General features: G+C 46.3%; 3 protein-coding genes across 5 annotated transcripts; 1 reads left to right on the top strand and 2 right to left on the bottom strand.

Moving 5' to 3' along the window:
* Positions 1-7,415: 7,415 nt before the first annotated feature.
* On the bottom strand, positions 7,416-16,354 carry MANBAL (mannosidase beta like). 2 transcript variants are annotated; one of them, XM_074920448.1, is made up of 5 exons: positions 16,293-16,332; positions 14,370-14,418; positions 12,996-13,074; positions 12,447-12,641; positions 7,416-9,890 (listed from the first exon to the last, which is right to left on the bottom strand). In XM_074920448.1, exons 4-5 carry the CDS (start codon positions 12,594-12,596, stop codon positions 9,783-9,785), a joined length of 258 nt encoding a protein of 85 aa, XP_074776549.1. In that variant the 5' UTR covers positions 12,597-12,641; positions 12,996-13,074; positions 14,370-14,418; positions 16,293-16,332; the 3' UTR covers positions 7,416-9,782. The 2 variants fall into 2 exon arrangements, with proteins under 2 accessions (XP_074776549.1, XP_074776548.1); XM_074920447.1 differs by lacking the exon at positions 12,996-13,074 and having other exon boundaries at positions 16,293-16,354.
* Positions 16,355-23,306: 6,952 nt separating this feature from the next.
* GHRH (growth hormone releasing hormone) lies at positions 23,307-31,602 on the top strand. Its single transcript, XM_074920337.1, has 7 exons — positions 23,307-23,466; positions 26,704-26,803; positions 27,679-27,975; positions 28,729-28,833; positions 29,440-29,577; positions 29,922-30,018; positions 30,835-31,602. Exons 2-6 carry the CDS (start codon positions 26,724-26,726, stop codon positions 29,983-29,985), a joined length of 684 nt encoding a protein of 227 aa, XP_074776438.1. The 5' UTR covers positions 23,307-23,466; positions 26,704-26,723; the 3' UTR covers positions 29,986-30,018; positions 30,835-31,602.
* A 2,480-nt stretch (positions 31,603-34,082) lies between these two features.
* On the bottom strand, positions 34,083-54,066 carry RPN2 (ribophorin II). Of its 2 annotated transcripts, XM_074920359.1 has the most exons (18): positions 54,006-54,066; positions 53,697-53,896; positions 51,835-51,930; positions 50,853-51,028; positions 50,009-50,084; positions 49,489-49,623; positions 47,262-47,438; positions 46,806-46,924; positions 46,300-46,405; positions 43,813-43,904; positions 42,825-42,939; positions 41,941-42,135; positions 41,343-41,429; positions 40,678-40,773; positions 39,451-39,526; positions 38,413-38,542; positions 36,488-36,573; positions 34,083-34,450 (listed from the first exon to the last, which is right to left on the bottom strand). In XM_074920359.1, the coding sequence occupies exons 1-17, from the start codon at positions 54,016-54,018 to the stop codon at positions 36,522-36,524; spliced, it is 1,941 nt and encodes a 646-aa protein (XP_074776460.1). In that variant the 5' UTR covers positions 54,019-54,066; the 3' UTR covers positions 34,083-34,450; positions 36,488-36,521. The 2 variants fall into 2 exon arrangements, with proteins under 2 accessions (XP_074776460.1, XP_074776461.1); XM_074920360.1 differs by lacking the exon at positions 36,488-36,573.
* Between the last annotated feature and the right edge of the window lie 3,867 nt (positions 54,067-57,933).

The raw sequence follows: 57,933 nt of genomic DNA, 5'->3' as shown, positions 1-57,933 counted from the left end.
AGGTCGCCCCTGCAGCCGGTGCCAGGCTCCGAAAGGAGGCAGAGTGGAGCTGTGGGTGTTCCTGGGGTGCCCGGTGCCTGGCTGCCAGCAACACCCCATGCAGGGCTGGGTGAGGTGTGGGTCCCCCTGAGTCCCACTCAGGCGGCTGGGCACACGGGGACGGTTCCAGCCGTCCCTCCCCTGGCCCCTCAGGACTGGGCGAAGGTGGGAAATGCCCAGCTCTCCCCCGGTGCAGAGCGGTGCCGGGGCGCACACGCGGGCTCAGGGCTCGGCCAGACGCCCCAACTCCTGCACCCGTCAGGGCTGCCAGACCAGCTCAGCGGCACTGGCAGCCCTCCCACCTCCTCCATCAGAAATCCTCCACGGTGTTCGCTGTCACTTCATCCTTCAGAAAGAAATAGGATGAAGCAGTCTGCTCCTTAAACCCCCATTTATCTGGTTTATGAGGCACGCTCAGCTGCTGGCCGGCTCCAGTGACCCGTGGGCTGTATTTCCACAGCCAGCATCACCTCCGCCATCCCCTGCCCACCCCTCCGACCAGCCCTTGCAGCCACTCAGCAGGGATTTCTGAAAACCCCATTATTCAGAGCAAGACCTGACACTTCAGAAACAATTTGAGAAGTTAAGTTTCACAGAACTATGTGGCGGAGTTTTTCTTTCTGTTTCCCACCCCCCCCTGCCTTGTTCTTTTGAGTTATTAAAAAAATATTTCCCATGACACTGGCGAAGGCCAGCGAATCCATGAGTCACCAGGAACAAGGAGTCACGCACACACGGATCCATCACCCCTGGCCAGCACATTGCTGAGGGGCCCTTCCCTGGGAGGAGCCGCCCGCTGATAAGGTCCCTACAGCCGGGCAGGGCCTGACGCTTTCTCTCCTGCCTCCCGGCTGCCTCCCAGAGCTGGGAGAGGGTGGCTGCGCTCCACGCACACCCGTGGGGCGGCTGGAGATAGAGAGTGGCTGGGTTGGGGGTAGCAGCCCCACTTGCTCCTTGCTGGAGCATCAAACCACAGCCCGGTTTGTGCTGAGGCTTTTGGGGGTGTTCATAGCCCCCCCTCCGCTATCTGGCTGGCATGGGGATGTGTAGGGAGGGACTCCTCGACATAACGTCCCACGTGGACGTTAACCGCACGGCGTGGGGCAGCGCCAGGTACCGCTCTGCTCACACATACCTTAATGATTTGGACATACTGTAGGGCGAAGAGGGGTGCAGGTGGGTGTCTGGGTCCCCCATGCCTTCACCCCGCTGGGCCTGCACAGGGACACGGGGACAGTCCCCTCTCCCTCCTGATCCCGGGCACACCCGCTCCCGCAGTCCCGGGGCCGGCGTGAGGAGCCGCCGCCGGAGGGGAGAGCAGGGGAGAGCATCGCGGGGGAGCGGGGACCCGGCCCCAGCCCCGGCTGAGCTGGTTAGGATGACTCAGCCTCTACTGGATCCAGACCCAAAACTAAGATGCAATTATGACTTATAAATATTTGAATTTTGTTTTCCTCTTTTGCAATCAGCTCCTTTTCTACAGGCTGTTCCACAATCGTCGTTTTCATTTCTGGCGGTGCCGGCCTGTTGCTGGAAGGCAAACAGCAAAGGCACTGTGCCTTTTAACACGCCGGACCAAGTCCACGACATAATCTCTGCTTCGAAGAAGATGCCAACATGCAAATTTAAAATGGCAAATAGATACTCTCTAAACCCAGCCTCTTATCTTCTGGGCTTGGATTCAGGAATGTGCCCTCACAGGACTCTGACATTAAACATGCAGCACTGGCGATAATGCGATTTAAGCCCATGTAAGTTTAAGCAGCCCAGCACACCTCTGTGCATCCCCGGCTCAGCCGTGAGGTCCTCAGCCCAACAGACACCCCCAGCCGCCCGCTCTCCTTCCCCTTCTGCCCCACTCCCAGTATCTATCTTTAAACAGTCTAATCTACAATTTTTTCTTTTTTTACCCAACTAGGGATTTCAGTCTCTTCCCCGATTTTTTTTTTTTTTGAGATGATTCTTTCTCTTCACTTTTAAATAGCACTGATAACACCCCCCACCCCCACTCCCCCCAGGAGAGGAAGAGAAACCGAAAACCAGGTACTTTCAAATTAAAAAAATAGTTGCACAGAATATTTCTGGTGGCTCAGTTATTACAGCATGTCTTGAAATGATATTCTAACAAGAAATCAAGATGTGCTCAGGTATTTCTGTGCTTTCTTGCTGACCTTTATACAAGTTTCATCAGGAAGAAGAAGAATGAGAGTTACTACAGGCAGAGCGCTGTCACGCTCATGAGTAAGTATGTGGCTCCTTCCCCCTCTGGTGCACAGACCAGACTGCTCCATGGAGCTCCTGAACTCTTCCGCACAGTGTGAGGGTGCTTTTTTGGGTCCAGTAATTGATCTGAGTCCTGACCTCTCCAACATAGCTGTGGATTTACAACAAAACATCTATTCATCTCCAGCCAGATTTATTTTTAAGCATCCCCTTGGCAAGCATGAATAAGTTTTGTCTAATGGATTCTGTCCTGAGGCTAGCTGCATTTTGTTCACTGCAAATTCCAAATATATTTGCAAGAATTATTACTATTAATAATATAATGGTTGTGTTTGAGATGCTGGACAGACACAGAAGCAGCCACGGCTCTTGCCCTGATATTTTATAACCGTTGAGCTTTACAGCCCTGCAAATAGTGAGTGTGTGATGGCAAACAATTGGCACCACCAGCTCCGTTAGGGAAACTGCAGTTATGAGCTCAGGAGCTGATTTACTAAGGGGGATTGACCAGAATAACTCCTGCAGTACGAGCCATTTGGCAATATTTCATGGTAGAAATGCTAATTCTGGCCATTCTCTCCTGCACTGAGAATCAAGGCTGCAGGAGCCGAGCAGCAAGCACCAGCATCCTGCAGGCTGTAGGATAAAAAGGGGTGGCTGAGAAATCACCAGGAGGGCTCAGGACAGCTCAGGACCCATCGTGTCCCTCAGCGTGGTGACAATCTGTCATGCAAAAGGGACCCTTAACCTCAACACCGAGGCAGCCCCAGCCAGGAAGTGTCACTGTAAAATTCCCTGGGAGAAGGGACCACAGGGAAACCACTGACTCGGTGACGTGCAAATGTTTGATAAGGAGGCACCAAGTTCAACAGCTGGGAGGGTGGAATTATCTGCGTGCTCAACAGAGACACAACATTTCCCATCAGGTTTCTGACTGATAAAATACAACATTTTGATACAATCTGAATTAGGTACCTTGGAATAGCTCATTTGTGCAAAAATGACACTTTATGCTTTCTGCTTCTTGCCATAGCTCAGCAGAAAAGCCACATGCAAAATGTTAGCATTTCCCAGTGGTGGAAGTTCAGCTTTTTGGCCAGTCTTAGTATCAACAGAAAAGAGTGGTTTAGAAAAGCCCACAGAAACTTGTCCAGATGAGATTTATTGCCCTCACTCCGGCTTGCATTGCTAACAGAGCATCAGCGGGATGGCTGGCTAGTGCAAAGCTCTGGTAGCCACATCCAGGTGACCCTGCCCTGGGAGCTGTGGTGTTCCCTGGGCGGTGAAGGAGCCCCGGGCAGCCTCCCTGCCTGCACCCGGCTGCTCACCCGCCTGCGAGCGGCTGCAGCCTGTGCCAAGCGGAGCCGGAGCAGACACAAGGGTGTTTTCCCTTAATCATCCAGTCTTGGTCCTTTGAGCAAGGGATGGTCTAAGAGGCCAAAGTCTGAATCTGAAAAATTTAAACCATATGATGTCTGTATCCGTGCTCAGTTTGAAGTGAGCTAAAAAGGGGGGAGCAGAAATGGTTGCAGCTTTTCCCCTTCTCTCCAAAACTGCTTCCCCCCACGATTCCCTTCACCGCAGAGGCCTGACACTTGGGGACACCCGCTCCAGCCGCCCAAAGGAGCCGCCGTAGCTGCTCCATGGGGATCACAGCCATGAAGACACTCTCCTGCACAGACCCCACCAGCCGCGGCCCAGCCGTTGGACTGCAGCGTGGGCCCACCCAGCACACACTGAGGGGCTAGAGCTGCCCTCGGGGAGCCGGAGGGACACGAGCCCACAAGCCCCATGCCAGCAGCATGGCTCCAGCACAGCTCCTGCCTGTGCTGCCAGAGTGGGGGCACAAATAGCAGCTGGAAGCATCTGGAGCTGCTTCCCTGAGCGGAGGGAGCAGCTTTGCCCTGCGAGAGCTCGTCAGTGCCTGTTGGACTCAGACTGGCTCTTGGCAAAGGGAATTTGCAAGCTTGGGATGGGTTTTGCAGAAGCAGTGGCCAAGGGGAAGGCAGTAGGAAATAGCTTTGGACCCAGGGATACCTGGGTTGTAGCCTCAGCTTTGGAAAAATACAAGATGTCTCAGGCCAGTGCTGATACCTTCCGTGGCCCCACTCCATGAACTGGGGCTGGCTGAACTTGACACTTACAGGGGTGGCACGTGAGAGGCCTTCTGGCAAGAAAGAAGGAGACAGTCCAGAGGGCAGGTTTCACACATAAGGACTGCTGCATTTGGCATGTGGATAGGACTGCAAGACACTAGGGACACGGCTCCTTGCCTAGAACTGAAGTGAGAGCCCTTCAACCCCCTCCACCCACAGCGCCCCCCCTTGGGGAGCTGAGCTCAAGTGTGACAAGAGCCATCAGCCAGGCAACAGATGTTTTTAAAAAGCAAAGCAGATGTCACCCAAAGCAGGTTTACCTTGTAGCTACCAGCCAAAATGGCTGGGCTCGAGCCATGGAGGAACCTGTTGGCCTCTCTGCTCCAACCACCTGCTCTGTGTCGCTGCGGTCCTCGGCAGGACTGCGGTTTCCTGGTGCGTGCTGGCTCACGCCTCCAGCAAGCAGGGTGCAAGGAGCATCAAAGCCTCACCGGGGCCTCCAGGCACTAAATGCAACCAGGAAAGCTGGGAGGAGGAAAGTGAGCACTGCGAGAGGCTGGGGATTGCACAAGAAAAATCTGCGTGTGAGCAGGATCTGGGCAGGTGGTGTGAAGCACTCATAGCATCGTAGTGCTCGCTTATCACGAGAGCTCAGGAGTGTAATATCTGATCGTTTTAACTCCTCATGGCTCAGGGGTAGGCTGATGTGCACAGCACAGCTTCCCAAGGTATACCTGGGGCTCCCGAGGTGGAGAGCTGTCCTTTCCCAGCAGTTACATCTGCTGGTTTTAAAAAATGTCAGGGAAGAGAAACACACTGTTGGGACCAATTACAAGGGGTCAGCTCTCTCCATCCGGGGTGCTTCACCATGTGTTCTTTCTTTGTATCAGTCCTTGTGACAGCAGGTGATACCCACTGTCTGCCACTGACAGGTAAAATTTGGCTTCAAAGGCAGAAGAATGGCAATGAACATGAGTCTACAGGGTGGGAGCAACAAGAGGGGGCATGAGGGTGAATTATGGTGGCAGAAAAGCCACAAATTGGGAAGAATCAACATGAAATGGGAAAATCGGCCAAATTTCAAGAGAGAGGCAGGAAGCTGAGTTCATCACCCTGCAATTGCCATCCCCAAGCAAGAAACATTTAGACCATCTACTGCATGCTGGCCTGGCTACCAAAAGCCAGAAACCCCCACAACCAACCACTCAAAAGCCACAAACTGTCAGAGGAGAAGAACAGGATCTTGGACCTGCAGTAACTGACAATTTAAAAAGAAATGCAAACACTGATTACAGCCCATGTCTTGCTAGAGAGAAAGGGAATCCTCCCCAACCAAATCATCCCTTCTGGTTGGATGAGGAAGAGGAGGCGGGCCAGATTCCTTCCCAGTGCCAAAGCTGGCAACCAACCTAATCACCAAACAAGCACTGTACTCTGTACTCCAGCACTCTCCATTCATCATCCCATTTTCTTGCTGCAGTCAGTCTCCTATGCCTCATGAGATTAATAAACAAACAACTAAATCAATACAGTCACCTCGATCGCTGCAGGCCACAGGCTGTGAACAACGTAACTTCTGCCTGAAAGAAGTATCAGCACATGAGTCTCCCAAGAGAGAAGTCCAGCACCCTAAAAATCAGCTGTCCAAAAATTAACACACACAGGGGAACAGTTCAGCAGTACCCTGGGAAACAGATACTGAGCAGGCCCTCCCCTCCTACACCCTCCTGGTTTTCTCCTTGAGCATCATCAGATCCAGCCCTGACCCTCCCTGAAATCCAGCCATTGAAGGAATATTTTCACGTTCCTCATGGCAGGCTGGGAAATAATCTTAGCGTATTGACTCAACAAGAGGGCTGCTCTGCAAACATCAGTCCTCTTCAAAGATGGCCTCGGGCTCTTCAGTTCCTGTCAGTAGGGAACCTCACCAGAATCTCTCTGAAGCAGAGAAAAGCGTGTGTATGAGAATGAAAGTAAATTAGGTCTGAACAAGATTAACAGGGATTTAATTGAACTATGTGAACTGGAACTCCAGTCACGAGCTACTTATTAGTCCGTCTCAAGGGATTGTGCTGCTCGTGCTGGAGGAGCACAAGGATGCTTTGTGAGTGTGGGACAGCTCCAGGGGACGGTGACAGCCACAGCTGGGGAGGTGAGCGTGGCCAGAGAGCTGCTTGAGCACGATCAAAACCAAGCAAGGAATTCTCAACTCCCAGCCATGTGTCTTCAGAGCTGAGGCTCAGCCTGTTGACAGGAACTCTGTAATACCCATCAGCAGAGGAAACCCAGCTCTCAGCCCAGCTCCTGGGCTTTGGGTGGCAGAGCAAGGTGCTGTTCACCGAGGTGCTGCCTGCTGGCTGGGATCTGGAGACAGACCTTTGAAAACCTCTTCTTCAACAGAAGTGACTTAATGAGGTCTTCAGCTCTCTTTGGGATGTTAATTACAAAACAGTCTGGAGAAAAGTGCTTGGGAATTAAAGGAGTCACCACACTAGTCCTTCTCTGTGAGGGAACCAAAAGATGCTTGCCAAAGCTTGGCTACCAGGCCAGTCTCACTGCAGTCAAGAAGAGCCACCAGACAGCTCTGTGCTCCAGTCACACACCAGCTACAATCACAAACCAAGGGGCTACTGAAAATCCCCATTACCAGTCCACCAAATGCCCATTTAATCCCCTGCTTGTATTATTAACAAATTATGCCTTTACTGTTGTTACCTTCATGGGGGTTCTTGGAGCCAAAATCTCTCATGAGAGGCAAATTAATTTAGTCATCACATCACTTCCTCCTTCCTTCCAGGAAGGTGAAGCTGTACTGGGAAATAGTTTGCTACTTCCAAGCCAAACACAGGTACAGATGCACACATGCCCAACGGTATTAACTAACCGATTTCTCACAGATTAAAGGATCTGAAAGGCTTTCCCTTAATGGATCATTTTTTATGAATAGGTTATTTATGTCCCTGTGTTCCCAAAGTCAGAGAGTTCCAGCAGCTTTCACAGTGAACGCATGGAAAGAGGCAGCACAACTTTAAAAAAAGATTTCTTTTTAAACAAAGAGATTTTGTTTGTATTTATTACACATTTCAAGAGAAAATAAAATACATGGGATACAGATAATCTCTAAAAACATACTATAAGTTCAGATAACAAGACCATTGAAATAGGTAACAAGCTGTTAGGAACAGACTGGGAAATTTATCTTAATCCCTCTTCCCCCCAGCAAAACCAAACCCCAATATCCATGATTTCTACTTAGCAATGAGTAAGCCAGCCTGCAAATAGCTAGACACAGATGTTGATGTGTTGATGCAGTAGCCTGCTATTTCAGCTAAAAGCCACAGTGCTCATCTCTAACTGGTTCTTAGCTGTTCAAGAGCTTCTATGTTTCAGGTAGTGTGTGCTACACTTTCAATAGCTGCAATTCCGTTAAAGCATACCCCCCCTCACTTTAGGTAACCTGCAGAAAGCCAGAGTTGTTAGATAAAACAACCACCATCCTCATTTATTAAAATGGAAGAAGTGATCTGCAGTGCCCATCCAGGGCAGTGGCAATGCTTTTCTTTCCCTTGCAGATCACAGGCAGGAACACGGGTCCATAATGGAAACTTGTAGCACAATATTGTTACTTGTGTGGGAAATTTTTTTAATGTTTCTTTGTACTGAGAACTCAAAGCAACTTCAGAATGCTTGTCTCTCCTATGCTTTGTTCTGTCCTCCTAGAATCGCCTTTATGTAGACTCAAAAAAAAAAAAAAAAGAAAATGTTGAATTTAAAGCTGAACTCCAAGCTGGATTTTAAGCAGTGCAACTTGTGTCAGCATTCTGGTTAAGAGAAGCAGAGAGCCTGGAGCGGGGAAGCAGTGAGAGGTTACAATCACACTGGTACTGGGATCCATAAACGCAAGCAGAGAACATGGCTGTTCTTAACCCTGGTGGTTCCTGCCAATGTGCTGTTCAACTCCTGTTAGAGAACACGCGGCGCAGCACTGCTACCCTACCTGGGCTCCCAAGGCATTCGTGAATTGAGGATGGGAGTCTATGTATGCAAAAGGGATGGCAGACTTGCAGGCCTGCCAGAGAACCCTGTCCTTCAAAGCTGCTCTGAACCCTGGGTGCGCCTAAAAGAGCAGGTTCTCCTCCCATTGACTCATTTGTGATCAAACAAACCAAGATGTGAGCTGGCATCAGGAAGCTTGAGCTGCCCTACAGAGACTCTGTGGCTACGTCACCACCTATCTCTTTCCAGGCCTGTCTAGCCATATTTAAATCTAATACTAGATTGTCCCTGGGCCTGGAGACCCAGAGCCTGAAGGAACACTGTGTATGTCTCTTGCCATGTAGTCATGCTACACAGCCAGCTTGCCGCCCCTTGGATCTTAAAATACCCCATCTCCCCAGGCTGAGCTCCTATTTCACTTCAGGAAGAATGCAGCAAGAGGAGATGCAGCAGACTGTAGCAGGTAAGGCTGGGAGGGAGTTTGCAAACGCACCAAACCCGAGCTGTGTTGAAATGGAGCACAGTTAGGGCTCAGCCAGCTGACAGGAGGGTTTATCAACAGCACAAGGAGGCAGCACTGTTTGAACCATGCTCAGTGCAGCACTTCAACACTCCCGCCTCAGAGAAGCTTCTCTCCAACATGTAGTACCTGGTTTTCCCAAGTTTCCAAGAACACCCCACTAGCACAGGCATTAAATTCTGCACCTTCCACAATCCAACTGTTCCCTGTTTCTTGTAGTCACTGCAGTCCCCACACAGTCTCAACTCCCTGAAATGTACCTGCTTTCAAGGGTGGGAATAGAAAGGAAAAGTGCATGGGTGGGGAGTAAGAAAGAGGTAGTGACGCTGGGGAAATGAAAGCTTTCATCTACAGCAGTCTGGAATCTGATGCATTATTACCTAAAGAATTAAAGAATATGACAAAGACGTTATTATTAAGCCATAAAACGCAGCTATGTATTTCAGACTAGATGACAACAGAGATGAATACAAAGCTGTGTAGTGCAGTACCCTTGATCCATTTGATCCCTCTGCCTTCAAAAAATACAACACAAACCAGTATCCAAAGTAGCAAACCCATGCTCCACCTTCCACAGGGACTTTACTGCAAATCCAAGCCAGCATGGGGGAGCTAGGACAACAGGCCTCTCTACCCATCAGAAATGACAGAAGTTACTTTAACTGTGACTGACACATTAAATATGCCAAATGAAGTCCTGGACATGTGAAGTCCTCTTTGCTTGTAAGAAATCTATGGAAGAACCCCACCCCTTCCACTCTTTTAAGTTTCTTCTCCCTTGTCCCCAAAAGGTAAAGCATGGCAATGCCAGAAAACCATTTAATATAGTTAATTGCCTTTGATGTCATCTCCGAGGAAGCATGATTATAGGTGATTATTTTGTCTTTTGAGGCTCATCGGTCATGCCTTTATCGTTTCTTTTTGGTTTCCTTCTTGGGTTTCTTGCTTATTTGTGGAGCAGTTGCCTTTGGCTTCTTCACTGTCTCCAAATTCTTAGGCTCAAAACTGTCCGAGTCCTACAAGAATCAATTAAGAAACAGTCAGTAACTTTTTTTCTACAATTTGCTTCCCACTTGCTCACTTTGGGAATCTGAGTATAAGCCAAAGGAAGCAAGTGCTGGGTATCTCTGTGGGAACACATCTATATCAAACTGAGTCCACATTTAATGAGACTCAAGCAGCACCATCTCTGCTTTTTCCGCATGTGCTTTTTGATGAGTGTGAGTTTATGCATGGAAACAGCTTGTTACCAGAGAAGCCGTTAAAAGCTTAAGTGTCTAAAACTGGCTTTGGAGAAGAAAAACAAAACCAAGTTTAAAGGCAAGAAGAAAATCAACACTAAAGAAAAACTGTTTAAATTAGGAAAAGGAGAAAATACCATATCATCGCCAGTGTGCATGGAAATATTCAGCAGGTATTTCCGCCAAATGTTAATCATTATCATGTGCAAGACAAAAAAATATTCCCCAAAACAGTAGTAAGAATGTAAAGTTCAGAGCCTCTAAACCAAGCCCAAAATCCATGGATGGAATTGCAGGCAAAGCTTTCTTCACCTGGACTAACCAGGAATGCTTAGATATGCTGCTAGTTTCCTTCAGGCGAGATGACAGATAATATTTCAGCCATGAGAAATAAAGTCTAGTTATCTTGTAAAAACACAAGGGAACAGCGCCAGTCTCATCTGAGAAAGCGCACACATGCAGATTGCCTCCTTTCATTAAATGCATTTGAGTATAAATATTGCTTTAGCATCTTGGTTTCTATCAGTCAGAGCGTGCCAACTGGAAAAGGACACACAAAAAATGGCTGAGCAAGACGTGCTAGTTTCAAGCTTCCAAGAGAGCGCTCCAGATAATGGAGGGGGAGGCAAGCATCTGACAGTATCCTTTTAATCAAGGAGCTTGGTTCAAACGTCTCTCAAGTTACTGGGCTATTACAGTTCACATCTGTGTGGCTTTCCAAGGAAGGAGACTTGGCTGGCTTTCCAAAGGCTGTGATCGGCACATGGGGAGCTGGCAGGCTCTGGAGAAATGGAGCAACATATTACTCAGGGATGCAGTGTGCTGCTGCTGTAAAGTGAGCACTGCTGCCTTCTAATGTTCAAACCAAGGTAGACTTCAAAGCCTGAAGCCTCCAAGACAGAGAAGCTCCTCAATAGCCTACCCAGACTCAAGCATCATTCCCGAGATCTGGGGGGGTAGCCTCTGGTGTTTACGGTCTTGTAAATTAGTTATGTGGACAGTAAATCAAGAGGACAGTATACATATGGAGAAAATAAAAAGTAGAGCATGCAAGCATCAAAGCATGCTTGCAACTTAAAACAGTAACAGGTCCCTGAGCTTTATCATTTTAACTGGGGGCCTGGTCTTCAGTTTCCCACTTTGAACTAAAACTCTCACTCTTTTCAGCTTTCAAGAATCAGGCTAGTCAGTATTTATCAGGAGAAACCATGAACTCTGACAGACAGGTGCTGGTGGCTGCAGAGTAACGGTGCAAGACCTGCAATGTCACCACATCGTGACCAGCAGCCACGTGGTTCATCTCCCTGCTGCAGCTCCTGTAGCAGGACTAGCAGGAGGAAGCACGCACCCATGTCGGGGCAGCGTCACCGATCCAGGACATCAAAGCCACTTCACATCACACCCGCAGTTAAACGTGGAAGAGTTGGGTCATGAACTGCATCCTTCACACTGTACCTCACCCTCAAGCATTCCCTTCCCCACATACACTGAAAATTTCCGTGCTTCTTCTGCACAAGAGGGAGCAAACATGGCAATAAAGATAGCCTGAACACAAAACTTCCCATGCTGAGTTGTTACTGAAAATATACCATATGCATTTAGACAAAATCTGTATCAAAACACCAAACTTACAGCCCTACATCTGTCCCCAGCACCACAGGCACTACCAAGCACACAGAGCCCTTTTATCAGAAAAGCCAGGCAGATGCAGGTCATCCCACTGTGGCCCAGTCTAGAGGAATCGGAGTCCTGTAGCTCACCTCAACCTTCCACTTTAACCTTTTCCCCTACTAACTGCATCAAAGGACCCTCCACTTGCTGGCACAGAATTGGGTGTCTGTATTGAAAACTTCCTCATGTTAAAATATATTACAAATTTCACCTGTATCTTGTTTCCAGAAATCGCACACAAACTTGAGCCCAAAGTCATTTCCTGAAAGGCAGGTCCTGCAAAGGGGAGCCCTGCCTGGCTATTAATAAAGCAAATCAGCAGCAGGATGACAGTATGGTGTTGGGACTAAAGCTTCCTCGTGGGCAGTCAGGAACAGCATGTACATTCAGCACACCTTGCCAGTGCTCCAGGTCACTTTTGTCACTGATATTCACAGAGACCCTGACTCAGGTATTTGTTCCTGACTTTCTGATCTGGGGGTAAATCACTAGACAAAAGCTGGAGGTGGGAAAGCTAGAGGGAAGGAAAGAGGACAAACAATGAAACTGTCATCAATCCCAGGGCCAGACCACTGTGTCTCCATTAGCTACTCAAGGTTCTCTCCCATCCTGTTTCTCTGACTCTGCCCACCTATATCAATATTAAAGAGTACTGCTTACTGTCTTATGGGACTTTGAAACTGGCAGGATTATGGCTAGCACACAGATAAGCTGGAAAATGGCTCCAAAGAAGAGTCCGTAGCGTAGCACATTCTCCATGAATGTGGGCTCAGGGATTTCAGGTGGAGAGAAATCCAGCTCAGCAGCCATCCTGAGTGCACCCTTCTCCTCTAATGCTGTCAAGAAGACTGGTTACTACAAAAGGGGGAAAAAAAGGCAATTATTTGCATCATGCTTTCCAGAATTCACTTTCCATTATCAAAAACTGAAAGACTACCTCATGCAGGTTTTTTTAAGACACCCTTGATCTACAGATCCAATAACAAAGAAGGAAAAGAAAGTGCATTTTATTTGAATGCTTGTCTTTTACCATCTGCCTAAGAAAATAGTCCTCAAATGCTAGTATTAGTGCATTTTCAGGTGAGAGCAAGACAAACCAAATGTGAACAATATTCATTAAACAATAAGGGAAAAGCTTAATAAGCCAGGTATACTTTTCCCCCCAAGTTGATCATGCATGCAAGGTGACTGTTACTCACTTTTACCTACATTGTATATGTGGTCACAGCTTTGTTCTTTTAGATGGTGTACAAAACCAATTATTACTTAAACCACAGAGAAGGTAGATCTGTTGAAGGCAGAGGAAAGAGTTATGTGTTTCAAGTTAAGCATGGCTTTAGTGGCTGGTTACACCATGCAACGGTCACAGAGGTATTTTATGGCAGAGTTAAAACATTGATCTCCTGGGTCCCAAGCTAGGTTCTCAGCCACAAGACCATCCTTTCTTCCTTCCTTTGTCTTTTGCTAATGGAGTTGTCAATTCATTCTATGAATGACTAATAGCTTTCTACAATAACAGAACTCTCCTGCCACAATTGCTGGAGTATGCCACAAAGTCCCAAAAGGGAAATTCAATTAGTCTGAGATGCCATCAGAACTCAGTTGTGATTACCGCCTTACTCAGTTTTCCTCATCAGTATGATCTTAGTGTGTACTTACTGAATCAGCACTACTGACTGATATTTACAACTCTCTATATTACTGAAGCCTGGGTGTGAGATTGTGCTGCATGCATGTTTCAGTTGAATGGTAGTAATCTGCCTCCTAGAAATTATCTCCAAAGCAGGCTCTGTATTTCTCAGGCTAGGAGGAGATTTCTACAATCTGCAGATGTGACCCAGTTTAGAAAGATGGTAAACTTAAAGAGTATAATTTGAGTAAATTTAGTTGATAAATTTGAGAATCAATCAACATTGCATAAGAGGCAAATGTCATTTGGGGACATACTAAAAGGAGTGGTATATAAATTACAAGAAAAAAATTTTTTAATTCAGTTGAAGTATGGGATATTATTTTGAATTTTAAAAGACAAGAAAAATTCCTGACTGCACAGCCTGCCAGCCACTGGAATACAGAGACTGTGGAATCCCTGTTACTGGTGATTCAAAAGAGCAGATCAGATAAGCATTCCCCTGGGATGGGGTGTGAGTACACATAATCCTGCCTTTGAATCAGAAGATAAGAATAGGTGACCTCTTGCAGTCCCTTCCAGGTTTGTATTTCAGTGAAAGAAATTTTTTCAAATTTTGATTAAAATTCAGTAAGCAAGGGCTGCATGGGGCCTGTGCATGAAGCCAGAATACACGCTGGGCCACCCATGCTCAGCAAGTCACAATGCAGACCCAAAGGCTACACTGGTGTCAACAAAGCATGCATGAAAGTGGCTCATCCCTAATGGATTTTAACTTTTAAAATGCCCTTTCCTCCAGCCCACTAAGGCAGCAAGTCCTAAGCAAGAAACATAATCATAGGAAATTTCACCCCTGGATTGCATTTTATTTCCACTTCATTTTTTGGGATATCTTTTTCTTGCCCACCCCTTTCCTCAAACAGAGCAGGAAGGGATATTGCTTCATTCCTCACCTGGAGTTTTCTCAGGACAAACTCCTGCTGATAATCCTGATTCATATACCTGAAACACAACACAAAAAAATGAACCAGAAAAGGAAACTGATACAACGAAAACAAAAAATCTCCATCCTCACTTTCCTCCCTTCCCCTTTTCTGTTTCACCTCCTTTGACGGTATCAGTAATTTTCTAACAAACCCAGGTGACATGACCAGCATCAAGAGCTCTCATGCAAGCTGGTAGCAGCTGCCACTACCATTTTAAGCACTACCCCATGAAATATGCTCAAGAAGACCGGACATCATGCTCCAACTAGTCACAGTAAAGCATCCTCGCTTGCACAGTAGCCACCGCAGGCAACCCACATTTGGACCATTAGTTTTCCTGTCAGTGGAGCTGAACTAATATCAGCAAAATTATTCCGTTTTAAAAAACTCCAGTGGTTAACACAATGCCCAAACCCGCACACACAGGGAGGCTAAACCTTAGCCAAATGAGCAGGCCAAAGCCGAGCATTGGGGAACCAGGGCTCAGTGTCAGGCAGGCCACCTTCCGCACCACACAAAACTTGCAGTTTTCTCACGGAGAGCACTACCTCCTGACACTTTGCCTTGCAGCTAGTCCAACAGGTCCCTGGATAATGGAGTCTTCCTCCTTGTTCCCGAGAAGCTAACAGTTTCACCACCGCTTCCTTGGCTAACATCTCTTCTTCACCATGGATTATCAACCACCTTTTTCCTCGGATCACCTAAACTATGAACATCGCTACACTGAAACTGTTCTTAAATTGCATTTAAAGATTGGTACTCCTACTTCAGACCCTGAGAGGTAGCTCCTGCCCCCCACCCCACCAGCTTACTCATCTGGTTTAACAGCAGCTACTACCTCTCTCCACAAGCCTGGCCATCTCATTGGAACATAACTGCAGAAACAGGTCACAAACAGTTGCTCTGGAATAAAGTAACTGATTTTGACTATCTGTTCAAAAATATTCAGTCTTGTCTCTATTAACATTTTACAGCAAGCTAATGACCCCCCCACAAAAGGACGTGGCCCAGTAGCAAAGCCAGAGCTCTACCACAGAACCAGGGAAGGGCTACTCAGGGCTGCAGGGTCATGCTTTTGGTCAGTGACACCACTGCAAGATGATGTGGCTGCCCCCCTGGGCACAGCATCAGGCCCTACGATAAATAACCATGTGTTTTCAGGACCAGGGCCATAAACTAGCCATCTCAATAGAGCTAGGACAGGCTCAAACCTTTCTTTCTGCTGTCCTGTATTTCCCAACCGGCATCTTCAAGGCCTAGCACTATATAATTAGCATAGGACAAAGCCACAGGAGCAGTTCAAATAATATATATTAGCTTCCTCTTAGGGTGGAAATAGAGAGCAACAGTATCAGTGGACAACATGAAACTTCCATCAAAGGATGAGGCAAAAAAACCTCATGCTGGATTTCTGAAATGAGTTAGTAGGTGTTGGGACGGAGACTGGCCAACTCATATTGGCTCCAGGGGGATTTGGGCACGCTTAGCACCGCTGGAAACGTGACCGCTAGCGGGGCCGAGCAGCCTGCAGGCTCACGGGCCCGGTGCCAGGCTACCGGCTTTGCCAGCCGTGCCCGGGGCTGTAAGGAGAAGCAGCTGTGCAGCCCCAGAGCAGGGGACACCCAGCGTCCCTCCTCCCCTCTCGAGAGCAGAGCTCCCCGCAGGGAGCGGTGGCCAGCCCTGGCCGCAGCAGGGGGCGCGGGCCGCGGCGGGGCCGGCGAGGCTCCCCTGCACCCCAAGCAATGCCGCTCGCTTCCCGGGGGGGGGCGGAGCGGTGCTGAAGCCACCACTCCATCCCTCCCAACATACACCTTTCCAGCAGAGCCCCGCGCCGCTCCAGACCCCCCGAGAGCCCCCCGGCCCCCCCTCCCGGCGGCCCATCCCGCTCACCGCCCCTCACGGCCAGGCCTCGCCGCCCCGGAAGTGATTCCTGCGCGGCAGGAAGTGCGCCCCGCCCCGCCCCTAGCAACCGCCCGGGGCGCCGCGTTGCTAAGGGCGGCCTGCGGGAGGCCCGCTGGCCGGTGTAGCCGGGCGGCCGGGCTCCGCCACCGCCTTCGTCCCGAAAGGCTCCTGAGGCCGCTCGGCGTCACGCTGCCGCGGGCTCCGCCCCAGCTGCGGGCGCCTGTGGGTGCTGACGCCCAGGTAGTTCCCCGCGGCCAGGCCCGGGTCGGCCCCTCTGGCAGCGACGTGCCCTGGGCCTTTACACCTCAGGGTTAATGTACTCGCCCCCTCAGTGCGAGCATTTTAATCCACGCCATCAATAGTGTGGCCTTTCAGTCCTGGCGGATTTCTCTTTATCCATGAGGCTTTAATTTGTTCCCTTGAATTGCTGTGGTAGCAACAATTAAGATGCAAGCTTCTGACTTTGCTCTTGATGTTCTTTTTTTAATGTCCCGATTTGCTATCCAACTCTGAAATGGAGATGTCTTGATAAAATGACCTACAAAGGGAAAAATGGCTTATGCTCTGTTTTGCTCATTTGTGGTATTTAAAGAATCTGATTTGTTTTGCCCTTTTCCTAACCCTAAAATATCAATAGTGCTAGGTTAGTTTTGCTGCAGAGCTTTATTATCAGAGAGCCTAAATACTTTGGGGAAAACCTAATCGGTTACTTATCTATTGAGGGAGTAAGGTATGGCATTTGTAATAAAAGGATTTTATAGGCCGTTGCCAAGCATTTGAATTAAATGGGTATTAACGAAAACAATTTCAAAGGTTTTGAGCAATTGGATTAAAAACCTTTCATCTCTTAGTGCAGAAGACTTTACAGACAACTGGAGAATGTGCATGGCTGCGAGTTTCAGAGGCCAGAGATACTTGTACAAAGAAATTCTTATAGCATAAATGTCCTAAGAAAAAAATTACTTTTTTTATACTTTTTTTTTTTTTAATTTATATTTTAATAATTACCAGAGCTTTCACTGTCCCTGGTGAGTGGCTGTTCTGGCTAAGGGATAAACCCAGAGCTCAGGATCTGCGCTTTCCGCTCCCGAACACTGACTATTTAGGACACAAAAACACTGAGGAGGGAGAAATAATTCTTGTGAATGTCAGGAGAAATCCTATCAGTATGGATTAAACGGCCAGATTAAATTCTTCCCAATACTACCAGTACACTGAATTTGGTGGTGCTGCTGTCCACACACACACCTTCTCATGGGCTCTGATTCTCATAGTTTGAAGTTTGCAGGCGAACTTAGACTCTAACCAATACTGCATGTTTGTTTCCCTTTTCCTCCTCTCCCCCAGCAGAAGTGGCACTACTTAGTCTAAGGAAAAATAGACAGGTGAAATTTGCAGTTTTTATACAGCTCCTTCCCACTCCCTCCACCACTGTCCGGGCCCGGAGATCATCAGACCCTCGCAGAGCAGTGCCAGGCTCTGCACGGAGACACTCCGCCTTTGAACCACAAGCAGGTGGTGCCATCAGCCCGCTGTGGCTGCGTGCCTTTCACCAGCACCACACTGACCCATTCGTTTCAGCTGATTGTGAAATGATACAAAAGGGAAGATTTTTTCCAAAGCCTACAAGTTGTCAGTGTGTTTCACAGCTACAACTGATTCAACAAGCAGAAATGTCAATTTTGTCAGCACCCAAATCTAAGTAGACAGAGCTCAGGCATAAAGTCTTTCTCCAAATCCAAATCATCCTGAGCTTATTAAGCCCTTTCTACATTTCTCCTTTGATTTGCATTGCAGTATTTCCTGCATGTCTCTGCAGTGAGACCTGTTTATTACCATTCATGGTACATGTACCACATCCTTGTGCACCGAGGTCTTCTCATCCTCAGGTTGCATATTATTATTCAGTAGGAAAAAATTAGTAACAACTGCTTTCATTTTCCAGCCCTTACTGGAAAAGTGGCCCTCCTCACTCCCTCTCCATAAACTACATTTCACCTTCACGATACCAGTGACACATCTTCCTCAAATTCTGTTTTCTGTCAGAAGCTTTCAAAGGACTTTCCCAAGGAGAGCAGTAACAGCAAGATTTGGATTCTGATGGGAAACCAAGTCACAGAAAATATGTAGACTAATTCACAGCCTGCTCTGAGGGGAAGGGGTGTCACTAGAGCCCTCTGCACAGAGATTCACAGACCCCTTCCTATGCTGCCTCTCCATCCTGGAGTATGAAGGTCTCAGAGCTTCCAAACATCAGGAGTAGGGTCCCCAAGTGGGGTACCAGCAGCCGAAGAACCTTTGTGAGCCTGGTCACTGTGAGTTGGTGACAGGTTTAGGACTGAAGCCCTGTTCAGTGATTGTAGCTGCAATGTGCTGTGTAACTTTCTAGTCAAGGCTCCTTTCCTAACTGAGAGTACTAAGACCAAAGACAAAGTCCTTAATTACCAACATTCACTGCCAGCATCCAAGCTCTGGCTGTCGGGGTTGGAAGAGGAAGGAGATAGTATTTAGATAGCCAGAAATTCAGGAACCAGTACTTCTCAAACCTACAGCTGAGTGCAACATGCTGACATCTGGCTGAAACTCTTGGCGGTTCACTTGGGTGATGCTGAAACACTCCAGCAACTCTGCTAAGAAATAAACAGAGCCAGGCAGGTACGGGCTCTATAAATGGATCTTACCCACCGAGCTCATCAGGCCTCCTGACAGATACACATCTCGCAGGCTGGTGTCATTTGCTCTATTGTAGTCTCGGTGATACATTAATGTTTGAAGATTAAGTAGGCTTTTCAAGCAGGCTTTTAGTGCTATGAGACAGTCATTTCTGATAGCAATTCTTGCACATTTTGAATTACTGATTTATTTTGTCTAGTTTTAATCTGATCCCTTGCTTCAGACTCATTCTCATAGTGCAAACTGTGCTCTCATCCAGAGGGACTCCTTCCTTGAGATTATTTTGATAAATGTTTGTATTCAGCTTCCTACCAATCTGAATTCCTCAAGGGAAAATTCTGCTTAGGTAATCTATTGATGTTCAAAGGATTGAGTCTGGAGGATCTGAAGATCCAAATCTCAGCACTTTATCCTTTCAAGGTGGAGAAGCCAAGTCTTGTATGATTTTCTAATGGCAAGTCTCACCACACCTGCTGGGTTTAAGTTTTGGGTCCTTTGCTGCTTCTTTAGAAGAAACTGGCAACACAGGCCAAATCTTGTCTTTCTCGTCTCATTTTGGTTGCTTGCCATCCACAGAAATGATTGCATTTTTGCACAAAATTTAGAAATGAAAGTTACTGTATATGTACCAGTAATGGACAATGTAATTAAATGATTGATGATCAACTTATAGTGTGCCTTAGTTCTACCACTTGGGATAAAACATTTGAACCAAAACGTGTTCCATCTTACCTCTAAGATAGCAAATATAGGCAAAAAATATAACCTTTAATCCTGGGCAGTTCTGTTTAATTTACCATGAGGGAATTTGCGATAAGTTACCACTATCTCTGAAGTAAAAGAAAACCAGGGAGAACAGCTGTATGGGGCTCTCTCAGAAGTGGTGGAGATTGGAGAAACTGGGGACCAACAGCCACTGTCTGTGCCATTTTGGAGAAGTGCAGAAAAGCTTTTTTTGTCATTTGATGAGTTACTTACTCATCAGTACTGTCATTAGTTTCAACCTCACAAGGTGAGCAGGACCATTTCACATACTCCTCAGCTTATCTGAAGCTGTATGTTGTGCACCTGGAATAGACAGAGGCAATTTTTTAAAGCATGGCATGGAGACCGGAGGAGGTCCAGCTAAGAGGAAATCAATATCTGGGAAATTGCTGCAGGATCCTAATGCTGTGTCCTTTGTCAGCAAAGGATTGGCACTGAAATAAAACTAGCTGGCATGTGCTTCACCCAAGAACCCTGGGGAGGTTAGGTCTGCATGGATGTGACTCCAAAATCCAGCAGATCCAGCTGCAGAAGGTACCTGTGGCAGCTCATACCTGGCTGTAGACTCCATCGGACTTGCACTGGTGTAGGCTTTGGTTTAGGGAATAAATAGACAGTTACCCACTGCGTGGTGCTAACTTGAACTAATGATCTGTGGGAGGTAATTGAAGTGTTACATTCCTCATGTTTTGGGAGCCAGCTGCAGTAGGGAGGAGAGGTGGGTAGAAACCGGGAAGGTTCTAGGGACAAAGCAGGAGATATTCTAAAGAGAAAAAGCTGTTTGTTTTGCAAAACAAGTTTGTCATCTGTTGTGCCAAATTATTATTGATACTACCCCTAAAACAAAGTTCCCATGAGGAATACTGTCACACAACTAGTATGTTTAGACTTTGAATGCCACTGATACGCACAGAGCAGCTCTCGGGCTGTCAGGAGTGCAGAACTGCAGCCAGAGCCACCCTCCTGCATTGCAGGGGCTATCAGCTCTACCTGCCTGACTACCCTACCAAAAAAAATAACCATGAGAACAAAGACCACAGTTGCCAGCTCAAATGCAACATGGATGGATGCAAAAGTGACTCCAAACAACACTGGACCCTATCACAGTCTGTAGCATCTTTATCCAGAGACGTTAGCAGCCAGAGGACCCATCGTCGGACTCAAGCTGAGGCTGACCTGCCAGCAGTAGTGGGGATCACAGCCATGGGTGCTGCAGGGGAGGTGGCCGCATTAGCCGGATGGAGAGCTCAAGGAGTCTGGCAAAGGAGCTCCACAAATGACCCTTCAGCATCCTGGGAAGATACGAAGGTTTTGACTAAAGCTGGGACTGGAAATCCCAAGGACAGAAAAGCTGCTCATAAATAGACACTATTTCAGAACTCCTAAACTGGATACACCCGACAGAGCCTGGAGGGGTTTTAGAAATTTCTGCTGCCTCCTGCAATTAAGCTGAAGTCATAAAGAGAGCTTGTTGTGTGTGAGTCTTGCTGGGTCCAGCTGTGCATGACAGGAAGTCAACCCAGGCAGCGCAAGGAAACCCCTAGGACGCTGGAGCTTTATATAGCCTACTTTGAAAGCAGAACGCTTGAGATATGGATGCGAATCACAGCCCTCCTTATCCAAGCTGGGCAGCAGGCAGCTATAAACAAGTCAATTACAGACTGATTCTCCTTGATCTGAGATATTGCCCAGTATCTTACAGCAGCTCTGTGTAAGGCAGTAGGCCAGGCAGATAGTGAATTAGTTCAAAAGGATAACACCTTGAAATAGTGTTGGCTCTCAACTGGTTTAACAACACGGTCTGATTCATCTGTTCAGTCAGTGTAGCAACAAGACAGTGGAAGAAAAATAAGTCATGCTGAAAAATTGGTACAACCGGCCTCACACCTGAGAGAACATGAACAGATTGTTTCAAAAAAGCAAACAAAAATCCCTTTGCAGTTTACAGAGATAGCACACAGCTCTGTGCACTCCTACAGGGATTTTGGAAAACCTGCTCTGTGTTACCCAGACATCCCCTTCTCCAGTGTTCACGAGTAGATGAGACAAATGATAACACCTGCCTGATTTGCATAGCAGATCCTCTCCCCATGAACAGGCTGGTGCCATTTGTCTTTACAACTGGAGGAAGGTAGTAGTTCTTGCTTCTCCTCACATTGTTGTTCTGTTTCTGGATTCCATTAGAAGGGCCTTTGTCAGCTGCTTAGTTTAGGGTCAGCTCAAGCTCCTGCTTTGTTCAATTCTTTCTCATGATTTCTCTGCAAAGTTGCCTGGTCCTGATTTGATACCAAAGGGTACATGAGCACTCAAAGCAGGGAGAACCCCAAGGCGTTGGTACACATCTGTCTAGGTATAGAGCGACTGTTATTTAACATTAGAGTCATTTGGTGTGCTGAGCTTACTCAAGCCTTTCCAACTGTTGGGTTACTGCTTACTGAGAGCCCACAGTTTGGAAGGAGGATATTGCTTCACTAAGTAGTGAGCCATAATCACAGTGCTGATCTCTCACCTCAGTAAGAAGCAAAGGGGCAATGGCAGAGTTAGACCAGCACTGAATGCTTTTGACCCCCTGCACACACAGGCACCCATGTGCATGCCAGATGCACTGTCCTTCCCTACAAGCCTTCTCTGCCACAGAGAGCAGTGATGAGTGCTGTGGTGCAAGGTGAAGGTATTCAGCAGCAGACAGATATGAGTCATCTCAACTGCTGAAACTTCTTACCAGCATCGAGTCACACAAGCCCTGAGACAGGAAGGTCTGGGTCCCCATCAATTCTGGGCATTATAAAGCCAATACGAAAAATCTGGCAGGTGGAGCTCATGCTGGCACCTCATTTTTAACTCCTCTGAACTGTCTTGGTCTTCTTGGCACCAAGGCTATGTGTTCTTTTTAATAGAGTTTTCATAAACCTTGTTCCAGGAATGAAAACAGCTGCCAGCGCACGCAGCACCCCAGGGAAGACCCTTGCCTTTTTCCAGAGCGCATGAACGGAGCAGGGCTCTCCAGCTGCTTTGTGTGCTTGATGTGAAGCTGTGATGTTTGCGAGGGACTGAAGCATGAACTGCCCCGCTAACGCTAGCAGGTGTGAGTAACAAAGCAGAAGGAGGAAAAGGCTGATAATCAAAGTAAAAGAAAATAGCAAAAAGATAAACCCTCCTGAGCAGGCAGTGTGGGAAAGTATTAATGGTTAACTCACGCTCATTGTGGAGTAAAAAGAAAAAATGGAATTGCAAAGGGAAAGAGAAGTTTACCTTGCAAAGCAAATTTGTCATTCACTCTGCCAGACTATCGTTGTTGTTATTTGCCCTCCACTCTCTGAACAATAAAGGATGCAAATGACCCTCGACTACAGGCATAACCTTCTCCCCGCAACCTCCCTGCCTGCGTCCTTGCACACACACAAAAAAGAGGATGCTAAACACAGCCTTTGAAATTCAGGAGGATAATTGATTCTCTGACGCGTAGAAGCCCACAGGACTCCTGAGGGAGCACAGGTATAAAAAGAGGAGATGCACCTCTCTGGCAGCCAGAGGACAGCCAGGGGGAGATCCGAGAGTGTCCTCCCTGCCCAGCAGCGTCCCGCGTCCTGCCCAGGCACCGCGGCGGGGACGGACCCAGCAGGGCTCACAGAAGCAGCTCTAGAGAAGAAGTTGTATTTGCAACAGGGGAAGGGAACACCTGGGCAGGAGCTGATCTAGGAAGCACTTGTTTTCTAAGGGAACGGTAAGTGTGAGTCTCTCTATGTGCATTTAACAAGATAATATCTATTCAGAAATTGGAGACAATTAAATTACACTGAAATGCAATCAAAGCAGGTATCAGTAATTAGCTTTGCCAGGTACAATATCCTTTGCACCATACAAGATATGTTTTGTACCAAGTTACAGAATGAAACAATTGAACTATAGGATAAATGCAAATCAATAGAATTATAATATAGATGAGCCTTGTAAAAAAACATGTTGGATGTTTACTGGCTGTAGCACAGTCTTCCTCTTTTGCTATACTGATGTGAGTTCTTTTTACCTGGAAAATGAATGCTGTTTTACCCACTCATCAATAAAACTGTGTTTAAGCCAAACCAAAGTGTGAGGAGAAACGCAATGGGTCATTAGAGATAATGCAAAGCTGGCTACAACAAGGCAGAGTAAGGCACTTAAAAGGATTTCTGCTTTTCTAATGTAGTGTTTCATAGTATAAAAGTCTGAACTTTATAAAACAGCAGGCATGGAAAAAGCTCCGTTTCATCTACATAGTGGTATTTTTAAGACTGATTAGGTTAAGGTTTCAGAAACAGTAAGAGACAGTTACCCCATCTCTCCAACATCACTGTCACAATGCTGCTGTTAGTGTTGCACAGGATGGAATGAAGCTATTATGCTTTATCTGCTGAAATGGTGCTGAAAGCTCTTCATCTTAAGGGGAATTTATTTATTAATCATTTTTTCACATGCTGACAGAATGGAAAGTAAGGTGTCTCTCACCTCAGGAGAATTTTGAAGGTGACAAGGTTTTGCAGAGCTGTCAAGCTGCCTGTATGCAGGGTGACACTTCAATTCCCCAGCTTCTCTGAAATAGCAGACGCTTCTGGGAAGGGGTGTAAGACTTTCATTTCAGACTGCTTCCAAAGAGAAAAAGGGAGACAGAAATACCTAAAAAAGTAGGATGAGAAGCAGACTGTACTTAAGGGAGAGAAGATAAAGCAAGACGGAGGAAGAAAGGCAAAGCCAGAAACAAACAAAGAGTATTGCAAAGAAACTAATAGAGAATGAAAAAAAAAAAATCTCAGAGGGACAAAAAGTGATTCTGGAGAAGAAGCTAGCATTCAAAGAAGAGAAACCGGATACAAAAAGAAAGTGGTAATCAGGGCTGTATCCTAGGAAGAAAAAAGGGAAGCAGACAACATTGGGCTAGGTTTTCATTTACATTGATACTTAACTTCTCAGCTCACATAGCAGCTTTGCTGGCACTGATTAAATCTCCTGATTGGCACTTTCTATAGATGCTGGTGCCAGTCTTCTGGTACCCCCTCACAGATGCTTTAGATCATTTCCTCTATGTAGCAAGATCTGATTTGGGATTTGTCGTGGAGGTATTTAGGGGAGAAGCACAAAAGAGGCATACTTTTTTCATTCAACTGAAAAAAAACAAAAAGCATGCAATAAATTTGCTCTAAAACCAGAAGCCCTGTAAGTCTCTCAAAGTTACTTTTTTGCTTCTTCTGAGAATTCTTTGGCTCTCTGAGGGACCAGAGTGATTTGTAAGAGACCAGGTATCGGAGGTAGGGGATGCCACCCGTGAGTTCACAAGCAGCTCTGCTGGAGCCAGGAGCAGTGGTGCTGCTCCCGGGGAAGCAGTTGAGGAAACTGATGGTCTCCTGGCTGGGAGCACAAGCAGCTGGAAACAGGGACTGGGCTGAGAATGGGTTTGTGATAAGAAACGCCACTTTTTAGTGCACCATCTTTCCCCATGTCTGTCCATGCAGTTCTGACACTGCCACTAATTCTGTTATTAACTTCCACGGTATCAAGACTGGACCCACTTGCAAGACCTCCAGTCCTTAGCTAGCCTCCCCCCCCTCACTATGGTGACCTTTAGTCAGGAGAGTGGGCAGCTACGTCTGAACAATAAAACAGGTCACTGCTGATATTCTCCATCAGAAGGGCCCCCTCCTACCACCACTGTCAGTAAAACCCACTGTTTGAAAAGTTCACTTGGGCAATTAGAAGCCCAACCAAACCCTTTCCATTTGTGCAAGAGAGTATTGTTATACATTTGGAAGGGTTTTTTTTCCTCTTATGGAGATCAAACATCATTCTGCTCTTTTCTTGTGTAAAATAAGACAGGGAACAGGGAAACTTGATATTTTAAAGATTTCTATCCACATTCTTAAAGAATCTTTTTTGAACAAAAGATCAATAGCTTTCAATCAAAACTCAGGAAGAACGTTCACTGAAATACCTTCCTACTGTCCCTCGCTTCCAATGACAAAAGCGTGGCATTCAGCTCCCGAGGAGGGCAGCCTCAGAGGACTGTCCTGAGTCATTCGCAGCACTCAGCCAGCCCCAGGACACGAAGCACTGCAGCCGTCTGTCTGAGGGCAGACACACATGGCTCAAGTCCATCTCCCCTTCCACCAAAGCCGGTGCTCAGAGCAGTGTAGGCGCCTCGCTGAGCGGCAGGGGGGCTGCTCTCCACACAGGAGCAGTTCAGCTCTCCCAAAGAGACATATTTTGGTCCATCCCCCCTCTCCCAAGCACAATGGCTGAAGGAACAGTCTGTGTTTTGTTTGGCTAACCAAGCTCAGCACCGTTGCCTTTGATAAATGGGTTTGCCAGGATTACCTCTGGGCCAGTATTACCCCTCTGCCCAGGTATTTTATTTGGATTTCCCAGTCTCTGGACAGCCAGCAAGTCAGCTGTTAAGCACAGACCTGTGCTGTGAGCAGACACACGTCCCTGTGAGAGCAGAGAGCGGGAGAGATCCCAGGGGCTGGTTGCTGATGGGCTGGTTGCTGATGGTCCTGTGCAGGTGGTGAGGTTGCTTTTGGCAGCCCCTGCTAACTGCTGCCCTACAGCATCCAGGTGCTTTTCCAGCCCGTGCAGTGGTCCCAGGGGCTCACCTCAGCCCGAGAGCTCTCCTCCAACCACAGCAGTGGGACAGGGCAATAAGGGGTCCCACAGCATGAAGAGTTGCTGATCAGCCCTGCTTTCCAACCCAAGGGAGACACCAGCTCCCTGTGGGGTCACACACAGCCTCTGCCTCCAGGAATTGCACTCCCTGGGGAAGACTTTGCCACATCAATACACCCCTGCATTGGGAAACACCATAACCACACAGAGGCATGTTTCAAGTGTTGACACATGAGCAGAGGAACCAAAACCACAAAGGTGGCACTTGGCCTCCCCTCCTGGCCTGGAGCATCTCACTGCTGCTGACTCAGACTGCTCTGCCTTTCAGGTGCCTCCAAAGGCTGGAAGATGCTGGATAAGGCCACCCTGCTCTTGTTCCTGCATTTAGTGGCATGCTCCATCTCCTCTCCTCTCTATCCAGCTCTCAGGTAACCTACTGAGTATTTTATCCACACTGTCACTCCCTGCCTCATCTCTGACCTTGTGCAAAATAAGCACGTGCCAAATTAAGGCTGCCAGTGCTTCTGAAAGCCAGATGTATGTGCCTTGGTAAGCCTGTTTCTTTGCCCTGGCTTAATTTTCTGGGTACACTGCTAGCCTAGGGGTGGTTTCCAAAGAAGGCAGGCACCTGAGGGAATATTTCAGCCCAAACAGTTAGTTTTAGAATTGAACACTGGGTTCTATAAAGGGAAATCTGGCAATTGCCAGAGCAGGCCACACCTGCAACTCCATCACTGGTTAGAATTTGTGCCCTGCAGGCCACCTGCATTGCAGTCAGAACTGCAGAAATTCTAGTACATGAACTCAACAGCTGTTGAGTTCAAAATTAAGCTATTGAGTTCATGTACTAAATCCTAGTACACGGACTCAACAGCTTAATATTTCAGGTATTTCCTTGTTGACTGTTAGAATTTGTAATATTATTTCCTACCACTACAAATCGATGGAAGCACAAAATTGAGCACTGGGTTCTATAATGTGGATTTGCAGTGTCCTGTACAACATGCTTTAGCCTTGTGCTGAAGCCATGGGCCAAACGACACCTCAATTGCTGGAATTTTGCTCAAGGATGCTGAGATCTCAGCAGAGGAGCATGTGTGTTTTGAGGCAGCTTTATCAACCATCTTTTTATTGCTGAAATAGCATCTAGCTGGGGAGAGTTACAGGCAACACTTGAGTTACTGATGAGATGGGGATGGCAAAAGGAGAAAGAAAAAGCAGAACAGGGAGTAGTGGTCAAGAAGATGGATCTCTGACTGGCAACCGAGCACATCCTGCAGTATGCCTTGGCTCTGTCTTGCAGGTACAGTCCAGGACTGGTTGCTGGCAAGGCCATGAACTTCCAGCTACAGCACAGCAGCCCATTGCAGAGCCAGAACCCCTCAGCAGAGGAACAGGAGGAGGAGGAGGAGGGTTTGTTAACAGACTCAGCCGAGAAAAGGTTTGTACCTCATCTCTCAGCCCCGCTGCAGCAAGAGTACACTGGGTACGATCTTCCCCCAGCCCAGGAGCAGACCAGCAGGTCATTCAGTCCCACCAGCACCACAAAGTCCAGGCTCCAGGGAGAGAACCCAGCTGAGCCCTGCAACCGGAGCAGAAGGTTGGTACCGTGCCAGCTCTCAACATCACCCATGTCCAGGGCCGCATCCTGCTGTCCCCCAGCAGCAGGGAGGTACTGACAGGAGCAGGGTCACAGGCCCAGGGCTCCTGCAGGGATCAGAATTTTCCACTGAGCTTTGGGCATCCACCCACACAGTTGTTAGAGCCTCTTCTTTCCACCCCTGCCAAGAGATGGAGGATGATTTTGCCTGTCTGAAGCACAGAGGACTCATCCTTACAACAGTGGGACCAGCCAAGTGGCTTGTGTTTCCCTTACCTGTGGATTTTCAGGAGCCTTCAGCCTCCTTCCTCTCCTGAGGCTGGAGACCTGCTGGAGGCTTCTGTCAGCCCATCCCAGACACAGCACTCCCAGGAGGTGATGGTGCTGCAGCAGAGCACAGGAATGTCCCAACCCCAGCTTTGCCCTCTCTCAGCCTGTGGGAATCTTCCTCCTTTCCACTGGTTCTCTGACCTCACCGTTGGTTTGCAGGCACTTCTCTTTACTTGCCTTAGTGTGGATACTAATTAACAGACATTTTGCCTCCTGCCTCTGCATCAGGACTGAGCTCCCTCAAATCCTTTTATCCTCCAACACTAATGCATCCAATACCGAAAGGCGCTTGCTATGGTTACCTGCCTCTGATACCAGCAGTATTATATCTGGTGTGTTTTGTCATCTGAAACACCCATTTCTCACCTAGAACGTTCGTTGCTAGCTCAGATTGCTCACCTTGTGCTTGTCTTTCACCCCTAGGATGCAGCGCCATGCTGATGCCATATTCACTGACAACTACCGGAAATTCCTGGGGCAGATTTCCGCCCGTAAATTCTTACAGACGATCATTGGCAAGCGGCTCGGGTAAGCCAGTGTTTTGCTGTCCTAGGGCTAATGTGTTGCTTATTACACTGGGCAGTTTCTTCTGTGCATATAGCAGAAATAGCTGCCTTCCACTGCAACAGAAGCAATCCCTCCTGCTGTTCCACACCCCAAAGGGCATTCTGCATCTCTATGTCTTGGATCCCCCTAATTGCAACTATCATTAAGCACCCTAATTAATCCTTTCCTCCAAGGTTATAAGTGTCAGATCAGCTGAAAGCTCTACCTTAATATCAACAAGCAATAATATTTGCAAATAATAGTTGCAATGATCATTCACTGGTAGGAAACAGTTATGCCTGGCCTGGTTTGAACACACAAAACAACCTCTCCACTGCCACTTGGGTAGCTTTGGTTAGATCAGTGACTGCCACTAAATAAGACCAATTAGTCAGATGTGAGCCAGCTCCAATCCCTCTTCTGACACTGGAGCAGATACAGATGACCAATTTCTTACTGAAATTAAGGAGAATAGCCCTAGGCTCATACCCAGCAGGTTCCCTGGTGCTGCTCAGCCCAAGTCAAACTTTGAGCAAGGGACTAAAAAGCATCTCTGAAACAAAAATGTTTCTCATCTTCGCATAACAGAAGCGGTGAGAGCAGCCCAGGAGAAGGGGTGCACGAATTTCTGACAAGGCGCCAGTCTGACAGCATCCTGATGGACAGCCGCTACCACCAACAGATGGTACTAAGGGACTTCCTGGGAGCCATTCTGCAGAATCAAAGGTAGGCGAGAATCAGCTCATTATCTGCTCACTGCAGGAATAAGACAAAGTCCTTACTGCTGTCTGGCTTCCAGAGGTGAAGCTACTGGATTAAGTATCATCTTTCAGGTATGCTCAGGGAAAGAATTAAGCTCTTGCCTGAACCCCTAACCCAGCCCTTCCCTTATGTTGGCAAATAGGGTGCTGATAAGGAACAGCCTGTCCTGAGCCAGCCCACACAACATATAGTAGCACATCACTGTGCTGTCTTCTCAACCCCGTAATTCAGTAAAATAGCAGTGGAATAAAAGAATTAATCTCTCAATCTCAATTATGCCATCACTGTCCTATTCCTTTCTTGCACAGGCCTCAGGACATCAACAGCAGTCGGTTAGAAGGCTTTCCCAGCACCCTGGCTAAACTCATGTAAACACTTCTCCCTTTTTCATCTCCCTATGCTCTGGTGAGTACCATTCCCTGCTCAATTCTGTACATAACTGCTCAGGCGGTTTGAAGGCTCTCCTTCAGTGAAGTTAGCTCCCACTACTGCCCATGAAAAAGGGTGCTTGCTGCAATTTAAGGAAAAACAACTCCCCATCAATTTTGTCCAGTACCTAAAGTCCTGTTAGTCTGAACAGATAAGACCACGAGTGCTGTGGAGCTGCATGTGGATGTCTGGGAACAGGCTTGCAGCAACCAAAAGCAGCCTTGTAAAGCTATCTGAGATGGTGTGCCCAACAGACTAAAGTCTTTCCCCAGGAGCAGAACCTGCCTCTAGATCCCTGGGACGTTTCAGGTTTTCCCTGCACTGAATAGGAGAGGAAGTCTTACTGTTTTCTCTACCCCTCACTTCTGAAAGTAGTCACCTGGAACTTGAATTACACTCTTAAATCTTGCCAGCCCTGGGGAACTGAGAGTCCATCCTTGGGAATACCTTCACTCATACAAACATCAGTTGTCCTGTTTGAAACAACATCATCTTACTCTCTGTCCCATAGAGATTAAGCCTGTCCAACCCTAGTCAGCACAACATGAAGGGGTGTGGAGGGACCTGTGTGCATACTAAACTAAAAGGGGGCTGAGGAAGGGGGGGAGAGCAGAACTTTACATAAACCATGCCTATGGATTCAGCTGGGAGAACATAGCATTTCAGCATCTCTCTTGCCATGCTTTACCTTTCCACAAATAAGGTCAGCCAGGAAAAGCCTCCAAAGAATGAAAACCTGCATGTGCTCACAAAGTTGTCTTGTAATTCTCTTTTCCTCCTGCTTCTGTCTAGAGTAATTCAGAGCTCCTGGATCTAACTGTACAGTAAGCCCTTCAGAGCAATGAAGACATTCCTGGATGTGAGCAGCTGGAAACTGATGCACACACTCCTCAGATCTGTTTACTTCAGTCTTCACAATTTAACTTCCCTCTCTAATACTGGTCTGTGTACCAAATGAGAAAAAATACCTCCGTGGTTTAACCTCAGGCTGCTTTACATACAAAGACTAAAACAACCAGTACAGTTGTAATCCCAGGGACATACTGTCTACTAATTAAGGCTTTCGAATCATGAAGCATAGCAAAATTTCTGCCAAGTCATCAGTCTGTTTGAGGGCCTGATTAATAAACATGAGGCCACCAAAAGGTACCTTTAGGCAACTTAGTAAATTGATTACAGCCTCCTCTAAATAGATGCTGATGGCACAACCACACAGGCAGCTCAGATCAGGGCAAGGCAAGACACGAATCCACACATCTACCACCCATTAGAAACGCTGCTGTTGTCTAGCTCCTTGACACAGAGCCCTGGCAGCAAAACTGAACTCCAAAAAGCTCAGCTACAGTTACTGTTCAGCCTTGAGGTGTTCATACTGAAGCTCCAGCTCTGCTTGGCAAGAGTTAAAGGAGATCCCTGTGCATCAGATTGGGCTGTCACTATGTTTTAATTCAACGTGCCATCCAGTGGCTCTGAACTCCACCGTGGCTAGAGTTACAACTGTAAATGTTTTCAAAAAAGTAACTTATTAACCCAGTGATCTCATGCAGCTACTTCCTTCCCTATCACCCCAATTCTCCTATTGTTTGTGTAATAATTATGTCTTCAGAAATGTAAATAATGTCAAGATGGGGTCTGCTTTCCCATCATTAGCAGGAAATAAACGTTGTTCTAAATAAACCTGTCCAACAGCAGGTCAAGATGGCTCTTTGTTGAGACGCTAGTTTCTTGATTCTGGGCCCAGAATGGAAGATGTTGCTCAAAGACAGCAAAGTGCACTTAGGATGACTCAGAGCTGCACTAATGAAGGCACCAGGTCCAGTACTAATAATCTGATGCCAGGTTGGAAACAGTGGCATGCAGACATATATTAAAGCCTCTGAAATCATCCCTCCTTGCACCTGAACAATTCCCTGATAGTCTGCAGTAAATACCATCTCATTTTTCCTCATGTGACCATATTTCAGATGGTAGGTTTCAGTATGCATGGAAATTGATTCATACTTGCAACAGATCCCTACAGATTACATTCTCTCTGTTCAGATTTTACAGTTCCAGCACTATGAAAATATTACTGCCCAGTGGGATGGGAAACAATGAGGGGATGTCAAGAGAGATCAGTGAAGCTGACAGCAAGTGCACTGATGGGTAATCTGTTACCCTTCCACAGGCAGGGAGCTGTCAGTGAGATATCAGGCATCCTGCCTCACAGTACAGCTGTACAGAGAACGCACAAAAGAAAAAACCACCTGAGTAGGCCTGGTTCAAAATGTTTGTAAACCTGTTCTGTAACAACTAACACACTTGAAGCCATTAGGAGTTACTTGCTCCAAGGAAAGAAATTATATAAAACATGAAGTAGCTTCCTAAAGTAGTAAGTAAACACGATATCAAAAAACCCCCTATAATCATGTTAAGTGGCATGAAAGCTATATGCAAACCTAGACTGGATACTGCTAATAAATCAAAAGACCTATCAAAAAACTCTGGAAAGACTTAAGTCTGCATGATTAAACAGCTGGGTGAGTGCAGCTATCTGCAATAAAAGGGACTCCTCTGAAAGTTCAGTTTGCATCAAAATGAGGAAACGAACACTCAAACTCTGGGAGATTAAATACAAAACCAAATAAAGCAAACTAGAAAATGTCTGAGGAATAAAAGGTCAAAAGAATAAAAACAACCTTTCTTAACACTTAGCCAAGGAGGTAGAAAATCAACAGCAAGACACACAGCTTAGAGAAGATACATCACAGTAGCACTCCATGGTTTTCTTTTTGCATCTGTGCTCTCCTTGGATAACGTGCCAGAGCTCTACAGGCACAGGGGAAGCACTGTCCTAGCACCAGGGGGAAAAAATTAGTTATGAAACAAAGCTGATTAAGTGAGCAAAATATGAGGCTCAAAAGAAGGGTGAAGAGGAATTCCAGGGTAAAATACTACGAATAGCAGCTTAAACTATTTCTTGCTTAGAACTCCTTTAGTCCCAGAGGGCTGGAATGCAGCATGAGATCAGGTTTTTGAAGGAGTGCAGGAGGTGAAAGGAGTAGCTCATTAAAGCTCTAATGGCGTCCAGTGTAATGTTCACAGTGAACAAACAGGCAGGAACTATTACAGAGAACAGAAACAGTGAGCTAAGTGTGAACAACTGCAGTGGGGAAGAGGCAAGATGGCTTTTATAAAGTGGAGTCATGTCTCACACATGTGAAGTTCTCTGGAGGATTCAGCTCCACACCCTTCATCCACATGCTTGCTGGCTGATACAATTTTCTTGGATTTCCAAAAGATATTTGATAAAGTTCTTTTGCCAAAAAGCCTTTAAAGAAACTAGTCTGACACAGGACAAACAGGAGCCAACACAGAGATGCAGAGGAGGGAGAAACTGTTAAGTTTCCAAGTTGCTCATCAGGAGATGTTGGCCTTTGGTTATTACTGTCAGCATGTCCTTCAATAAAGCCCAAGTCTGCTGCCTCCACACTGCTTAGTGGTGCTGAAGGTAGTAATTAATTGAGAAGTTAGAGCTCAAGCAACTCAAATGTGGCCACATTGCAACCAGCAGATTCCTGGCATTTGGTTTCACAGAACAGAGGCAATAACCTCAATCAAAGTTGTATTTGGAGTGAAACGGCTACTTCCAGATGCTGGAAGGAAGTGAAACCCCTCAAGGGACCCACCAAACCTGCCAGGGTCAGCCACAGCCAGGCCCACCAGCACTGCAGCTGGCTCCCTGCAAGGGCCAGGCCCCCAGGACTCCTCCTGCCTGAGCCCCGCAGGCCCACAGCAACTCAGCACAGCCCAGCCTGGCGCCATCCTGAAGTCAGAGAGAACTGTCAGGAGCGGAGAAACGCAGATGACAGCGGCACACAAGGGACAGGCTAGGGTGGGAAGTCCTCCCCAATAACATGTCCCTCTGGGAAAGGACATGAAAGAACAGGAAGCTTCACACAGCAATGACTCACACAAAATTACCCACCAGAAAAAGCTCTTTTCATTCTCATGTGAGACCAACTTCCAATCACAGCCTCTGAGACAGCCAAAAAACAAAATTCAGGACCATTCTTTCCTCTTTATTCACAAATCTTGTAGGATAAGGAGAGGAAATCTGGGGAAAGGCAGAAATGTATTTTCTTCTTCCTCTTTTTTCTAAAGGAAATTCAAATGTCCTGCGAGAAAAAGGGGGTAGGATCCAGGGAAGAAAGGATTTTCTAGATCCATATGAAGTATGGAAGTAGCATGAACACAACGATGAAAATCAGGTTTTTAAAAAAGTATAACTGGCACCCTTTTGACTTAATATAAAAAAAAATTCTGCTTCTCCCTTCCTTCTGGTCTTACAGTTATTTAATCACTTCTGTTCTGAAGGCATTTGCTTTGTTTTTCCCCATTTCTTCCATTCTTCTGGTACTAGTGTGTCCTGGAAAGAAAAATAAAAAAAATTAACTCTTCCAGGCAACAAAGCACTTTCTTGTACAGTGTCCCCAGACCCCTCATTCTCTCTCAAAGGAACTTTGTCAGATAAGCTTCCTTTGAGAAGCTTATCAGGATGATAAAACCAGTACTGCAATGGAACTGAATTCAAGGATGGAAACAGTCAGACAAAATGAAGGTTAATTTCTGGTGCAAAAGGGATGAATGAGCCTTGTAAATTACAGAACTGAAGAAAAAAGCAGGGCTGAATGGAAAGCCTGCAGGTACCTTAACCACTCTTTTACTTTAAATTGGGCCAATCTATCCACTTGGAATCAGATGGTCCATGTAAACACAAAGAAAATACCTTCACATCCCCAGGAAGATGAAATATGCTAATGAGGGCACAGCAGACCCATCTTTTTGGGGTTCTCTTCCAAGATTCCAGACACAGGCATAGCTATGGGTGCTGAGCACCTGACAGTCCAGCACTAGAAGTTGGTAACAATACTGATGTATCTGTGGCATCAGAAAACCCAGCAATAAGGACAAATGCCTGTAACTGCACATGGCAGCAAAACTTAACTTACAGTTTGTGGATAAGTTATTTGCAAGATCTTCCAGGATTACTCACAGCCCAGAGGGAATTAAGCAGTTAAAATACAGGCTGAGAAACAGAAAACATAAAAGCTGTGGAGAACACACTTGTGAGGAATTTGGTAACAGGCCACTAAAAAGTTGAAAACCACTGGCCCAAAGCTGTGGTAAAAAAAGCATCCAAGGACCAGAACAGCACCAGCAAACGTGGCCAGGATGCAGCCAGCATTCACCTACTAGAACAAGCCACAGCCATCTCCAGTTACTCATCATAGCTTGCTCTGTGCCCGAATACCTCAAAACACTCTGAGGAGAGATGGTAACAGAGTGTTTTTCTATGGGACATGATGCCAAATTCTCCATAGGTAATTTTCATGAAACCATCCTTGATGCTATCTGATCTGCAGACAGGAGCTTACCCCACAGTGCATGCTGTTTCTGTGACGCAGCCACCCACCCTGGTTTTGTTTTGCACCACAAAAACCGAACTCTGTTCACCGCACTGTGTGTGTGTATAAAGCACTATGAGCATGAGACATGAGATGTACCAGTGCAGCACGTTGTACAGTGATTTCAGTCTCATCACAGAACTTGTCCCAGATGCTCTCTCCCTTCCCCATAATAAAACAGGGCACTGAATGAGGAATGAAGCCACACACACACACCTTCAGAACTGGGCAGCATGCAAAGTGGCAGGCAGTCCTCCTACACCACTGTGGACAGAGCAAACTGGGACCTTACCTGCTCAGAATGAAAGGAAACGAAGGGCTTTGCACTGGTAAGTGATAATGGAAACCTATCAGATGATTGTATTGAAGAGAGGGGGCTGGCTGCTACCACCAACGGAGTCACACTGACCAGTTCAGTCTAACGGGAGGGCGAGCCCTGGATTAGGTCATGTTCTCAGCTGAACTGAGGTGGTGCTGACCTGGCTCTGCTGCACACAGAGCTCTTGCCACCCCAAGAGAGGATGTAATTCAGCAGTCAGAGTGCCTGGCAGATGAATAACCAGAATACTGCAGATGGGGATAGGGAGTACCAACAGCAGGATGGGAACAGCCCAGATATCAGCCATTTTCATCATGTTCTCCTCCAGCCAACATTGCTAATAATTTACTACAGGAACAATACTGCTTAAACTAGGTTTATTTCATCACCTGATAGCTGCTTGGTGCCCAAGACAGCATACTCACATGTGCACATATTACCATACAGACTTCAGACGATTAAGGAACTCATACAAAAGCAATTTAGTGTCAGAGGACATGGACTGCTAATATGCAAATCCAACTGTAGCCAAGGACACCCAAGGACTGATTTAAAGCACAATAAGCAATGTTGGAAGGAAGCAGCTTCAGCTTAGATATCTTTGTACAAGGAGTGAGTGATGAAGTGAAATGAAATGGGTACCATGCCCAGGAAAGGCAAATTCCAAAAAGGCCCTTACTTCTAGAAGAGCTGGTCACTAGAAAAACCCCCTTTTACCGCAGCGTTCTATACTTTGCCAACCTACTGCTCTGCTCTGCAGCGATCCTGCCAAAAGGAGAGAGGGAGAAAGGTTCAGAGAAGATAGGAAGGAGGAAAGCAGCCCTGCTCCAGCAACGAGAGCCAGTGACAGAAATGCAAAAAGCAAAACCAGGCCTTCTGGTAACTTCTGTAAAATGATGGTTTATACAGTCCCCTTCCCACACCCACCAGCGGTCCCCATAGTGGAACAGCAGCTTTACCTCAAAGTGCAATCTAGTTAATTACCACTGCACTTCAAGATCTGAGACAAGCTACCAGTGCTTAACAAAAAGATGTCTTTTTGAACTTTAAAGTCATGTACAAAGGGTTTAACTTTAGCCTAAGGTAGAAGTTTTACTTTCAAATTTACCATTGTAGTTGCAGCTTCATGTCATTTACAGTGAAAAAGCACACAGACACCCCCTGCAGTGTTTTGAAATAGGAACCAACCACCTGCATTTATGTGCTAACAGAAGCCCTGGTTGAGCAAAGATGCTTAGAAGTAAGCTTCATTGTATTCTTTTTCCCCAAATCTGTATCCTAGGCAATCTGTAATTAATAATGATTTTATCATTACTCTTTAATTTAAAAAAGAAATATTATTAAATGACATAACATAGCCCCACTGGCAACAAAATCCCAGTAGGAACTGTTATGCTAACAAGAGAAAGCACCACAGTGGAGAGGGCTGGACACCCAAGGGAGCAAGGCTGGGAAAGCTGGGAGGATGGTATGACAAGGGTTGATTACAATAATCATCCTCCCTGCTACAGCCATGCAAGTAGAGATGTTTTAAAGCAAACATATCAGTGCAAAACCACTGAAAATCATATTCTTGTGGGTTTTTTACAGCTCTTGTTCTGGTTTTAATAATGTGTACTCAAAAAAGTGAGAACCCAGGGATACCTATGCAAACAGGTATGCAAGGATAAACAACTCCTAGTGGGTCAAAGAGGGGAAATTAAGAAAAGCGCAGGTTTGATGGCACAGCAAGTCAGTAAGATCATCTTCAAAGCCAAACTCTACATTAGTACAAAAAGGCTAAAACTGAAGTCTCACATGGAAACCCCATGTGGCAGAAGTGAAGGAGAGGGAACAGATCGACCTCTAATTAATGCACTGTACTAGAAGCTTGGGTCAAACTGCCTGCAGGCTGCCTAAGCCAGGGCACAGTCACAAGACACTGTGTGGCAGAAGACACAACTGTGCCAGTACAGAAACGAATGTTGTATCCCTAACATTTAGCAGAATCTTCCCTGGTTTTGCTTGCATGCATTGCCCTTTGTCTGTTGCTGCACACCTCCAATAAGCATCTGCTTCCCTTTGCTCTACAATTCCCCTTTAGGCAGGGGAAGACAGCAGTAAGACACCCCTGCCTTACCTTCCTCCTCTTAAAAATTTATCTCACAAGCACAGCTACATAAGAGTTGGGCCTCTTCTGTATTTATAGTGGCTTTTATTATCTAACAATACTGTAAGAGCTTGATATATCATGTAGTACAACAAATTTGTCAGTGAATGTGTCTCCAAATCTGGGTTTCTCCATGTCAAAGCGCACATACTCGCAATCCTTTGCTTTTTCTGTGTGCCTGATGGCTTCAGCCAGTGGCCACATGGACCATTCTCTCTGAAGGAGCAGTTAGCTGGATCTCAGAGAGAGCAGGTCATTGCCCTGTTCAGTTCATGCCCTTATTCTGAAAACAGGCACAAAAGTGGGACCGAGCAGCTCATCCCCACGCACCAGATCCAAGAACCAAAAGCAGCGTTTGTTACCGTATCAGTTACTGACACACAATAGCATCAATGTGATCTCCTCCCCACTGATTTTAAAAGCAGCTCCCACCAACACATCCGTCCCTGGCTTACCGTTTTACTGCTTTCTGAGCCAGCATCCTGTTGCCTGCCAGGAATGTGACACCACCCAAAATAGCCAAGTACTTCAGAGTCTGGAACATGTTAAGCTGAGTCCAGTAGACATACATGAGTCCCAACATTGCTGTGAAAAAAAAGACAAGAGCCCAGGGCTGAAATTACGTTTGAAAGACCAACCATTTGTTATTCTCAGAACAATTGTTATGTTGTACTGCCAGGCCTGAGCATTTGGTTTCTATCTCATCTCTGAAGCTCTAAAGACTATACGTTATTGCCAGGGGAAGAAGGCATCTGGGTCTCCATACTGGAGAAAAATGTGACACTGATGGCTTGCAACCAACCTTCTTGTGACAGAATTATGGACATATTATAGACATTAAAGGCTATTAAAATGAGGAGGATACTCTGGATTTCAATAGAGCATATTAACCTTTGCACATCTGTAGGAGTTTACAGCTTCATAAAGCTTCCAAGGAAAATGGCTTGGATTAAGCAACACACTGTCATTTGGGAAACAGTAGATCCAATGTTCTCCCAACCTGCTCTGCTTTTTAAAATTCTACTGAGTAAATAACTGTGCAACCAAGGGCACAATAAAACCGATGAAAAAAATTGGTCCAGCCAAAGAACAAGAAGAGCTTTCACAGGGAGAGCTTCAAAGAAAAGATGTAGTCTTTCAGTGTAGATGGCAGTCCCACAGGTTTCAATCCCCACCGAAACTCCCTGCTTACAAAGGATAAACATGCAATAAAGAAAGTGTGACCTCTGGAAATAAGAAGTTCTATTAAGTACAGATAAATGGTGTGAGAGAGGAGCCCAGATAATGACAGCTGTTATAAACTGATGGCCAAAACAGGTTTATCACCATATTAACAATCATGAAAAGCAGGAAGGCAGATGAAAACAAGAGAACAAATGTTATGCTATTATGTCATTATAGATAATAGACTGCAAGCCCATTAACCACCAGGGCTCTCATCTGTAACTCCCAGGTGAGAAGGTCAAACAAAGCAGAAAGCCTCTGACACTTACCAGCATGTCCCAGGTGAAAAACAATGGTGCTGGGAGCAAAGCTGAAGTTGGAGATGTTGGCCCCTATCTTTATCCACTAAAAGGAAAAGAAACAAAGCCTGAGTTACAACAGCCTTATAAACACAAGCTTTTATTTTAAACTTCAGTATCTTTCAAGCCTGTTTAAGTTCTTCAATGAATACAGTGTATTCTCTACAGAAGCACTTGTTTACTACTACAAGAGGACAGAGTACTAACTTTGCTAAAGACAGCACGGCTGGAACTCCTTTAGTGAAAATTTCTCCTGCTGCTTCTGACTGCCCAAATGCAGTCCCTCAATTATCTTTCTTAAAGTGATGAGAGGGTATTGCTCCAAATCTACATTTTCCAGAAAAATAAACAATGCTATTGCTATCCATGTGAATTAGTTACAATTAAAAAGACAAAAAAGGGTAAGGTTCTGGGCTTGGACTCAGCAAAAGAACAGCCACAGATAGAAGATCGTTTGCTCATAAAATCAACATCAGTTTTTAGAGTACAAAAGGGAAAGCTAAGAAGAATGGGAAACAGAAGCAGCAGCAAAGAGATTTTTCATTAAAGTGTGATCAACATGTATTGTGAACTCCAGAGAGCATTGGACACGACCAAATGCCAGCTTTCAGTGAGACTAGCTAATGGGAAATTACTGCCAAGCAGATAAGGGATCAATTTCATTGTCCAAATAAGGACTAATTTAATTTGACTAGATGAGATTTTGTATTGCATTAAGTTCAAAACACTGATTTGATGATACAGTGAGTAGCAGTAGATGTTTCAACTACAGACACAGAAATTTTAATTATGTCCATACATATATAGGAATCAGTCTGATAGGATTAAGTAACACAGATGTTGTGATTAAGTGCAAGACAGAATCACTGCTTTTTTATGTTTTCCTGTGGAAGTTTAATGTCAGTTATAACTTAATCTGCCCACTGTTATTCAACATCTCTAGCAGAAGCACACTGGAAAAACCCCACTTCTACTTGGCAGCAGTGTTTTTCTGTTTTGACTATAAACTCAACAACAGTTTAGGAAAGTGACAATACCAGACGAACATTCTGCACTGACATTTGCTATGACTCCAGCACTGCTGTGCTAGTCACAATTAATGGAGAGTTTTAGTAAGAAGTTTAGCTGGCCAACCTCCTAAGTCTGGACTTCAGTCTAGATAGGAAAAGATGTTCTTCTGTGGCCCAGTTCACTCACCAGAATGAGCAGCAAAAGCAGGGGGGAGAGAATCAATGCTGTGAAAGTATTAGATACCACAGTGGGAGGCCTCTTCTCAGGTTCCCTGAAGAGGTGCTGCAAACAAACAAAACCAACTCATAACCAGGAGTATTCCAACGGAGCAGCTTCTCAGCTCCCTGGAGGGCCAGCTGCAGCCCCGATGCTGTTCCCAGATGTTTCCCTGGATGATAAGCATTCCTCTTAAACCAAAGACAGACTCTTTAAAGTAGCATTTATTCCAGCCTCTGCACAGTGGATCTCTCGCACAGTGAACTTCCTGCGCTCACAGAAGTACCTGTTAGCTTGTCATCAGCACAGATGGCTGGAACGAAGCAAGAGAAATCTTCAGAAGCAGAGAGCTCTCTGTGGTGCTAACCTAGTCAAATTTTCATGTCTGAATCTTCTCAGTGACACCAGTTTCTCTCTCACAGGTAGGACACCCAGCTTATTTATTCATCCTCCAGAGGACTGCAACAGATTCCTTTCCATTAAGCAGTAACTCTGGTCTTCCTTTAATTACATTACTTACACAGTATTTTTTTTTTTTGAGAGATGACTTTTCAAAAATAAATTACGATAAGAACAAATAATACTAGTAGGACTAACCTCCCATCTCTGCACCTAGTTTTTGTTTTTCACTGTACCTGGATTTCAGGCTTGGGAACAAAGAGGTTCTTGGACTGGACTGTGGATGGCGCATCCTCTTCTGGGAATTTGATTACGACATCAGCCTGAAATGAAGCAGCCTCATGAAGTTTGATCTTAACATATTAAAAGTTTTATAAAACCTGTTCCATTACTGTGGCTTATTTCCTTATTTGTCAATCTACTACTGACATGATTTTTAAAGGAAACTAAGAAAAAAGCCAGCAGATTTTAAGAAGCAATTAAGAAGCAATGCCATTCACCCGTCACTAAGAATTGGACTTATTTCCAGCACAGCAAACACAGAAATGCTAAACCTTCAGGTGCTTGCTGTGAAATTACAATCAAACCTACAAAGATTCTGAAGTTGCTGTTTCACCACATGATGAAATGAATATTCACTTCAGTCTTACTTTGATGCTTACTTAAATACTTTAAATAAAACAGCAAACCTCAGAGCCCATAAATGGCCCAAAGGATTCTAGTTCCCTAGAAAGAACAAAACATTTGAGCTTTTTTCTTCCAAGCCTGTACCACACCCTCCTGTAAAACTGCCTGTAATCTCAAAACCACATCACCACACTTCCAGCTACATACCACATTCCACAAGATTGGATTTTCCAGAGTGGCATCTCCAATTATCAAGTAAAGAGTATAGGTACCAGAGGCAGAGTCAAATTCACTCTTTCTTTCAGATGTATCCAGTTCAAACTTGTATACATTCTTGCTATCTGGTTCTGCAACAAACACTACTTCCTGGCCAGTCTTTTGGTTATGAAGTCGGACAAAAGTCTGAAAGGAAAGATTGTTAGCATTTCTGGAATATTTCCTAGTGCGTTTACAAATGCCAGTGAAATGAGAGATTTACCCCCCAATCAAAAAAGCACCATGTTAACCAAAGTTGGAGTATAAACTGGGGGTTGGGGCGTACAGATCCCTGCAAATCAGCAAATTTCTATGTTTCTGTGAGTAACAACATTAACACAGGACCAGACCATCCAGTGGCCCACTTAGGGTACAGGGCAATACACTTGAGTGTTACTCAGCAAGGTATATGCAATAGCACACAACAGGGAGGTATGCATATATAGTTTTTGTTGTGTGGGGTGGTTTTTTTCCCCCTTTTTTTTCCTATTTTATACAGAAAAAAAGTTACAAAAAATATCTACATTTGAGGACTTTTTCAGCAAACAATTTGTATTAAAAAATCAGAAGTGTTCTTTAACAGTGCAGGCTATCTGCACTCATTTTAAGTTAAATAAGACACAGTACCAGAGTCTGAAGAGGCTTCATTTAACATACAGCCTAAATAAATGAACTGAATCCCCCTCCTGTCTACCAAGATCAGTCATTTTCACAGTCCATGTCAGAAGAATAAGCCTTCTCAAAACCTATCAAATCTTTTCAGGAGCAACTGTCACCTCAGATGCTTCAAGGTGGAACATCTTGGTGATAAAGCCATTACAAAAATTTGTCCTAACCTGGTGAGGGATGAGTTCAGCTCCACTGTTCACGTCTACCAGCTGGAAGGATAAAGCAAAATTCTGATGGCTGTCAGCAGTGAACGAGCCCTTGGCTTTTGCTGGGTAAGCTACCCTAGGAGGAAAAAAACCAAACACAACCGAGGTGATCTTCCAAGAGAAGGCCTGGTGTTCAAAGAAACCAAGGCATGCAAGCCTGTCTAGCAGTACTGCAGTCTACTCAGCATAGATGAGCTATTTTGTCAGAAAGACAGGTGAAAAACCATGTCTTTCTCTTCCACCATTAAGTTTCATTAAAAGAAATCAATGGAATTTTCTTAGTAGGATTTTTGTGAGCTACATACCTTGTCAAGTTTAAGTAAAACAGTTGTTTGTTATAAGGTTCAAAGAACTACCAGAAGAAGGTTTTGCTAATACTAGACCATACATTCCATTTAGCCAAGGCTATGCTATAACCAAAGGTGTGATGTCAGCAGAACAGAAAAAACAGACATTTAAACTTCAGCACAGGAAGGCTGTATCAACACACAGAGGGGCCTCAGTGAGGCTGTTAAACTCCATACATTATGTTCTGATGTCAGTTAAAAACCAGTGAAGTTCAAGTACACCTAGCAGTGGTAGAGCCACACCCCCAAATACAGAGTACATGTTGCTTTACAGCATCTCTACTGAAGCCCAATAATACCAGAAACATTAACACAATTCTTTTAACTTGCTTTTGCTATGGAGAGATGCCAACAAAGGAACAGAAGACTCAGGTTGCCTGGCTTCTGTTAGTACTTATTTCAGTATTAAGGAAAACCACCTATAAAAATCATGAGTATTCTCCTTATGAACTCACAGGTTTAAGAGAAACAGCATGGGTGTAACTCTGTATTACTCCAATACAAGACTCCTCTGTTTTAGCTGAAGTAGGTAAAGCTCAGAAGACCTCCAGTCCAGAGCCAGAGTTGCCCCTTAAAGGATCACACACACCAAGCCATTTTACCTGGTTGTTTTTGGCGCAATGCTCTGATCTTTATCCACAGTAGAAAGATCTACATTAGTAATCCCAACTTCTGTGGAAACTTTTACTTTCAGCTGCAACAAACCACAACAGAAAATTACTCACAGTACTCTGCGTATACTAATTATGGTCAAGTTCACTGCAGAAGCTTTAGTTCTTCTGTCCCCTTCCCCAAAAGGAGTCTTACACTAAGCCAAAGACAGAACCTAACAGGAGGATTTACAGCAACTGACCTTATGGCAAAACTCATGCACCAGTCACTAACCTTAACCCACCCCATTCCTCCCTGCACAAGCAGCCAGCTCTGAAGACACCAACTTCTCAGCCATGCTGGAGTTAGCTGCCCTTTGAAAAGCTGTCTTCAATGAAACAATTCAACTATCCAAATGAACTAGTTTTCCTTTTGAACTAGCAGAAACTAGCTATTAAAAAATCACATCACATGAGATACAACTTAAAATTGCATGTGCACACGTACTTCTGCTTACTGGATAGCAATCTGAGACAAGAGAGGTGTCTGGACAGCAACGAGTTATGCCTCTGTTGGCTCCTAAAGCCTAACAGGTTTCTGTTGATTTTATTACCAGCAGGCAAAAGCCAAAGCATTCCTTCAGACCTGCACTTTGTTCAGCAAACTCTCCTTCAGAGTCACAGCATTTATCACTTAGTGCAGGGCAGCCAGTAAGGCCCTGTCATTTATCACACTCCTCTGTGCTAAGTGCAGTATAAACCCCAAGCAGAGAAATGACTTCCTGCCCTCGCCCCAGTCCCAAACCACAGACCATCTAGGCAGTGAACCTTGGTGGGTTTGACTGATTTCAGCCCTCCTCTCAAACATAAGCAGTTACTGCAGTCTGTAGTTTTTAATTAGCACATTTGTTCTCACAGCTTGCAAATGCTCCCGATGAGAATTAAAGTTTCATTGCCAAGATATTTTTCATCTTATACTACAATTTGTTATTACAGGTTTGCTCATGTGAATCAGCCCCACAGCCTCACCCTGACAAATAATTCACAAGGAACCTGTGGGAAAAATATGTAGAAACACAAACCAAATTATTCAGGTCAGACTTCAAACACAACAATCTTGGCAGTTCCTTTACAACAGAAAGTGTAATGTAAGATAGAGGTTACCCCTGAAAATGGATCCATTAACATGTAGACTATTCAGGCTAACTTTAGTAAAGCCTTAGTTTGTTCCAAGAGGGGAGCAAAAAAGATGGACTAATGAAATATTAATTTTAAAAAAATTACGTGACGGCAACTCAGAGCTGTTGCAGAGCCCCTCCAACCGAACAGTACACAAACATCTCTCAAATATTTTAATGCCAGGAAATGTAGTCTCTGACGGAGTAATAACCCACTGGTTTAGCTCATTACTGTCAAAACGATGGTGCATTAAGGACAATTAATGCTAATAACAGTAAGGAAAAAAAGCAGCTCCCCCAGCAGTCCTCCCCCGTAACAATGTGTCTTATTAGAAGCGGTTCACAGAAAGCCGCCCCAGCGTTAATCCATTCCTACCCGTACCTCTGTGTGCCAGCAGCGAGCTTAAGCAGGACCAATCAATCCCCTTTTGACACTCCTAAGTGCCATTACTACTACAATGACAACATCAATTTGATACACAGGGTAAAGGTCAGCAGCTGTAAACAAGTGTCCTCCTCCACTCCAAGCTGACTATGTTGAAAGACTTTATAAGCTATTCCTTTCCTTAAGTAGGCAATTGAGGGCAAAAACTAACCCTGAGAATAGACATCTTTGGAGACGAGCATGCTCAGCTGTTGGTACCGGGATGACTGTATGAATAGTCACAGAGGTCACATTCTTTTCACTCTAACAAACTTGAGGAAAGTAAAACTCTGAGTGTTGATAAAGAATTCTTCTTTAGAAAGGTGTGGTATAACAGCTTTTGCCAACAAAAAGGTGTATGCATGTATGCGTGAAATGAAGACCATTTGCATTTGCTTTGGTCACTGTTTCTCTACTACAAAAGCATCACCATATACAGTTAGGAGATGCCAAAAGACCCCCCTGACTCTTTTCAAGGGCTCTAGAGCTTATACAAAGACAAAAACAAAAGCTCAGTATCCATACAGCAGGCAACCACCAGACAACTGCTAGCTAAGCCTTGAGATTTACAGACTCAAATTTTGAATGCTCTGAAGAACTGACACTCTCACTAATCATTTCTGCATAGCTACTTTGGGCTGCTATATAAACAGCCCCACTGTTAGCCTTTGTTCAGATGCTGTCAGATCAGCATCTAAGTGATAAGTCTGTTCCGAAATGTACAGAAATCTCTTTTGATCATATATTAATCTGGTTCCTGGTCATAATGCTGAATCAAAAAACAGAAAAGCATGAGACAAAATGCCATACAACTGGTAATATCCTGAACAGGTATAAATAAAAAGCTGTTTCAATGAATAGGCACAGAATTAAAATGCCATCAAAAAGCATACCCACCTCAACTTTATTAGCAATAAAACGCTTATCTCCATCAACACTGACAGAGAAATCATAATAACCACTTGCAGGTTTCACATTCATGAAGTTCAGTTCAAAGACATCCCTGTAACAAAAAAAGCAAGGTGTTAAGTATCCTCTAGGACACTAACAGCCTATAAATAGGTAACATGTTGCTACCAAGAAGTCTCCAAATACACTAGATTAAGCAGAAAAACGGAGAACAAAACTAAGATTGCTAAGTGCAGCAGGAAAAGCATTCTTCCAAGTTCCCCCAAAGTCAGAAAAACATTGCAATTTCCTACTCCCAATCAAAATAAAAAGCAACAGAAATTCACTGTCACTACCAAATGCGCTCAGTAACCCATTGCCAACAAAATGCAACTACAGCACTTTAAATTTTCCATCATAAAAACGTTTCTCTGGTGGAAGAACACCTAAGTCTAACACTGTTTAAATAACACCTGTTTGCCTTACAAACTGTAAAAATAATATTATTTTCTTACCCTGACAGAGAAAATGGTGTTTGTTGAAGGACAGTAGCTTTGCTAGACACAGACTTGGCATAGTCAAGTTTTACAGAAGCTTGAGTCAGTGGCTGGGACATAACATTGGTCACTTGCAGCTACAAGAAAAAAAAAAGAATTTCCATGAAACCCCTTGTCCCAGAAGGAATGCAGGAATACAGATGACTCACTACCCCTCTGTATTATACACCCAGAATTCTCCCCTGCTCAGCATCCCAGATTCATCTCATTCTTTCTAACATAACTGGGAAAGCTAAAGCCTGTGCCCAGCAGAGGTTCCCAAGAAGCACTTCATAAAAGCACTAAAAGCCCAGATCTATGGGAACCTGAGTCCTGGAGCTAAAAATCAAATATATCACCTTACATATTCAGTCAGTCCAGACCTACAATACTAAAGACTGAGCCACGAGTTAAGATTTTGGGCTGAGGACTCACCCTGAGTACAGGCTGATGGTGAGACACAGCTGCAGGCCCCTCGGGGACAATAATGACAGGCACGTGGTAGCGGTTCCGGGATAAAGAACCTGCAGCACAAGCAACACTGAAGGCCTCTGAGAGTGTCTCAAAGTTTTTCTTGCTAAAAATTGCATTCATCAACTGGATAATTTGATCCTGAAAAAGTAAATCACATATAAGCACCAGCAGCTTACCACAACATTGCAAACTGGCTCAGTATGTTATTAATAAAATCATCATTCATAAAGACTGTTTAATTTCCCACTTGCTTTAAAAATAACTAAAGTGATGAGGTAACCCAAAATTAGCTACCTTTTAGATGTTACATTAGCATTCTTACTCTTGGCTGGGAGGTTCCAACCACAATTGCTGTAATTGTGCTACAAACTTTCAAAACCAGAATTTGGATCTACCTTTTCAAACTGCGTGTTTCAGAATGGAAGGTACCATCAGCTCCTGTCCAGACTGTGTGCAGCTGCAAAATGACAATTTGGCTCCAGGAGCTGTACAATTGTCTCCATACAGTGGAGAAGGACCAGGCTAGGTGTCCTGGCTATCTGCCAAGCTGGGAAGGCCACGGAGCAGTGATGCAAAGCATCCTAAAGGCTCTGGAAGGAGCCAGTCTAGGCTCATGCAGGCTTATCCCCTTAGGCTCAGCAGTGTCCTCAAGCTAAGAGGATTAGCTTTAAAGCAGTACCACTAGGAGCACAGAGCCAGCTCTGGCCCTGGGATGTGCCAAAGCTAATTTGTCCTCTTCGAAGTAGGAGTGGGACTGCCTCCCCCAGCTGGTTCTGCAGTCTGGCTTTGCAGCGCTAGTGCGTCTGTGCCACACTCCGCAGGGTATGCCATATTCAGATTCTTCCATCACTCCCTGCTAGTCTGGAAAAGAGGGATTGGTTACCTGTACTTTGATCCAAGCAAAGGAGTGTGGGCTAAATTCTAATCAGAAATTAGAATAACCAAATACAATCCCTAATAAAGCAACAGGCATACAACTTAGTAATCCTCAAAGAACACTTCTGAATGAAATCCACTGCATCTCAAATTTTCACCCTTCTACTTGTATTAAAGCCCACCAGTGTGCATCACAACTAGAGAAAGCGTCCAGACAGATACTAGAGAAGTCCTGAGTAGTGCTAATTCTGCAGTGTTTTTCAGTTATATGGAGAGCATGGCATAACTCCAGATCCTAATCAGCAACTGACACTCTCATTTAAACTGTGGAGGGAGAAAAGGGAGCTATTATTTCAAATACTACATGTTAATTTTTAAAGAGAGTTTTGTGGCATTCTGGAGGCAACTCTCACCATTCACAAGAGATAAAGCTTTAAACCCCAACAATAGCCCTTCTGACAGCACAATTCTGAAGCAACACTAAACAATTTTCCTTAATTGGTCTTTTTTTAAACATCATTTGGACGCTGACAGTTTGAATTGTGTATAGCAGAATCACCACCTCAAAAATGACATCAAAATTACTTTGCATTAGTCTGTTTGGCAGCAGCGTGGAAGAGAGCCAGGAATGAACTCAGATGTCTTACACTGGCTTCTGTCTCAACCCTGCCACTTTGGCTTCTGCTTCAGGGAGCTGCCACTCTCAATCAAAAGTATATCCAACTCAGTTAACTTGTTGTGGAAAAATATTACTAAGTGGATAGCTTGCAGTAATGATTTCTAGCTTAATCAAGCTCAAAAGGAATTTCCAACAGTCTTTCATTTTAGACAAAAAGTTTTTGCATCTGGATTCCTGTAGGCGTATAGTACTACGGTTGTCTCCCTTTCAGGCACCCCAAACTAGGGTGCCTGCATTTCCTCACACATAAATAACATTTGCAAAACACTTTGAAATGCTGAGAAGTGCTAGACAAGTGCCAAATACCAGAACAAACTCTGAAACAAGAGGGGATTTTTTCCAACAGCTTGTCTCAATAAACAAAGAAAAACTAGGCCTCGCCTGCAATTTCCTTCTGTACATTTGAAAAAGAAATAACAAACCAAATTCAGCCTGTGATCTCGAAGGTGGAATTTCCTCCTAGATTCTGTTACTTAGCATTCCCCCAAGATGTCCCTTTTCACCGAGTGTGCTCATTATTTTTTCCAGTAGAAATTCTACCCAGTTATACCAGCCTCTTGCACTGCACAACAGGGATCAGGCAGATCCTTTTGTGAGCTACAGTGTGCAAGGGAGGAAAAGGCAGATACAGACCTCCTTCATTGCTGGCTCCGTACCCACATGGTCTGACAACTTATAGGCAGCAGCAACAAACAGTGCAGTAGTCTCAATTCCTTCTTCAAACTGCAGATAAACTCCACCCAAGTCATCCAGGCGAGCAACAAGATCCTGACAGAAAGAGTTATTAAAATTTAAATTGCATTCTAGAAGATCCACAGAAGCTAATACTACTGCTAGACCTGTAATCAAGAATATCTGTATGGGATCATTGATGTATTTTGTAATAGCCATTTAGAAACAGGAAGAAAAAGAAACCTTCAGCCTTTGGTGTATTTAAGTATATTTAAAAGTAATGACTTTTTGTGTTTCAGTCCACTGTGAAACAGTACAAGTTCAGAAGTATCTCCTTGAAAGGAAGAGTGAAGCCAACCCACACCATACAGGCAAAGAATTAGCCAGACTGGTTTTTCATTTTGTTACATATTAATACATCTTTTAGTGCTATGGAGGCTAACAAATTTCTGAATAATTAGAGAGCACAGCATGTTCCTACCTCTATCTCCTCAACAATGCCACTTAGATCTGCCTGCTGGGACAAGTAAGATGCCGTCTCCAAAGCCTGGATGGTTCTTAAACAAGAACAAACAAAACCAAACAATTGTATGATTTTTCCTTGCTTAAAAGCCAAACATAATTTAAATCAAAGCATCTACAGTTTCTATTCTGAATGAAGTATAAAACAGCTGTTACTGCATTCAGTTGATCTTCGATCTAAACTTTGATCCCTGCACAGCACAGGTCCCCAGACTTGCTACTGAGGCTTCCAGGAATCTGTGTTTTCCGTCAACAAAGCAAGTTCTAAAGTTTCTCTTTCTTCCCCTCCTTTTAATGAAAGCTCTATTCTCTCGTTTCACAGTACAATTACTTAATTCCTTGGTGATACATGCAAAGATTCCTTCTGCTTACTGGCACATTTTTTTCCACCTCACAGTACAGGCATCCCAACCTACAAACAACAGGGCTGAGGAAAATCAGCAAGTCTACTGCACCATAAATGACACAGAACCATGGCTGGTTATTAAATCAAGAATTTGTTACGAATCTTTTAAGAAGAGGTGGCTTCTTTGGGATATTTCCTTTTTACTGACCATTATTCTTGAACTAAACTGGATACATAAACTCATTTGCAAAATCACACTGAAAATAGCCCCAAAACATATTTTTGTTTCCCCAAAGGGACAATAATGAATTGGACAAATACATCAAATGAAAACACAGCACCTATTCTACTACGTCTATATTACAAAAAATTAAGGGTTAAAATACCCTTTACTCCAAATTCAACTGCCTAGAGGATAAACATGCAACAGTACATCATTTCTGTCTGAAAGACTTACGCCAGCACGTTTTCTTCTTTGCTAAGACGAGCAGTAAGAGCACTAAGTGCTTCCTGAGATGCTAAAGGAAGGCCAAAGCCACTCAGGGCCCCAACAGCATGGAAGATCTGGGTGATTGAGGAATCCTCACTGACGGCTGCCAGCAGCAGCTCCCTGGTCTCATTTGAAATGGTAACCTGAGGAAGAACACAGGGAAAACATTGATTCACACTTGAAAAAACAAGGCCTTATAGTCATCACCGATTTCTTCCTGGAACAACACACTTGACTGGTGAACTACCATAAGTTTTTGGGGATAAAGCCGTTTATCATTCATTAACTTCTAGTTTAATTAATTAAATCCCTAAGTTTTGCTGCCAACCATCGACTAGCCAGGATAACGCACAATTCCCATCTGTCCTGGCAACCTCCTATTGCTTTTCAGTTGGCATCACATCATTGTGCAGCAGCTGATGGTACTAATGAAAAATGAGTAACCCACCCACAACCCAGCCAGGGTGGCCTGCATTTGTACTGCTGCAGTGTTTCAACTCAGGGTTTACATCCAAGCAGTTTATCATCCACCCAACTTTAACCCTAGGTGTTTTTTTTTTTCCATTGCAAAAATAGTTCTGTCATGTATTACACCTCTAAGTGGGAAATCAACGGAAGACCCATAGCAAGAGCATGAGTTTCTCTTTACATTTGACTGACACAGCTGCTATGAATATTATTAGATTGTGCTGGCTCCTTCCTTCTTAGCCACCAATGTTTAATGAAGAAACATCCCCTTAGAATTACTCTGGACCAAATACTCACTCTGTATCTTTATACTTTGCTTTGTACTGAGTACTCCTAGATGTAAGTTATTTACCTAAGACACAACAGAGTACAACCCACTAAAAGAAAGTAAAAGTAGAAGTTATGCATAAAATAAATACAAGGAAAAGGTAAATATTTCCTTGGTAATATCTGTCTTCAGAACGCAGGGCTCCAAACTCACCTCACAGCCAGATAGGAGCCGGATGGACTGTGCAGCATAGAAGAGAGAATCAACGCTGCTGGAATCCACATGAGATTTGATGAAACTGCATGCAGCCTATCAAGAAACATAAATTAATGTACAGCAACAGCCTTGACTTAAGCCACTGAGAGGAAATTTAAATGATACTCTAAGACAATTTCATGTACACTGCTGTGCTAGAATGCCCCAGATCCTACTCTGCTAAGCACTACATAGAAACAAAGGTGGTTCCTGCTAAAAGAGATGTGATTTTCACATAAACTCTACGGCAACCAGAAATCAATTTTAAATTTAGTATAATTACAAAACCTATCAAAATAAAAGTCCCAGTGGGTATATTTAGTAGGGAAAATCTCCCAGGATAGAGAACAGATGAACAGAAACTCTGTGGGCGGGCTTCCTTCCCAGCTGTATATCACACACAATCATTAATGGATGCAGAATATAACATTTCAAAGCGTACAGAAAGAAAAGTTGGGTAAGCAGCTACAGTATGAAGGCAAGCAATAAGACTGCTCATTAATCTGTAGCCATCTTATTACTAATTGACAACTAGATAGATTGACCGTTAAGATTCCATTTTAACTGAAATATAACCCCAGACTTTCACTGCTCATACAAAACCCACTGATTTTGTATCAGTATGTGGAGCATAAGTCTTTTCAAGTAGGACAGGATTTTCATGCTGCAGTTACCTAGGAATATTGCTCCATGTTCAAGTGTTATGCCTAGGTATTATTTTTACTACCTTTTATGTTTAAAATAGTCTCACCCTGTGAAGAGGTACACTGTCCAGAAAAAAACAGTCTTATCACAAACTACAAGGAATAAATTACTGTTTACCTGCAGAAGCAAAGGCTGTACTATCATTGCCAAAACAAAAAACTATAAAAACCCCAGCCACACTGAGACAAACAAAAGCAGCAATTCCTTGCCTAGCCCACAGATGACCAGTAACCAGCCACAGCAAAGTGTGCGTGTGTGCAGTGTGGTGAACTGCAACATCTTCAGGAGCCTCACATGCGAAGAGTCTGTGGTGCAAACGCACAACACTCAGAAACTAATTCCAAATGGTTTAGAACCACTGAACCATGTGAACTCATGAGGAAAGCACAAACTTATGTTTACAGCTTAGGTGCACAGGTAAGCATGTAGGTAAGCAGGCGTGCCTATGTAAGCAGGCTGTTACAAGGACAACCTGCAACATTTAAACTAGAAATGCTTAAAGACATGAAAAGGCATCATGCTAATACCACAAAGCTTTGTTTCTAGTCCACACACAAGAGAACATATTTTATATACAAAAACAGTAAGATCATGTGACTTGGCTGGATTCAGTGTTAGAACTGAAGTGAAATGAGTGCTCTATTTAACAGGACAGCAAAGCAAACATGCCACAGGCAGAAAACGTTTTCACAAAACACTGAAATTGATAGCTACAGTAATGTCGCAACAGGCTGTGGAGGAGCAAGACGTGAAACACCATTTAGAGGCTGTAAGTGTAAGAGAGCCCGTGGCACATTAATGCCCTGGCAAGGACACAATTTATCCAAACAGCACACCCGAAGGATGGTCAGTAACTACCAGTTATTTGATCTGGTACTTGTTAAGACCGTAATGCACGTATGCTTCACCTTTTCCTCGCGGTCCCGTCAAAGCACAGCCCGCTAGATAAACTCACTATGCCTCATCTTTTGCTGCTGTGCTGCGCCTCCAGCTCCTCAGTACCGCAAAGGACCCCCGTGCGGAGCCGCCCGGCCTGGGGCGCGCAGGACAGGCGGCGCCAGCGGGGGAGGAGCGCGGGGAGGGGGCTGGGCCCCGCCGGGCCCGCAACCGCTCACCTTTTCGTCCGCCACACGCACCCCCAGGCTGCTGAGGCCCACGATGGAGTAGAAGGCGGCCTGCACGTCAGCGAAGGGCCGCTCCAGAGCCGCCCTCAGCCGGGCCAGGTCGCGGGCGGTGAGGCGGTGGCTGGGGGCCAGGGCCTGGGCACCCGCGAGGAGGAGGAGGCTGAGGGTCACCGCCAGACGCAGCCGCGGGCCTGCGGAGACACAAGGGAGTTACCCCGCGGCCCTCCCCCGCGGTCCCGAGTGCCGCGCCCACCGCGTCGCCCTCCTCCAGCCCCCTCCCCACCGCCGCCCGCGTCTCACCCGGCGCCGCCATGATGCCGCCCGCCGCCTGGGCCACGGCGCCGCTTCCGCCCCGCGCCCCGCCCCGGCCCGGCCCGCCCCATCGCGCCCCGGGGGAGGCGAGAGGGAGGGCGCGTTCTGCGAGGGAGCCGCAGCCCTCCGGGCGCCCGCTGCGGACACCGGGAAACTGTGGAAAACCAGCAGAGAGGGGGGCAGCGGGCGGGAGGGACGGGGCGGCCCGGGGAGCGGCGGCGGCTCCCCCGGGCGGCGGGAGTGGTACCGCCGGGGGCGGGGGCGGGCCCTGGCGAGGATGTGGGCTGCGCTGATTGGCCGAGCCACCCGCCGCGGCGCTCTGCGCGCCATGGCGCCTTAAAGGGGCCGCGGCGGGCGCCGTGCCCGTGCCGTGCCGTGCCGTGGAATTCTACGTCTCGCCATGCGCTGCTGTGCCACGCCATGTCACGTCGTGTGGTGCTGTGCCACACCACGCCACGGCCTGCCATGCGACGCCCCGCCGTGCCGTTTCACGTGGCGCCGTGCGGTGCCGTGCTAACCCACGCCTGTGGGAGCTCCCCGCGCCGCTGGGCACGGAGCCCCGGTCCCTGTTACCCCACCAGCTCCACACTCAGCATCTTCCCTGCAGCCGTGGGGGGAAGGCACTTACACCCCCGAGGGAAGGGCAGTGGTCTCTTGGGGTGTCAGCAAACGCCCTGGGACTCAACTGAGCTGCCACCAAGCAACGTGGGGCTGCTAATATACCCGGGTGGAGTTCCCTCTGCCACGCCGAGTGACCGGCGGCGCGGGTCAGCCTCTCCCGTCACCTCCTGCAGTGACCTCCAGCTCTTAATTACAGCTGACCGCCACAGCCAGCCTCCGGCAAAGCCACTGGCTCCTCGGCTGCTGCTTGCCAGAACACTTTTCCAGGGGGTGGGCCACCTCCGACAGCCTGGGGTGGGCATTTCTCGTGAGCTTCATCAGCAAGAGCCTGGGAGCGAGGCCCTCATTCCTGGCGTGGGGGTCGTGGGGAGGGAGGGAGCTCCGTGGGACAGCAGTGAGGCTTCAGGAGGGGTGTCTGCAAGTGAACAAGTAAATCTGTGCAGCGCTGCTCACGCAGATTCCTCCATGGAGGCACATGAGATTGAAGGGATCGTTTCAGCAAATCCCTGCTTGAAAGGAGCCTTATTTTCCATCTCTCCATTTTTTTCCCCTTGTTTTTCCCTAAGTACCAAATAAAAGAAGAGATGGAAAAGCAAGTGTAAGGTTAAGCCCCAGCTCTGATACACAAAACCCCAAACCTCTCAGTTAACCAAGCTGGATTTACCCTATAAATAAATAGCACTGCCTATTTGCCCCCTGTTGATTAATTCAGGTGACTCCTGGGAATGCCTACGGCCACGCTATGGGGGACCCCAAGCTCCTGCAGTGAAGCAACGTGCACATCAATGTGCAAAATGGCTTCTTCCCCCTGCATCCCCGTGGATGGGCAGGTGGGCCTCTGGGTCCCTGTCACACACTTGGCTTTTCCACCGGGGATAGAGCAAGCTGTGTGTGACAGATGCCCGTCCCGCTGCTCACTGCCCTCCTGGAAGGCCCCAAAATTTGGGGAAAAGGGCTGTGTTTCCTCCTGCAGAGGGCACTGGGAACTTGAGCTTTTTGCTTTAAGGGGAAAATCCCCTGGAGCTTGTGCAGCTCCGCTTTATACACCCATCCTACTGCCCCTCCGCCTCTACTCTCCTGCGGTTTTGGGCATTTGGTCTAACGTGGACAAGGCTCTTGGCCTCACTGGGGGAAAGCAAGAAGCCACGGAGCTACTTAATGTGGAAAGCCACCACCAAGAAGGCAGCTTTCTCTCTCCTCTGCCGAGCTTCTCTTGCTTCTCCCTCTGCATCAGAGTTGTGACGTGATGTTGGCTCATCTTTCGGTGACATCAGGATGTGGTTGGAACCGCTTTGCTGGTGGGTTTATAAAGCCCAACCAAGACGTGCTGCCTATCAGCTCTGTTTCAAAAGTGCTGAACGACCAATCTTGCCTAATTCCTCTAATTATTGAGCCTCAACATATTTGCCCGCCTCAATGCAGTAAATGCTCACAGCATGGATACGTATCTATATGAGGATACAGGCACCCATCTGTCATGGATGGTCATGACAGCATGAGGATAGAGGCGCCCACCTGTGCTGTAAGCATCTCCCATGCTGAGGATGCCACATTGCACTGGGTTACTTGTCTCCCATTTTCCCTTAGGAGATGTAGGGTTGCTGGGCATTGGAATGGGCTGCCCAGGGCAGTGGTGGAGTCCTCATCCCTGGAGGGGCTTAGGAGTCAGGCTGACATAGCGCTGAGGGATATGGTGTAGCTGAGGTCAGTGTAAGGTTAATGGTTGGACTAGATGATCTTCAATGTCTTTTCCAACCTAGATGATTCTGTGATTCTGTTTTGGGGCAGTGGTAAGGCTTCTCGCTGTCCCACTCTGTCTGTTATGTGTGGGTTTTGTTAGTGTTTGAATTAAAGTGATGTGTTTTTTTCTCTTCTTCCCCTAAGGGGTCTGTCTGTTGCCTGTAACCATAATGGGTAAGTCACCCCTCTCTGTCGTTCTCTCGATTCTTGAGCCTTTTGATTGTTTTTCTCCTTCCCAGCGCTTTGGGGAAGAGGGGAGCGAAGGGCTGCGTGGCGCTCAGTTGCCCTCTGGGCTCAAAGCACGAGAGCTGGCTGGCAGCAGGGTGCCAGAAAGAGCAGGACTCCTTGCGAGGGAGTGGGGTTTCCCTTGGGGGTGAGAAGCAGAAACAGCCCCAGCTTAGTCCTGCAGCCACCCTGGGCTGGGAGCGCTCAGCGACAACCTTCGGGCAGCAGAGCTGGGCTGGGGGATGGACCCACGGCCGGGCTGAGGCCCCGCCACGCAACCGCTCAGGGATGGGTGCTGGGGCAAGGGGGCACAAGGGATCTGCTCGTGACGCAGCTCTGAGACTCCTTGAAGAACCCGTGATGGCGGCAGGACTGCGCCCAACGCCCTCTTCAGTCAGTCCTATAGTTCAGCCATTCACTTCTATATTTCAGCACAGAAGTGTGTCTAATTCATCTCGAGGGCTCACGTAAAAATTCCCCCGCGTTTCCCATGAAGCTGCAGCCCCTTAAGGTGTTCTCACCCCCCGGCACAGCTGGCCCTGCAGCTCTGATGTCAGAGCCGTGGGATGTCACGGCCCGTGTTCCAGCTGCGGGTTCCAGTGCCTGGCAACGGGCACAACCCAAGCAGCCCTCTGCCCTGCCAGCAGCCCCTCTGCCCTGCTCCCAGCCCAGACCTTGTCCCCTCATCCCAACACCTCCAAGCACAACCCAGCCCTTCTCCCCTGCTCCCAGAGCCTCATCCCCGCCTGGGTGCTGCCATCTTGGGGGCACCCAAAGAAGAGAAGGCACCTGTGCTGCCGGAGCTGCGGGCGCGCTCCAGAGAGGTGGGCACCTTGCCACTGCCCGGGCAGTGCGGGGATGGTGCGGGGTGGGGACCCCTCTCTGGGGAGATCGGGGGGCCGGGAGCTTGGCTTGCGCTCTGCAGCCAAGCCTGCAAGGCCCCGGGCTGGGAGAAGCCCTTCTGGGCCGCTCATCCCCTGTGGAAATCGAGCCTCCCTGCCTGGGGGGACACATCCTCAGCGCAGTCCAGGGCGCCCGCCCGGGGCTTGTGCCGGAGCGATGCTCGCCAGGCGCAGCTGGGCTCCGCCTGGAGCCTGAGCCGGTGTCTCCTCTGCCCCTTTCCAGGCTACACCATGAGAGCTGTGCCCTGCCCGCAGAGCAGCACAGAGAGCAAGGGCTACTTGAACAGAGTAAGGAGCATCTGGGCGCCGAGAGAGGCGCGGGGACGGGGTCTGCGCATGGTGGGGCCGGGGTCTGTGTCCGGTGCCCCACGGGGCAGGGAGCAGGGCCGCTCACCCCTGCCCTCTCCCTTCCTGCAGATCCTCAAGCC

This window comes from Athene noctua, chromosome 16, assembly GCF_965140245.1.
Source record: "Athene noctua chromosome 16, bAthNoc1.hap1.1, whole genome shotgun sequence".
NCBI lineage: Eukaryota > Metazoa > Chordata > Aves > Strigiformes > Strigidae > Athene > Athene noctua.
Note: the sequence above shows the minus strand (reverse complement) of the source record. Positions and strands in the feature narration are given on the sequence as shown.

Excerpts from the sequence above, each read along its gene's own strand:
- MANBAL (XM_074920447.1), bottom strand. The coding sequence starts at position 12,596 with ATGGCTGCTGAGCTGGATTTCTCTCCACCTGAAATCCCTGAGCCCACA. Across the intron at positions 9,891-12,446 it reads TTTCAAAGTCCCATAAGACA|GACTCGGACAGTTTTGAGCC; the intron begins GTAAGCAGTACT and ends TGATTCTTGTAG.
- GHRH (XM_074920337.1), top strand. The coding sequence starts at position 26,724 with ATGCTGGATAAGGCCACCCTGCTCTTGTTCCTGCATTTAGTGGCATGC. Across the intron at positions 26,804-27,678 it reads CCTCTCTATCCAGCTCTCAG|GTACAGTCCAGGACTGGTTG; the intron begins GTAACCTACTGA and ends TCTGTCTTGCAG. Across the intron at positions 29,578-29,921 it reads GCCATTCTGCAGAATCAAAG|GCCTCAGGACATCAACAGCA; the intron begins GTAGGCGAGAAT and ends TTTCTTGCACAG.
- RPN2 (XM_074920359.1), bottom strand. Across the intron at positions 51,029-51,834 it reads GGCTCCTATCTGGCTGTGAG|GTTACCATTTCAAATGAGAC; the intron begins GTGAGTTTGGAG and ends GTTCTTCCTCAG. Across the intron at positions 42,940-43,812 it reads ATTGCGCCAAAAACAACCAG|GGTAGCTTACCCAGCAAAAG; the intron begins GTAAAATGGCTT and ends TTTTCCTCCTAG.